The sequence below is a fragment of the Protomyctophum bolini genome (assembly GCF_963924005.1).
Source record: "Protomyctophum bolini genome assembly, chromosome: 12".
In the NCBI taxonomy this organism is placed as follows: Eukaryota; Metazoa; Chordata; class Actinopteri; order Myctophiformes; family Myctophidae; genus Protomyctophum; species Protomyctophum bolini.
Window position 1 is genome coordinate 31,821,269 of NC_137873.1, and position 72,089 is coordinate 31,893,357.

The 72,089-nt window shown below is 43.2% G+C and overlaps 7 protein-coding genes across 7 annotated transcripts in view; 4 read left to right on the plus strand and 3 right to left on the minus strand.

Moving 5' to 3' along the window:
• Positions 1 to 2,684: 2,684 nt before the first annotated feature.
• Positions 2,685 to 5,339, plus strand: LOC308326215 (fibronectin type III domain-containing protein 7-like; the record flags this gene model as incomplete). The annotated part of the gene is made up of 6 exons (XM_080779023.1): positions 2,685 to 2,746; positions 3,135 to 3,401; positions 3,646 to 3,798; positions 4,329 to 4,589; positions 4,868 to 5,064; positions 5,322 to 5,339. The coding sequence occupies exons 2-6, from the start codon at positions 3,278 to 3,280 to the stop codon at positions 5,337 to 5,339; spliced, it is 753 nt and encodes a 250-aa protein (XP_080635149.1). The 5' UTR covers positions 2,685 to 2,746; positions 3,135 to 3,277.
• A 4,609-nt stretch (positions 5,340 to 9,948) lies between these two features.
• Positions 9,949 to 13,305, plus strand: LOC308326216 (fibronectin type III domain-containing protein 7-like; the record flags this gene model as incomplete). The annotated part of the gene is made up of 8 exons (XM_080779024.1): positions 9,949 to 10,108; positions 10,446 to 10,703; positions 10,812 to 11,072; positions 11,187 to 11,447; positions 11,945 to 12,205; positions 12,345 to 12,647; positions 12,775 to 13,011; positions 13,239 to 13,305. 8 exons carry the CDS (start codon positions 9,949 to 9,951, stop codon positions 13,241 to 13,243), a joined length of 1,746 nt encoding a protein of 581 aa, XP_080635150.1. The 3' UTR covers positions 13,244 to 13,305.
• A 1,793-nt stretch (positions 13,306 to 15,098) lies between these two features.
• Positions 15,099 to 15,698, minus strand: LOC308325125 (26S proteasome non-ATPase regulatory subunit 9-like; the record flags this gene model as incomplete). Its single annotated transcript, XM_080777534.1, has 1 exon — positions 15,099 to 15,698. One exon carries the CDS (start codon positions 15,696 to 15,698, stop codon positions 15,099 to 15,101), a length of 600 nt encoding a protein of 199 aa, XP_080633660.1.
• A 3,429-nt stretch (positions 15,699 to 19,127) lies between these two features.
• Positions 19,128 to 19,574, plus strand: LOC308326217 (ubiquitin-ribosomal protein eS31 fusion protein-like; the record flags this gene model as incomplete). The annotated part of the gene is made up of 1 exon (XM_080779025.1): positions 19,128 to 19,574. The coding sequence occupies one exon, from the start codon at positions 19,128 to 19,130 to the stop codon at positions 19,572 to 19,574; it is 447 nt and encodes a 148-aa protein (XP_080635151.1).
• Positions 19,575 to 23,176: 3,602 nt separating this feature from the next.
• LOC308326218 (deoxyhypusine synthase-like) lies at positions 23,177 to 24,352 on the plus strand (the record flags this gene model as incomplete). Its single annotated transcript, XM_080779026.1, has 1 exon — positions 23,177 to 24,352. One exon carries the CDS (start codon positions 23,177 to 23,179, stop codon positions 24,350 to 24,352), a length of 1,176 nt encoding a protein of 391 aa, XP_080635152.1.
• A 13,217-nt stretch (positions 24,353 to 37,569) lies between these two features.
• On the minus strand, positions 37,570 to 39,255 carry LOC308326220 (asparagine synthetase [glutamine-hydrolyzing]-like; the record flags this gene model as incomplete). Its single annotated transcript, XM_080779028.1, has 1 exon — positions 37,570 to 39,255. The coding sequence occupies one exon, from the start codon at positions 39,253 to 39,255 to the stop codon at positions 37,570 to 37,572; it is 1,686 nt and encodes a 561-aa protein (XP_080635154.1).
• Positions 39,256 to 66,596: 27,341 nt separating this feature from the next.
• klb (klotho beta) overlaps positions 66,597 to 72,089 on the minus strand; it is a gene marked incomplete at both ends in the record, with an annotated part of 10,112 nt that continues 4,619 nt past the window's right edge. Inside the window, 6 exons of the mRNA XM_080779029.1 lie at positions 66,597 to 66,940; positions 67,939 to 68,064; positions 68,506 to 69,431; positions 69,783 to 70,039; positions 70,294 to 70,565; positions 71,389 to 71,905. Of these exons, the coding sequence (XP_080635155.1) occupies positions 66,597 to 66,940; positions 67,939 to 68,064; positions 68,506 to 69,431; positions 69,783 to 70,039; positions 70,294 to 70,565; positions 71,389 to 71,905 (2,442 nt within the window). The remainder of the gene's footprint in view (positions 66,941 to 67,938; positions 68,065 to 68,505; positions 69,432 to 69,782; positions 70,040 to 70,293; positions 70,566 to 71,388; positions 71,906 to 72,089) is intronic.

A 72,089-nucleotide genomic window follows, 5' to 3' on the forward strand; every position in this document is an offset into this window, starting at 1 on the left:
CCACAAAACACTGCAGTGCTGCTTTTTACCTGTTGGGTCGTTTTAATTAGGTGTTGATTAAATTGTATTAAATGGCTTCAAATCTAGATATAGATGAATGCATGAAATTAAATGATTAAGTGGAGGAAGGCAAAAATAAATTAACTACCACACAATGTAAATTAATTTAAAATTATGTTTCCACTCAGAAAACAATCTTTTATTTTATAACACATTGCCATGTTTCCCCTTAATAATTTGCAGGTTCAAATCTTAATTTACAATTGTCTTAATGGTAGTCTGGAGCCCTGCTACATTCATTTTTATTTTCTTGTTACTTCATTATTAATGTTGCTGTACAATGTTTAACTCTGTATCCGTCTTCTCTTTGCAGTGCCATGTGTTCCTACCAATGTCTCAGTAGCACCTGACTGTATCAGGAACACTGCTGTTGTGTCCTGGTCTGCCAGCAAGGGGGCAGTACAGTACTCTGTTTCTGCCTGGAGTAGTCAAGGCCATGCCTCGAATACCACCTGCATGTCCTCTGATCTCAACTGTACTCTTACAAACATCACCTGTGGCTCCAACTACACTGTAGATGTAAAGGCTATTGATGGAAACTGCTCCAGTGACCCGAGTCAGACCCTGACATTCAGCTCAGGTAAGACATGGAGAACATATACTGTATGTATGCACAACAAAGGCCAAAGGCAACGTAATGCTGCTTTTGGATCGTCTTCACTTAAGAAAGATTTAAGTCGAATCAATGGAAGTGAATGAATGAATGAATAATTATGTTACATTTCAGCAATGATAAATTCAGATCCTTCCTTCTTAGGATATCATCTTAAAGTGTACATTTTATCCTCAATAACAACACTTCCCCCACCTATCTCTCTCCCCAGCCCCGTGTGCCCCAGTGAGTGTTAGTGCCAGTCTGGTTTGTTCCAACTCAGCCAATGTGACCTGGCAAAGAAGTCCCAGTGCCACATCTTACAATGTGACAGCAGTGGGTCAGGATGGACACATACATGGCTGCTCCACCAACAGTACCAGCTGTCAGATACCCAACATGCACTGTGGCCAGAACTATACCATCACAGTGACACCATATGCTGACTCATGTGCTGGGAATCCCAGCATTCCTCTTCACTTCAGTGCAGGTACACAGGGAGAACAAAATATGTACTAACTAGAAAGGTGCAATTTTGGGAAATTGAAAGTGTGGTTGCATTGACACAAGTTACGAGGAATCCACTGGGAACTGAATTCTGTCTTACCATTATATATTTAATACATAATATTATATTATATATTGCGATATCATGTGAAGCATGACAACAGTGACAACAGTCAGTTTGTGAAACATGAAAAAGAATCTCGGACCGAGAACAATAGTGTGTTGCCTATAGCAACCACACTAATGCGACTAAAGACTATGTACTAATATGAACAGTCTCCAACAGACTAATTTGATAGACTAATTAAGATGCTCAGCATACGTTTTGTACTTTTGTTTGATCAATTGAAGCACAAATTAAAGAGAATAATCATTCTTTCTCTGCACTTCTTCCCTCCATCTCTCCAGGTCCCTGCGCCCCCAGTAATGTTTCTGTTTCTGCATCATGTGGGGCTAGCACAGTGTCCTGGTCCCCTGTTTCAGGGGCCAACATGCACATAGCAACAGCAACGGACACGACTGATGGACACGAACACACCTGTAACTCAAGCACTGCAAACACCTGCTCTTTCACTGATTTACACTGTGGTGGAAACTACTCTGTCAGTGTTGTAGCTGTTGACAGAGATTGTCACAGTGAACCAAGTTCAGCTGTGGAACTGAAATCAGGTGAGAAGATGTTCACGAAAAACACTAATGCTGCTTTTGACCTGTTAGGTTTATTCATGTTCTCTTCCGAAAGATTTATTTGGAATGAATGGATTCGAACCTAGGTTGGACTTAGTGACTTGATTGCTAAATGAATAAACAAATACATATTATAGTAGAACATTTGACTTGAAAACGTTTCTGAAAGTGTGTGATTTCCTTTCGAAATTCATTTAATTCCTTGAACATCATTATGATATAACAACATGTCAACATTGTGTTTTGCCTTTGTCTCTTCTCAGTTCCGTGTGCCCCAGTGAATGTTAATGCCAGTCTGGCGTGTCCCAACTCAGCCAATGTGACCTGGGTAGGAAATTCCAGTGCCACATCTTACAATGTGACAGCAGTGGGTCAGGATGGACACATACATGGCTGCTCCACCAACAGTACCGGCTGTCAGATACCCAACATGCACTGTGGCCAGAACTATACCATCACAGTGACACCATATGCTGACTCATGTGCTGGGAATCCCAGCATTCCTCTTCACTTCATTGCAGGTATTCAGAGAGAACAAGATTTAAAATCTAAAAGCTATGCAACTGAACAGTCTTCAACAGACTTTTGGAACATTGTATTTAATCAGTTTTTTCTCTCCACTTCTTCCCTCCATCTCTCCAGGTCCCTGCCCCCCCAGTAATGTTCATGTTTCTACAGAATGTGGGGTTAGCACAGTGTCCTGGTCCAATGTTTCAGGAGCAGATATGTACATAGCAACAGCAGCAGCACATGATGGACACGAACACACCTGTAACTCAAACGTTGCAACCTCCTGCTCTTTCACTGATCTACACTGTGGTGAAAACTACACTGTCAGTGTTGTAGCTGTTGACAGAGGTTGTCACACAGAACCAAGTTCAGCTGTGGAACTAAAAACAGGTTAGAAGATGTTCACCACAAAACACTGCAGTGCTGCTTTTTACCTGTTGGGTCGTTTTAATTAGGTGTCGATTACATTTTATTAAATGGCTTCAAATCTAGATATAGATGAATGCATGAAATTAAATGATTAAGTGGAGGAAGGCAAAAATAAATTAACTACCACACAATGTAAATTAATTTAAAATGATGTTTCCACTCAGAAAACAATATTTTATTTTATAACACATTGCCATGTTTCCCCTTAATATTTTGCAGGTTCAAATCTTAATTTACAATTGTCTTAATGGTAGTCTGGAGCCCTGCTACATTCATTTTTATTTTCTTGTTACTTCATTATTAATGTTGCTGTACAATGTTTAACTCTGTATCCGTCCTCTCTTTGCAGTGCCATGTGTTCCTACCAATGTCTCAGTAGCACCTGACTGTATCAGGAACACTGCTGTTGTGTCCTGGTCTGCCAGCAAGGGGGCAGTACAGTACTCTGTTTCTGCCTGGAGTAGTCAAGGCCATGCCTCGAATACCACCTGCATGTCCTCTGATCTCAACTGTACTCTTACAAACATCACCTGTGGCTCCAACTACACTGTAGATGTAAAGGCTATTGATGGAAACTGCTCCAGTGACCCGAGTCAGACCCTGACATTCAGCTCAGGTAAGACATGGAGAACATATACTGTATGTATGCACAACAAAGGCCAAAGGCAACGTAATGCTGCTTTTGGATCGTCTTCACTTAAGAAAGATTTAAGTCGAATCAATGGAAGTGAATGAATGAATGAATAATTATGTTACATTTCAGCAATGATAAATTCAGATCCTTCCTTCTTAGGATATCATCTTAAAGTGTACATTTTATCCTCAATAACAACACTTCCCCCACCTATCTCTCTCCCCAGCCCCGTGTGCCCCAGTGAGTGTTAGTGCCAGTCTGGTTTGTTCCAACTCAGCCAATGTGACCTGGCAAAGAAGTCCCAGTGCCACATCTTACAATGTGACAGCAGTGGGTCAGGATGGACACATACATGGCTGCTCCACCAACAGTACCAGCTGTCAGATACCCAACATGCACTGTGGCCAGAACTATACCATCACAGTGACACCATATGCTGACTCATGTGCTGGGAATCCCAGCATTCCTCTTCACTTCAGTGCAGGTACACAGGGAGAACAAAATATGTACTAACTAGAAAGGTGCAATTTTGGGAAATTGAAAGTGTGGTTGCATTGACACAAGTTACGAGGAATCCACTGGGAACTGAATTCTGTCTTACCATTATATATTTAATACATAATATAATATTATATATTGCGATATCATGTGAAGCATGACAACAGTGACAACAGTCAGTGTGTGAAACATGAAAAAGAATCTCGGACCGAGAACAATAGTGTGTTGCCTATAGCAACCACACTAATGTGACTAAAGACTATGTACTAATATGAACAGTCTCCAACAGACTAATTTGATAGACTAATTAAGATGCTCAGCATACGTTTTGTACTTTTGTTTGATCAATTGAAGCACAAATTAAAGAGAATAATCATTCTTTCTCTGCACTTCTTCCCTCCATCTCTCCAGGTCCCTGCGCCCCCAGTAATGTTTCTGTTTCTGCATCATGTGGGGCTAGCACAGTGTCCTGGTCCCCTGTTTCAGGGGCCAACATGCACATAGCAACAGCAACGGACACGAATGATGGACACGAACACACCTGTAACTCAAGCACTGCAAACACCTGCTCTTTCACTGATTTACACTGTGGTGGAAACTACTCTGTCAGTGTTGTAGCTGTTGACAGAGATTGTCACAGTGAACCAAGTTCAGCTGTGGAACTGAAATCAGGTGAGAAGATGTTCACGAAAAACACTAATGCTGCTTTTGACCCGTTAGGTTTATTCATGTTCTCTTCCGAAAGATTTATTTGGAATGAATGGATTCGAACCTAGGTTGGACTTAGTGACTTGATTGCTAAATGAATAAACAAATACATATTATAGTAGAACATTTGACTTGAAAACGTTTCTGAAAGTGTGTGATTTCCTTTCGAAATTCATTTAATTCCTTGAACATCATTATGATATAACAACATAACATTGTGTTTTGCCTTTGTCTCTTCTCAGTTCCGTGTGCCCCAGTGAATGTTAATGCCAGTCTGGCGTGTCCCAACTCAGCCAATGTGACCTGGGTAGGAAGCTCCAGTGCCACATCTTACAATGTGACAGCAGTGGGTCAGGATGGACACATACATGGCTGCTCCACCAACAGTACCGGCTGTCAGATACCCAACATGCACTGTGGCCAGAACTATACCATCACAGTGACGCCATATGCTGACTCATGTGCTGGGAATCCCAGCATTCCTCTTCACTTCATTGCAGGTATTCAGAGAGAACAAGATTTAAAATCTAAAAGCTATGCAACTGAACAGTCTTCAACAGACTTTTGGAACATTGTATTTAATCAGTTTTTTCTCTCCACTTCTTCCCTCCATCTCTCCAGGTCCCTGCCCCCCCAGTAATGTTCATGTTTCTACAGAATGTGGGGTTAGCACAGTGTCCTGGTCCAATGTTTCAGGAGCAGATATGTACATAGCAACAGCAGCAGCACATGATGGACACGAACACACCTGTAACTCAAACGTTGCAACCTCCTGCTCTTTCACTGATCTACACTGTGGTGAAAACTACACTGTCAGTGTTGTAGCTGTTGACAGAGGTTGTCACACAGAACCAAGTTCAGCTGTGGAACTAAAAACAGGTTAGAAGATGTTCACCACAAAACACTGCAGTGCTGCTTTTTACCTGTTGGGTCGTTTTAATTAGGTGTCGATTACATTTTATTAAATGGCTTCAAATCTAGATATAGATGAATGCATGAAATTAAATGATTAAGTGGAGGAAGGCAAAAATAAATTAACTACCACACAATGTAAATTAATTTAAAATGATGTTTCCACTCAGAAAACAATCTTTTATTTTATAACACATTGCCATGTTTCCCCTTAATATTTTGCAGGTTCACATCTTAATTTACAATTGTCTTAATGGTAGTCTGGAGCCCTGCTACATTCATTTTTATTTTCTTGTTACTTCATTATTAATGTTGCTGTACAATGTTTAACTCTGTATCCGTCCTCTCTTTGCAGTGCCATGTGTTCCTACCAATGTCTCAGTAGCACCTGACTGTATCAGGAACACTGCTGTTGTGTCCTGGTCTGCCAGCAAGGGGGCAGTACAGTACTCTGTTTCTGCCTGGAGTAGTCAAGGCCATGCCTCGAATACCACCTGCATGTCCTCTGATCTCAACTGTACTCTTACAAACATCACCTGTGGCTCCAACTACACTGTAGATGTAAAGGCTATTGATGGAAACTGCTCCAGTGACCCGAGTCAGACCCTGACATTCAGCTCAGGTAAGACATGGAGAACATATACTGTATGTATGCACAACAAAGGCCAAAGGCAACGTAATGCTGCTTTTGGATCGTCTTCACTTAAGAAAGATTTAAGTCGAATCAATGGAAGTGAATGAATGAATGAATAATTATGTTACATTTCAGCAATGATAAATTCAGATCCTTCCTTCTTAGCATATCATCTTAAAGTGTAAATTTTATCCTCAATAACAACACTTCCCCCACCTATCTCTCTCCCCAGCCCCGTGTGCCCCAGTGAGTGTTAGTGCCAGTCTGGTTTGTTCCAACTCAGCCAATGTGACCTGGCAAAGAAGTCCCAGTGCCACATCTTACAATGTGACAGCAGTGGGTCAGGATGGACACATACATGGCTGCTCCACCAACAGTACCAGCTGTCAGATACCCAACATGCACTGTGGCCAGAACTATACCATCACAGTGACACCATATGCTGACTCATGTGCTGGGAATCCCAGCATTCCTCTTCACTTCAGTGCAGGTACACAGGGAGAACAAAATATGTACTAACTAGAAAGGTGCAATTTTGGGAAATTGAAAGTGTGGTTGCATTGACACAAGTTACGAGGAATCCACTGGGAACTGAATTCTGTCTTACCATTATATATTTAATACATAATATAATATTATATATTGCGATATCATGTGAAGCATGACAACAGTGACAACAGTCAGTGTGTGAAACATGAAAAAGAATCTCGGACCGAGAACAATAGTGTGTTGCCTATAGCAACCACACTAATGTGACTAAAGACTATGTACTAATATGAACAGTCTCCAACAGACTAATTTGATAGACTAATTAAGATGCTCAGCATACGTTTTGTACTTTTGTTTGATCAATTGAAGCACAAATTAAAGAGAATAATCATTCTTTCTCTGCACTTCTTCCCTCCATCTCTCCAGGTCCCTGCGCCCCCAGTAATGTTTCTGTTTCTGCATCATGTGGGGCTAGCACAGTGTCCTGGTCCCCTGTTTCAGGGGCCAACATGCACATAGCAACAGCAACGGACACGAATGATGGACACGAACACACCTGTAACTCAAGTACTGCAAACACCTGCTCTTTCACTGATTTACACTGTGGTGGAAACTACTCTGTCAGTGTTGTAGCTGTTGACAGAGATTGTCACAGTGAACCAAGTTCAGCTGTGGAACTGAAATCAGGTGAGAAGATGTTCACGAAAAACACTAATGCTGCTTTTGACCTGTTAGGTTTATTCATGTTCTCTTCCGAAAGATTTATTTGGAATGAATGGATTCGAACCTAGGTTGGACTTAGTGACTTGATTGCTAAATGAATAAACAAATACATATTATAGTAGAACATTTGACTTGAAAACGTTTCTGAAAGCGTGTGATTTCCTTTCGAAATTCATTTAATTCCTTGAACATCATAATGATATAACAACATGTCAACATTGTGTTTTGCCTTTGTCTCTTCTCAGTTCCGTGTGCCCCAGTGAATGTTAATGCCAGTCTGGCGTGTCCCAACTCAGCCAATGTGACCTGGGTAGGAAGCTCCAGTGCCACATCTTACAATGTGACAGCAGTGGGTCAGAATGGACACATACATGGCTGCTCCACCAACAGTACCGGCTGTCAGATACCCAACATGCACTGTGGCCAGAACTATACCATCACAGTGACACCATATGCTGACTCATGTGCTGGGAATCCCAGCATTCCTCTTCACTTCATTGCAGGTATTCAGAGAGAACAAGATTTAAAATCTAAAAGCTATGCAACTGAACAGTCTTCAACAGACTTTTGGAACATTGTATTTAATCAGTTTTTTCTCTCCACTTCTTCCCTCCATCTCTCCAGGTCCCTGCCCCCCCAGTAATGTTCATGTTTCTACAGAATGTGGGGTTAGCACAGTGTCCTGGTCCAATGTTTCAGGAGCAGATATGTACATAGCAACAGCAGCAGCACATGATGGACACGAACACACCTGTAACTCAAACGTTGCAACCTCCTGCTCTTTCACTGATCTACACTGTGGTGAAAACTACACTGTCAGTGTTGTAGCTGTTGACAGAGGTTGTCACACAGAACCAAGTTCAGCTGTGGAACTAAAAACAGGTTAGAAGATGTTCACCACAAAACACTGCAGTGCTGCTTTTTACCTGTTGGGTCGTTTTAATTAGGTGTCGATTACATTTTATTAAATGGCTTCAAATCTAGATATAGATGAATGCATGAAATTAAATGATTAAGTGGAGGAAGGCAAAAATAAATTAACTACCACACAATGTAAATTTATTTAAAATTATGTTTCCACTCAGAAAACAATCTTTTATTTTATAACACATTGCCATGTTTCCCCTTAATATTTTGCAGGTTCACATCTTAATTTACAATTGTCTTAATGGTAGTCTGGAGCCCTGCTACATTCATTTTTATTTTCTTGTTACTTCATTATTAATGTTGCTGTACAATGTTTAACTCTGTATCCGTCTTCTCTTTGCAGTGCCATGTGTTCCTACCAATGTCTCAGTAGCACCTGACTGTATCAGGAACACTGCTGTTGTGTCCTGGTCTGCCAGCAAGGGGGCAGTACAGTACTCTGTTTCTGCCTGGAGTAGTCAAGGCCATGCCTCGAATACCACCTGCATGTCCTCTGATCTCAACTGTACTCTTACAAACATCACCTGTGGCTCCAACTACACTGTAGATGTAAAGGCTATTGATGGAAACTGCTCCAGTGACCCGAGTCAGACCCTGACATTCAGCTCAGGTAAGACATGGAGAACATATACTGTATGTATGCACAACAAAGGCCAAAGGCAACGTAATGCTGCTTTTGGATCGTCTTCACTTAAGAAAGATTTAAGTCGAATCAATGGAAGTGAATGAATGAATGAATAATTATGTTACATTTCAGCAATGATAAATTCAGATCCTTCCTTCTTAGGATATCATCTTAAAGTGTACATTTTATCCTCAATAACAACACTTCCCCCACCTATCTCTCTCCCCAGCCCCGTGTGCCCCAGTGAGTGTTAGTGCCAGTCTGGTTTGTTCCAACTCAGCCAATGTGACCTGGCAAAGAAGTCCCAGTGCCACATCTTACAATGTGACAGCAGTGGGTCAGGATGGACACATACATGGCTGCTCCACCAACAGTACCAGCTGTCAGATACCCAACATGCACTGTGGCCAGAACTATACCATCACAGTGACACCATATGCTGACTCATGTGCTGGGAATCCCAGCATTCCTCTTCACTTCAGTGCAGGTACACAGGGAGAACAAAATATGTACTAACTAGAAAGGTGCAATTTTGGGAAATTGAAAGTGTGGTTGCATTGACACAAGTTACGAGGAATCCACTGGGAACTGAATTCTGTCTTACCATTATATATTTAATACATAATATAATATTATATATTGCGATATCATGTGAAGCATGACAACAGTGACAACAGTCAGTGTGTGAAACATGAAAAAGAATCTCGGACCGAGAACAATAGTGTGTTGCCTATAGCAACCACACTAATGCGACTAAAGACTATGTACTAATATGAACAGTCTCCAATAGACTAATTTGATAGACTAATTAAGATGCTCAGCATATGTTTTGTACTTTTGTTTGATCAATTGAAGCACAAATTAAAGAGAATAATCATTCTTTCTCTGCACTTCTTCCCTCCATCTCTCCAGGTCCCTGCGCCCCCAGTGATGTTTCTGTTTCTGCATCATGTGGGGCTAGCACAGTGTCCTGGTCCCCTGTTTCAGGGGCCAACATGCACATAGCAACAGCAATGGACACGGATGATGGACACGAACACACCTGTAACTCAAGCACTGCAAACACCTGCTCTTTCACTGATTTACACTGTGGTGGAAACTACTCTGTCAGTGTTGTAGCTGTTGACAGAGATTGTCACAGTGAACCAAGTTCAGCTGTGGAACTTGAAACAGGTGAGACACTCACCAAAGATACTGATATTTAGCATATATCTCTGGGAGATTACTTAGGCTACAATCTAGACATGGATGAGTGTAAGAAACGAGTAAAGGGGGAGGAATGAATCATTTAGCCACCCCACAATGCAATCTCATGAGAACTAAAAAATAAACCACATACTGTACGTATAGCATGTCCACTCATCATAATACTGATTTTAGATCTTAATTGTCACAATTAGTTACATTTCTTTCTTTTTCCGATCAGTTCTAATCATTTACTATACAGAATATCTTTGAGCCCAGTTATATTGTGTAATGTTTAACTCTGTATTCCATCGTCTCTTTGCAGTGCCATGTGTTCCTACCAGCGTCTCGGTAGCTCCTGACTGTATCAGGAACACTGCTGTTGTGTCCTGGTCTGCCAGCAGGGGGGCAGTACAGTACTCTGTGTCTGCCTGGAGTAGTCCTATGAATGCCACCTGCCTGTCCTCTGAACTCAACTGTACCCTTAGAAACTTCACGTGTGGCACCAACTACACTGTAGCTGTCAAGGCTATTAACGGCAACTGCTCCAGTGATCCGAGTCAGACCCTGACATTCAGCTCGGGTAAGAGATTTACATGCACGAGAACACTTTTACACTATACACTGACTGACTGCATGCTGCCACCTGTAGATTATTCATCTATTTAAAACAATCCATAATTTTCCCCAGTCCCTTGCCCGCCCCAGAATATAAGCGCCAGGGTCAACTGTTCCTCTAACACCGCGGCCATCTCCTGGAATCCCAGCACCGATGTCCTCAACTACACAGCTTTCGTCACTGGTGGTGACGGAACAGTTCTCCCGTGCACGTCTTCCGACAATACGTGTTCTGTCGAGGGTCTGCCCTGCGGAATTACCTTCTCTGTTCAAGTCAGGGCTCACAAAGCATACTGTGACAGCCAGCTCAGTCCACCAGTCAACATCTCATCAGGTACCGTATGGGGTGGCCATGCCGCCAAAATTGTTTAAAAAAAAACAACAACTTGCATTTCTTAAACCCTCGATCATCCGACCAACCAAATTCCCTCTCATGTGTATTCTCCAGCTCCATGCGAACCCCAAGGCATCAACGGCTCCTTGGACTGTCTGTCCAATGAAGCAACCATATCGTGGAACTCAACGTTAGGGGCAGAGATGTACACGGTGACGGCGGTGGGTGGAGGCCACGCGACAAACTGCACTGCTTTCACCAGCACCACATGTATGGTGGATGACCTTGCCTGTGGCGTCCTCTATACGTTCTCTGTCACCGCCGCCAACAGCCTGTGTGACAGTCGTCCCAGCGCCACCATCCAGTTGCAGACAGGTAACGCACGTTTAAAAACGCAGCTCAGAGACACAGAAACACATGTACACGTACATTATTTTCCCTGTAATGTCTGTGCGAACCCCGGGGTCTGTTGAGGGGTTTCTTTTAAAACATAAAATTTAAAGTTGGTCACAAAAATGAAAAACATGTACACATACAAGCACCAATACAATGCTTTCTTTACTATCCTCACCCTACGTTTTAACAGCAGGCGAACAGCGGCGACTCTGGGTGATACAAATCTCCTAGAGGGAGTTCCGTATCACCATTCATGGAGGGTAAACAAAGAAACATTATTTTCATGTTTTCGAACGACGTTCCACCGCCCACTTTCCGACTATCGCTGGGTCCCATAGACAAATAACGCACTTCCGGAAAATACGCCAGGCTGCACCTGCTGTTAGAACGTACCATTAGCTTTATATGTAGAATGCCCATTTAAGTGCTTCACTTAGAAAAGCATCTTCAAAACTCTGAATCCCCCTCCCCTTTAGCCCCATGCCGACCAGTCAACCTCTCAGTTGAGTACAACTGTGCCAACCAGTCGGCACTGCTGTCCTGGACTCCCGCCAGTGGTGCAGTGGAATACTTCGGCTGCGCCCAGGACGACAGTGGCGCCAGGCTGTGCTGTGACAGCTTGGACACAAACTGCACCATAGAGGGCCTTCGGTGTGGAGTCCAGTACAACGTCACTGTACTGGCCTCAGACGGGACATGCAACAGTTCTGTCAGTGACACAGTACGCATTGGAGCTGGTAAGAAATCTCACAGTTGTTATAAGAAACGGATGTTTTGCGATTATTTAAAACCTATTCTATACGATAGTTTCTGTATTCAAGTTGCACCACGATGACAGTTGATGTATTAATAACCAGTCCAACTCTCTCCCTTTAGTTCCCTGTCCTCCAGATAACGTGCAGGTTCGGCTGTTTCCACAACACACAACACGCAACACAACACGCCAGGTGTTGCGTTTCAGCTGGACACAGGTCCCCTGTTCACATGTCCAGTACATGCTGACCATGACGGGTAGTCTCCTCGGGGACAACCAGACCTTGTTCGACCTCTCGTCCTCATGGACAAACTCGACTGCCTACGAGATGCCCCTGCCCTGTGGTTCATCTTACGTCGCCAGTGTGGAAAGCAGGAACTGTGGTGGAACCAGTGGCCAATCAGTGGCTCACAGTGGAAATACAGGTACACTGAGACTGATAGATATTGTTCAAAAGTGACAAGTCACGTTGGTGCATGTATGTGATTGTGCCGCTCGGGCAGTTGTTATCACAATCAATACTAACGATAAACCCTCCCCTCCCCTCCACAGCTCCTTGTCCTCCAACAGGACTGACGTACAGCGGTGTCTTCTCCTCGGCCACAGTCTCATGGAATGCTTCCGTACATGCCGTCACGTACACGGTGTATGACGACAGCGTCTCGCCAAAGTCCCTGCTGTGCAGCACAGGCAGCCTGTCCTGCGCCGTATTCGACGTCCAGTCCAGTCACCTGGTCATCACAGCCATCAACGAAGGAGGGGAGAGTGGAGAAACACGTGTCACATCAGGTACGCGCTTCAGTGCACATTGATGTTAAGAATGCTTCATAGCACTGGCCCTCTAGTCCTGGGGACCCGGACAATTTCTAGTTCTCTGTTTTGCCATCTAGAGTACCAGGTCTGAATTAGTCCCTGAGCAGACAGAGGAGATCTGCTGCTTCACAACATATAATTTAAACAAAATCATAGATAGCAAATAGCAAAACTTACGTGTTGCTTTTTCCTTTACACTCAAGGATGAAGGAGATGTCACTTGAGAAATTACTGTTGACATTGGCCATGGACATCACCTGTAAATCTCAGGTACTGACTGTGGAAGGAAAGAGCTTCATCATCACCGACCTGAACCCAGGCGAAACCCAAACCCAGGAACCTACTTCAATACTTTAACGTGTTTAAACAGGTTAGGGGGGGTCTGGAGATCATCTCTGTAGAATAGGAGACCCGCAGTGTTTCAGAAACCAGAATGTGAAGGTTGCGTAAGCAACCATTAAAATCCCAAAGTCGAGTCCTGTTTTCAAAGTGCCAATATTACAGTGGGTAGACTTTAGACAGAATATGGAGGATAATGGTTTAGAACATTATCAATTTACCATAACATGTATAGAGGGTATATAGAACACATAAACGTCGGGCGATTGCAATGGCCTAGCCACTAAACATAACCACATGGTGTAAGCAATTTTTAATGTCATCTGAAGTTTTGGGTACTATAGAGCTGTTCCAAATATGGACACAACATGCATTGTTGATTTCCTCTATGCTTGTGAAGAACTAACTATGAAGTATATTTTTCATTAAGATGTATGTGGGTAAAAGGTTTGAATGTTTTATATCATTTTTATGTTTTTTCATACTTTTTTTATACGATTCTTTTTCACTTTTGTACATGATATAATAGCATATTCTTAAAGTAATATATCAGGCTGTGTTTTCCAGGTACAGAGAATGTTGACCTTTGATATTATGAATTTATATTTAACAATATTCTCAAATAAAGTTCAAATAAATGAAAAATGTGTAAATGTGTCTTTTTATCCCATCATATTACAAAAAATCACACCCGTGTGAAGTGAGGGGCGCTAATATATTAAAGTCTAACTCATGTTGCTATGACAATCAGCCATGTCCTCATTTTCATGGAAATAATCAGATTTCTTTGGTAATTAAATTATTTAATTTCTGGAAAAGAAAGTTTTTGAAAACAAAAAAAGAGCTAAATGTATGAAACGGAATGAAAAGGAATATTTACTTGTGACCCAAAAATGGGTCCGTCCCGTTGCTTGGGATACAGCTCTAATTACAGTGCGTGCTACCATTGTGTGGTACCAGCCACTAATGTATCAATACTGAAACTACATTCTGTTACAAGTAAAAGAACAAAAGTAATGGCATCAAAATATAGTTGATGTAGAAAAAGTAAAAGTAAGCCTATACTCACTAATACAATTAAAATTGTTTGAAAATAGCAGATCTACAAGCTACTGTAGCTAGCCGATATACAAGCTCACAAGTTTGAGCTATTTTCAAAGTTTAAATATAGGCCTGATGAAGAGGTTAATGTATGTTTTGTAATAATAATTCAAATGTACAAAGTAACTAACTAGTAACTATAGTTTTCAAATAATTGCAGTGGAGTAAAAGTACAATTGTTCTGAGATGTAGAGGAGTAAGTTAAGTAGAAGTATTGAACATTGGAAATACTCCAGTAAAAGTACCTCACATTTTTACTTATAAGTACAGAGTAATGTAATGTAAAAGTTATTAGTTTCAAGCACTGCAGCATCACTAGCAGGCAGTGTGGTACATTTACTCAAGTAACTTATTTTTCTTGACCTTTGTGTGACAGTTAACACTCTGCAATAAACAAAACAAAAAACATGTTGTTTTCATAAGTACCTAACTAACAATGCTCATGGTCTCTCTAGGCGTCTATACACACAAGCAGGACAGCACTCTTTTTCTTTTACTTTAGAGGTGATAGCTGAGAGGCCGTCTCGGAAGCAGTAGGTCCCAGGTTCGAGCCCCGGGCCCCAGTGAGACACAACTAAAATGTCCCTGTGGGGATGCTTCAAGACAGTCGAATCGTCTCAGAGTCATCTGTGGATTGGAACAATATTGCATCCCAGTAGACCTCTCCCTGACCATCGCTGTGGAGTCAAGGACACATGATGGGCTAGTCGGCCACCTCTAATCACTGTGACACGCAATGGCTTCCCTTCGCTATGTTGGACAACAGCGGCAATGTTCTGGAGGTTCTGAAAGTTTCCCGTCTTCACAGAACCAAACTGCACGATTTCATCGCCAACTTGAAGACCAGCTTGACAGGCGGGAGAAGCTTGTGTCACAGCGTCCACTCGTGCAAAGGGAGAGGGCAGAGTAACCTCGTGATCCATAGACTCAGACTGCGCCTCGGCCTGACCATTGTTGTCACGCTTGGCTTTCTCTTGCAAGTGCAGCTTGTGCAACGCGTCTTCTATGTCTGACATGACGGCCTTGTGGTCATTCTGTAGACACGAAATGTTGTGTCTTGCTGTTCTGATCTGGTACAAGTCGATATCTGCCCGCGGGAAGCCTTCTGCGTCAACCAGGGGACCTGAAACCCCAACACCTTGACCTTCCAAGATGTCATAATAAGCTTTTATCTGATCCTCAATTTGGTCCTTCTTTTTCATAATAATTTTAACATTGTCCATAATTGTTGCTATACAGATCCTCTCTTGTGAATGGCCACGCCTTTCTGTAACAATTCCTTTCAGATATCCAAACGTCTAAAATCTAAGAAAATGTTCAGATTGATCTGCACCTTAAATAGGGCGGCTAACTAAGAGCTCTGGTCTGACACAAGTTGTGTCACACGACACACACTGTTGTCACATGCCTGCCTAAGCCTAACAATGCCGATTTTCACTGGCGTTGCATTGTTCTCTGTGACAGTGTGACCCCACCCTGTCACTGTTTGCTAAATTACATTTACATGTCTTTCAGTAGCGCGCACTGAGTATGCAAAAACAACTATAAGCAAGCAGCAAACGGATCACACACTGTCCTGTCACTTTAAGTGGGGACAGCTTAACTGGCCAGTTTGGGCCAAACCAACTCCACCTCTAGGGATGGGGAGGATTGCTTGTCGCTGAGGGACAGTGGAGTCTAAAAGGACTCTGGAAAAGGACTTTAGAAAACTAAAGACTTTGTGAGATAACAGAGCTACAAGCTCGACTGCAATATAAGTAACTGTTTTGTGACTGTTTTGAGCGACTAACATGTTGTGGATCATGTTTACCCCTCTTTTCATTTGGTCCTGTGTTGTGGGAGGAGCCAGGGGGTATATAGCTCTAGGAAATGGCCCAGTGTCAGTCAGTCTGCTGTCTGGAGCTGGTCAAAGAAGGGTGTCAGTCTCTGAGGAGGTGATGTTTTGTTTATTGCGAAAGCAGTGAACACTTACTACGAGTAAGACGTGCGAACGCGGGAAGCGAACGCACTCAGCACAAAAGGGGCCAGGTCCACAACAAACAAATCACTGGCCCCTTTTGTGCCCATATATGGAGCTGAGTGGACCTGGCCCCTTTTGTGCCCATATATGGAGCTGAGTGATTGCTGATGCAACACACTCCATATTTGGATAGCGGGACAGACACACGGACAGACAGACAGACAGACACACACACAGACATGATCTTCTAGGTCTCATAGTAAGTGCTCACTGCGTTCGCAATGAGACCTAGCAGATCATGTCTGTCTGTCTGTGTGTCCGTGTGTCCCCCCTTTGTGCCCATATATGGAGCTGAGTGATTTGTTTGTGATTGATGCAACACACTCCATATTTGGACGTATAGCTGCTTTGGGGACTCCTTATATGGTTATGGCTAAGTTAAAAACTTAACTTAAAAATAACTTAACTTAAAAAAGAATAACTTAAAAATAAATCTTAAAAAAACCCAAATATGTATGAGCTGCGTTCGCTTCCCGTGTTTGCGCGTCTTACTGGTTTGTAGAAATGCATTTTGTATCTAGATCTGTTTTATTATGATGTATATTCTAATATGTTGTATATTATATAGATGATAATGTTTGATTTGCTTTACATTAAAAAGGCCTGATTTATAAATACGTAAAGTACTTATATTATACAATAATGATTTATTTAAAATGATTGGTTTGATTTATATTATTGTATATAATATGAAGTACTTTATTTTGAATATCCTTTTTATTTTCTATACTGCGGTTTCTGTGCGGTTAGGGTTAGGAAACAGCAAGCAAGCTACAGTAACACTGTTAAACCCACCCTCCCTCAATACTTAGCCTACTACTTAGTGAACTAAATTCAAGTGGTTAATGGTACATCACTGTCAGCGCGGTTCTGTGCCAATCTGGAGGATTTCTCCGTTCCTGCTTTTTCCACAGAAATAAAATAAAATCAGTTTGGATTCATTATAAATCCAATGTTGAGTGGGCCAGAGAAACGTTTACAATGTGATGTAGGGCAGGCTATTATTATGTGCGTAGCAGACCAGACTTACATACCTTACATACTTCATACACTTCATACCTCGGAAAGGAATGGCCTTGAGGGTGTGATGTGATGTTGTGTAATTGATTTAACGAGTGTGTAATTGATTGAATGATCGCCGTGGCTGTCTGCTGTACCAGACAGAACCTGTTACTGAGTTCAGCGGTCATTATAAAAAAATAGCACAACTGAATTCAGTGATTGACCAATCAAAATCAAGCACCATCATTCAACCACGCCGTGTGTTCTATGAGAGGACTTGAGAATTATGACTTTGTTTGTACTTTGAGTTGGCGTCGGTTGGAGTTGTCCTGCATTTGTGTCGAGCTAAGAAAAAACATCCTGTGATGGATACATAGTACTGTATTAATTTTCTCCAGATTAATCACCTTTATCACTTACACAGCACTATTAAACTAAATGTTTAGGTCACTACTAATTTTGGGTTAGAGATTATGAGAGCCTTTTTATGTGTACCGGTGTTTCTGTTTTGCTGTGTCAGAAACAGCAGAGGAAACTTCTCCACTGAGGAAGGAAAGAATGAAAGAAGCGAGGTGACCACATCGCAGACAGACAGGAACTGTCTGCTCGATATGGGAGAACTGCTCATGAAGGTTGGAGCCATGGACGCCAGGCTGAAGGCAACAGTCGGAGAATAAAGGTGAGGTCAAGTCAGACATGTTTGTGAACATGCCAGGCATCTAGTTTAGAAACCACTATAACACAGTAAAACTGGGAATGCATCTGTGATTTTCAATTTAGCTATACATTATACTGTATATAGCTGAGCAACATAAGTGTTTCAGAAATCTCTTAAAATTGAGTGGTTTAGAACTGTGGTTCTCAAAAATAGGAGAGCTTGTGCATCTACATCTTGTTTTTCGGTGTATTGCATGGCACTCATCCATATTACTTGAGCAAATAAAACCGTTTGTGCAGCTTATCCAAAAAACTACACCAACCTTCAAAGATTTTAAAGGTTCATGGTGCTGTCTGTCTGTCTGTCTGTCTGTCTGTCGACACACGTTCCACACCACCGCAGGCGGTGCAGTGGTTGGTGTCAAGTCGGTCGGACCAATCGTTGTCCAGAACAAAAAGGCCTCTCCTATACAGGCATGCCCATAGGCAGACCTGAGGCAGACGGAGAACTCCATATATGGGCATAAAAGGAGATAAAAGGGGAATTTCCAAATTGCATCGTTCCAAGTAGGCCAGTGCCTTATGACGGGCACCGCTGTAGAGGCTCCAACGGGCACCGCTCTATAGTTGCCCAAATTTGGAGACATATTTCAGAGATATATGTCATCAGGGATTGACGTCATAGATGACCGGAGACACAGGCTGATCACGTTAAGTCAGAGCTTCACTTTGGAGCCACGCCATTTATGTCCCAAGATCCACCTAAGTACCATGTCACATGATAGGAGTGGTTTTGCGATGTCAAATAACACCTTATTTGGGTGCGGCTGCTGTGAAAATAAGGACATGGCTGAGACATCATGACATCAGCAGGTTGACAGGTGATATATAAGAACAGACTTTTTTGATATTTTAACCTCATTTCAGCTGAAGATTGTGGTACAGTGCTCTTATCCGCCATTAGGAACACAAGATGCAGATTTTTGTGAAAACCCTAACGGGGAAGACGGTAACCCTCGAGGTGGAGCCTTCAGATACCATTGACAATGTCAAGGCCAAAATCCAAGACAAAGAGGGCATCCCTCCCGATCAGCAGAGGTTGATCTTCGCCGGTAAGCAACTGGAGGACGGACGCACCCTGTCCGACTACAACATCCAGAAGGAGTCCACTCTGCACCTGGTGCTGAGACTGCGAGGCGGCGCCAAAAAGAGGAAGAAGAAGACCTTCACCACCCCCAAGAAGAACAAGCACGAGAAGAGGAAGGAGAAACTCGCCGTGCTCAAATACTACGACGTCGACCACAATGGTCTGGTCCGCCGCCTGAAGCGCGAGTGTGACGAGTGCGGCCCCGGTGTGTTCATGGCCAGCCACTTCGACAGGCAACACTGTGGAAGATGCGGGGGGGAAAAAACAGTCTGACCAAAAAAGAAAGTGTGTGCTATAGGAGTGACCAGTGCACCATGTCACAGGATGAGAGTGCATGGTTTCCACCCATAGACTAAATAATATGCAGCACTGTCACTCCCTTTGATGTCAAGAACTACTCAGTTGTTCTGTATTACTGGTGGCTTTATCTCACATGCCTTCGTCACAAAGCCAAACAAAGAGAATAAACAGTGATCAGATAAAGATAAACGGGAAACTGCCTCCCCCTGGGCCTGGCCAGCCGGGGCGCCTGATGGAGGGGAAAGGAACTGGTTGGAGTAACGTGTTCCTTCCACGCGCTATGTCCAACCAGGGAAACTCCCTGTCAGGTGTAAAGGAGCAACTTGGACACTCAGGCATGAAGGAAGCATGAGTTCAAGTCCGTTGCTCTCCCCTTGTCTCCCATATATGGGGACTATGTTGGTGGAGGGTGTGTGTAGAGCCCAGGATCACATTAGATGAATGACACAGGGGTGAAAAATGGGTTACAAAATCGTGGGATAAAAAATATATATATAAAAAAAAAAAACAATAACGGGAAACATAAAGCACATAAATGGAGTAAAATAACACATGAACAACTATTTACCTCACTGGCTGCACGTTAAATCAAAAGGAATGAAGAAAGGAAACCACGTGAACATTAAGCTACCAAGACTAGAAAGAAAAACAAATCATCAATTAATCTCATAAACAAATACAACGTGGAACTTAAATGTGGACAAATAACTTAATATATTGGTACAGAAATAAACAAACCTTAAACTGGCGACACTGCTTCAAACAAACAAACCTCCCGTCTTGTCTGTACGACAGATGGAATTGTATAGGCTACGATGCCTGTGTGAGCCGTTACCATATATGGTCATGGCACCGGACATGGCGCAGACTTCCGGAATAAATTAGACATTATTTACCCAAATAAGTTATAAAATAAGTAGGAAGACAAATTGAAAATAATGACAAAACACATAATTATGGCAGCCAAATGCACTATAAAAGGCAGTGGTTCCCAAACTTTTCAGGTCGAGACCAAAAAGAGAGATCAGACATTTGCCTGGGACACAAATTATTGAAAATAGCAGATCTACAAGACACAGCGTGTCACAAGCTTGTAGATTGGATATTTTAACTACTTCTTATATGTCTTCTATAATTTATGCAATTTCTTTGATTTTAGTTTTATATTAGGCTAAAGTAGTACATGTACATGTTTTTTTTTAAATAAACAAAACAAAAGGAAGTTCACATTGGTGCTGCATTATTTCATAGGCCAGTGGTCTACTTCAACAGGAGAACAGGAATACCAACAGGTGGATTTTTTTAAATGACTCGTATCATGAAGGCAGTTTGCAATTTACATTTCACAGACTTTCATACTAGGCTGAGGAATATATCCCACCCTTATCACATTGGCCAGTTACAGCGCCACCAACAGGTGGATATGTTGTTGTTGTTCTTGTTGTAGTAACGACCCAGCACACTCAAACTCTCACTATAACTAGAGACCTGGCTGGCTTTGCGTTGGTGCATCTATCCAAATGGTAACTGTCTGCAGTAATACTGTAGGCCTACTATTGTCAGAGTTGCTTGCTACACTACTAACTGCTGCCTATAGTATAGCCTATAGTTTAGGCCTATATCATTAATTTATTTATCTTTTCATCTCTTATAACAATAGGCCTACATTTCAACAGATATCTATGTAATATTTTTAGATATTTATGTAAACAGCTACATTTGATAAATGGTGTATTTTTTATTTCCCATCCAACATTTTTTGGGTAAAATCTTCACATTTGCATTTTGTATTTTTGCAAAAATATGCTGCTGCATGTAGGCTACTGTATATACAGTATATGTAATGTCACGGTTATATTAGCAAAAGTCTATTGTTTGCATAAATCATTCATTCTTTATTGTTTGATCTTAATCCTAGATTATTTTAAATGTTCAATAATTTATAGTTTTCCGTTTTTTCGGAGTAGTATCTGGAGCAGGGGTGGGCAACTTTGACGGTGGAGAGGGCCACTATATTTCCACACTCACTCCCTAGGGCCATATATTACTGTCGTAGCAAAAATAGCCGATCTACAAGCTCAAAACGCGTTGCACTGCGACGCGTTTTGAGCTTGTAGATCGGCTATTTTTGCTATATTCGAATTGGAATCCTGAAAATTTACACTTTAATGTAATTTCAAATGCCTTTAATTATACGTGTGTTGAGCATTGAGCTACTAATTTAGACTGAAGTAGCCTAATTAAAGCAGGTCATGTTTGCATGTTGTGGAATTGTAAACAGCTGCAACCAATATTATATCAGTATTCTGATATTAACCTGAGGGCCACATTAAGTGAAGGTGGGGGTCGCATGTGGCCCCCGGGCCGCCAGTTGCACACCTGGAGTACTGTATATCCCTATGGGATATGCAGCTTGTTGTTTCCCTGGCTGGAAGTTCTCCCCTGTTGTCTCTTACCTAGCCTCAAGTGAGAATGAACTGCCTCTTAAACAGGTAGGGCAAACCATCCTCTAATGAAGTAAGTGGTCAACAGCAATTCTACAAGTTGGAACACTGAGGACTCCTTAGCAATCTCTTCTTTAAAACAGACCCTGATTAACAGGAGTTGAGTGGGAAAGTAATTACTAGGTCCCTGTTGTATAGTGGTCAGATAGACGTTTTGCCTTTTCATATAGCTCATCGTCGCCTGCATGCTGGAGGGTCATGGGGTGCAGAGCCTCAAACATGAGAGAGGTCTCGTGCATACTAATTAATCTTTGGGACAGCTGGTTGATTATGTCCAGATTGGCATTGAAAATATTAACTCTGAAATTGCATTGGATAGTCGCTCATCTTCCCACAGCTCGTCAAAATGACGTTTCTTTCTTCTTACTCTTGTATTTTATAAGATATTCTGAGCTCCCCATTTGTCTGCAAGCGTCTTTGCCTCATCAAAAGCATTCCTGTACTCAGACAAGACCTTTATCATATTCTCCAGCAAGTTCGAGGCCTTCTGCATTTCCATGTCTTTGGTTTGGAGTAATTTAGAGACGGCATTAACACTCTCTAATATTTTTGTCTGGAGAACCACTAGAAAAATGAAACTACATTTTCCATTGCTTTCTTCAATCCCGCTCCTTCACCACGCTCATTAGAGCTATTTTTGTCAGTGCTTTCATCACGTCCACATGTCTGTAGCGTATAGCAGCAAGGGAGTCATATCTAGAAGACCAACAACGGGTAGGTCATAATCGCTTCAACGTGATGCCTGGGTGAGATGAATTGTCTGTGGAAATTATACCAGTCAGCATGGCCCACCGTTTAATGCTGTGGCTAAAATAATTATACACATTTTATACACATGGTATCCTAAAACTGTTTGAGCTCTGTGTTACGGTCCTATGTGGCCCTAGTGGTGTTTTGGTCTGTGTATAATCCACTGTTAAGTGTCCCACCAATCCAAATATGGAGTTCACATCAACATGTCATCAACATGATGTCATCAACATGACATCAGAGGGTAGCAGTCCTATGGTATCCCTCGTGCTCCTGTCTGCTGACACTCTTAAAGCACCGACACTCACGGATATAGAGGAGATGGCAGACGCTCCACCGATGGCTACGGAGGCGGTCCTTAAACAGAGCGAGGACCTCCCGGAGGACACTCCCAGGATCCGGGGCTATGACTTCAACCAGGGGGTGGACCACCGGGCTCTGCTCCGCTCCTACCTCACCACTGGCTTCCAGGCCAGCAACATGGGCTTGGCCATCGAGCAGATCAACACCATGATAGAGAAGCGTCTGGAGGAGCCGGCGGCGGCAGCGGAGGGGAGCGAGCAGACGGCGGCCTCCGGCTCCTCCCCTGCCACCCGCCAGACGGGCTGCACCATCTTCCTCGGTTACACCTCCAACCTCATCAGCTCCGGGGTCCGGGAGAGCATCCGCTACCTCGCCGAGCACAGGATGGTGGACGTGATCGTGACCACGGCCGGAGGCGTGGAGGAGGACCTGATCAAGTGCCTGGCCGACACGTTCCTCGGGGACTTCGCCTTGCCCGGCAAGGAGCTGCGCCAGAGAGGCCTCAACAGGGTGGGGAATCTCCTGGTCCCCAACGGCAATTACTGTAAGTTTGAGGACTGGCTGATGCCCATCTTGGACCAAATGGTCCTGGAACAGGATACAGAGGGCGCCCGTTGGACGCCGTCCAAGATGATCCACCGTCTGGGCAAGGAGATCAACAACCCCGACTCTGTTTACTACTGGGCCTACAGGAATGACATCCCGGTGTTCAGCCCCGCCCTGACGGACGGCTCCCTGGGAGACATGATCTACTTCCACTCCTACAGAAATCCAGGTTTGGTGTTGGACATAGTAGAAGACATCCGCAAATTGAACGGCGCAGCGGTGTTCGCCAAGCGGACGGGGATGATCATCCTGGGAGGTGGTCTGGTCAAGCACCACATAGCCAACGCCAATCTGATGAGAAACGGAGCTGATTATTCAGTGTACGTCAACACTGGTCAGGAATTCGACGGGTCCGACTCCGGGGCCAGACCTGATGAGGCCGTGTCCTGGGGCAAGATCAGAATGGACGCCAAGCCCGTGAAGGTTTATGCAGATGCTTCTATAGTCTTCCCCCTGCTGGTGGCTGAGACGTTTGCATTTCACGCAGACAAGATGACTGCCAACAAGACTAGAAATTCCACATCGCCGTTGAATGCGTCGACACAAACCAGTGGCCATTTACATCCATGTCTGTCCATGTCTGTATAGTATATACAATGTTGTGAATAAAGACTTTGAAATAATTTAATGAACAGGCCACAGTGACCCTTTGGTGACTTCTTGTGTAGGTCTAGGTCTTTTGTAGCACAGTGGTTAGTTATCTAACAAACCACTGTGGACCCTTATACGAGTCCATTTGTGCATTCTTAAGTGTTTCCAGTGAGCCAATATGCATAATATATGCAATATATTGCACCCTGACTCTGTTTGACCAGGATCGAGCCAGATTAATCTAATAAGAGAGTGGCGACACCCTTTGATCTCGCTGCTATGGGCTATAGTTCCAAACATTGGAACTATTAAATTGAGATTGGTTAATCAGCACCATGGAGAGAGGAACAATAACATTAACATTCAGCACCATGGACAGAGGAACAATAACATTAACATTCAGCACCATGGACAGAGGAACAATAACATTAACATTAGCACCATGGACAGAGGGACAATAACATTAACATTCAGCACCATGGACAGAGGGACAATAACATTAACATTCAGCACCATGGACAGAGGGACAATAACATTCAGCACCATGGACAGAGGAACAATAACATTACATTCAGCACCATGGACAGAGGAACAATAACATTAACATTCAGCACCATGGACAGAGGGACAATAACATTAACATTCAGCACCATGGACAGAGGAACAATAACATTAACATTCAGCACCATGGACAGAGGAACAATAACATTCAGCACCTTGGACAGAAGAACAATAACATTCAGCACCATGGACAGAGGAACAATAACCTTAACATTCAGCACCATGGACAGAGGAACAATAACATTCAGCACCTTGGACAGATGAACAATAACATTAACATTCAGCACCTTGGACAGAGGAACAATAACATTCAGCACCTTGGACAGAGGAACAATAACATTCAGCACCATGGACAGAGGAACAATAACATTCAGCACCATGGACAGAGGAACAAAACGTACACGCAGAGATTCCCAAACTCTTTCCTAGGGACCCCTAAATAGCTATAGCCTCTGGCTGCGGCCCCCTACTGCAAATTGGCTTAAGAAAGAATAAAGAAAATCTGAGTTTATATTATACTACAGTAATTCTAAAAGTATTTCAATGCAGCTTATAAGCAAAGGCGGTGTTGTTTTGTTAAAAATTAAGATGCTCCATCTAACACCATAAAAGGAATGCACCAAAGGGTTGTGTGCAATGAAAATAATGAGAATAACTGATCTACTTTTGTCTTGTCTTGTCTTTGTATCAAGGCACAATGATATGATATTTAATGAATGTTAGACCCGGGGAACGCTTTGTCCATATGGTGACCACATACATAGGTGAACGTCACGGACATTGCTGTTCCTTGGAGTGGTTGCACCACTCAAAAATGTAGCGTAAATACACTGGATTTAGCAGAGATGCTATTTTCCATCCGTAGTCAACGTACATTGAACACTAAACAATACTGACATAACAAGACATGAGAGGACAGCATACAAAAACACAATGCATTTCAAACACAGCAAAAAGAGAAAATAAGAAAATATTAAAACTATTTCTATTGTGGACTTACTGGACTGACAGTCATACGTGATCTGGTTGTTTTTTATCATGTCATTTTCGGAATTCAGCAATCCAGTCATAGCCTAGTCAAACACACAGATTTCATTATTTCTCTGGACAGAGGGTGCAAATTTAAAATTGTCCTACTACAAAAACAATTAACATTGAGTGACTGCAGTTTCTTCCAGCAGTGAAATATCCCTTTAACATGTGTTACATTTTATTTTATATAATAGTCCATACAGGTATATGAGAAGTATCAAAGTATCACAGCACATGTGGCTTTGAATTCAGTCAATCAGCCAAACTAACACATACATGGGGGCGTGAGGCAGTTCCATGTCTCACACGTGTACTGTACTGTACTGTACTGTACTGTATTGTCCCCTCCGCGTCTGCCACTTATATTGGCTCATGTGGCTCACTCATTATGCAATGCTCATCACAATCCTTTTTTTTATTATTGCTCTTTCTTGCACTCTTTATTCTTTGTTTGCTGTGTTTTTTTGTTGTTTTGAATGATACACTTTCTATGTTGCTGCATTGTCTGAAGGAAGCCAAACAAAACTAAGTTTTACTCTTATGTACCTGTACACAAGATGTAACAATAAAGTACAACCTTGAACCTTGAATCACAGCGCAGAAAGCGCCTGAGGACACATTCCATCCACACACAGCAGAGTTTCTTGGGGGGAAAAAGGGTCCAAATTCCAAAAGGAATACACACTTCCATGACTGAAGAGCACAGCTAAGCTAAGCTTGACAACTTATTGACATTTTTTTTCTTTTTTTGCAACATGGCCTGGGGGCAAGATTTATTTTATTATTAATAATATATATATATATTTTTTACTATACTTCATTCCAAGTACCGGTAATAAGAAACAACTTTTTCAAAGTAATAATAGTAACATGTAAGCAACTATTTAGAATAACTTGCACTGGCAAAGACCACCAGGACATTGATCCACTGGACGAGCACGTCCCACCCGGCACAAAGCGCAGTCATACGGAAGTGACGCCGGCCATGATGGTGATGAGGCAGATCAACATGACGACTGTCATGCTGGGACTGAAGCTGAACATCATTCCCACCATGTAGGCCAGGCTCAGGGTCATGACGGAGAATGGGGCAAGGTTCAATTCTCGCTTGCGGCAGCTGAGGATGAACACAGCTAAAAACACGGCCGAGGCCACGTAATTACCTGTGGTTGTAAACAGGTTTTTGCGCATATAGTCCACGGCACCATTCTTGTCAATAGCAAGGAGGAACAGGACCATATGCTGCAGTAGGAGGACCATCAACAACTTCTTGGAGAAAAGCTGGACTCTCTTCTCCTTTTCAGCGTTGTCATAATCGTCGTCAACATCATCCTCTTCGTCAGATTCACACTCTACGTCAGAGTACCCTTCGTCGCATGAGTCATCGTAAGATGGAGGGATTTCACTGGATCCCCTGTACTGTTTGTAAGGCATCTGGGCGTAGGGGCCCTGGTAGTAGTAATTATGGAGGGGAATGGCAAAGCCTGCATGCTGGGGAGGTTGGGGAGGCCCATGCATGTTGTAGAGAGGGTTGTTCTCTCCCATGACAGGGAAACCGATCTCCTCCCGTGACGGATGGCGAGGGTCCACCACGAAGGGAACTCCCTGGGAGAAGCCAGGATGTGCGTAGGCCGGTGCCGATGGGACGGGCCCAAAGCCCCACGATGAGGAGGGCCCAGGGCCCGGCCCAGGGCTGCCTGCACCGAGCATTGATATGAAGGGCCCACTGGTGCCATACCCTAGATGACTGTAGGAGGGTGCCGATGGGAAGGCCCCACCGGTGCCTGTGCCGTTGTTGTTCATGGGTTCATGGTTAGGGTCCTTATCCTGTGACATGGTGTGCTGCTTGGCTCACTGTATGGTCTTACCACAATTTAGTCTGTTTCCCTTTTTAGATGTTTGAGGAATAGTGTTGCTGGCTGCACATAATGGACGGATCACTAGTTAGAACCGTAGCTTTTATATTCTCCAGGCTGTGCTTCATGACGATACGGTTGGGACTTGTCGTTGGTGATGTCATATACGGTATATGTCTCCATATATGACAGTAGAATATCGACATTGATCAAACTAGAAACGTGCACTATACTACTCACACAAAGCCAAGGAAAAGACCACAAAAGGTGCACTGTGTGTGTGTGTGTGTGTGTGTGTGTGTGTGTGTGTGTGTGTGTGTGAGAATGTACTATAATGTACTATAATGCACAATCTATTTAAAGCGCTTTGGATAAAACATATTGTTCCCTGTTATAGTCGGGGATCCACAGGCCCAAAAGCTCTTGAAAATGGGTTGAACCTGTGATGTCATGCTATACTTTTTTTGTGTGTTTTTTCTATTAATTTGGTCATTAAGGTCCATAGAATAAGAGGGCTGCTCTGCCGGAAACATCGGAAAACATCGCCAAGTTATGGCCATTTTAGTATAATGAAGCCTTTTTTGCCCATTTTCGCCTATTGTAAAAAACTAGGTTTCTTTTCTTAAAGTGCTCAGTAGGTTGTGTAGGCTGTCAATAAATTATTCCCAGATACACAGAACACATATGTGAACAACACCAAGTCCAGAAATACACTCACAAAGCCTTTCCAAATGATTTATAGCCATTTTTGGTACCAAAAATTCATCAGTTTTTTTGCATTTTTCCCAATACTTTCATCTTTACAACTTTGCCATGGGTTATGACATCAGCCAAACAACTGTACCCCCACAAAATAAAAGTGTAACACAACAAATTCAAAACAACACAAGTATATATTTTTTTATTATAAAATAAACAGATGTGCACAGCTGATTCTTTATGTTAGTTGAAATATCACACCTAGTGTGAAGTGAGCTGTGCTATTTATGAATACTAATATATATTGTCTCTGTTGTGATCATAGTGATGCAATTGCTATCCTTGATCTTGATTGGCGTACATACATGCTAAACGTCCCATGACGCTTGGAGCTATACTCCTTCCAGAAGCACAGCTCAAAAAAGGAAATTAAACATTGTCTGAATAAAATAATGTCTAATATCACGAAAATGAAAATTATCAGGAAAATGAAAACGACTAACTAATCAACTCACTCACTGTCACTGTCTTCGAGTGTGAGTTCAACTCGTGAACATCTTTTGGGGTCCCCAGTGCAGAGACAGGCAATGACATACTTGACACCGGCTCTTGCACAGGAGCATCCTCTGGCACACTTGCTTTTCTTGCAGTGGCAATATTTGGTGCGCTTGTATTGTGCAGGTTTTGCATCCTTCAGCATCATTGTTGCCACCAGCTTACCATTGACAAGCTCTCTGCCAAAGTTGGTTGCCGCAGGGTAGGTTGGCTGAGACATGTGTGCCCTCTTACATACAACCAACTGATGCAGGGCTCTGAGAAGGTGTAATTTGAAGGCATCTTCAGTAGGTGGAAGGCAACGCATGTCTCCTTTGATGTTGCCAAAAAGATGGGCTCGCAGTGTATCCAAGTTACCACTGAAGTCACTCCTCTCATACAGTGAAGCCATGTATCATCTAGCCGCTGTCCCGACATCTTGTGTAACATCCAGACTTTCCCCAGAGTCACCATTTTGGCACAGAGGCAGAAGGTCTTTCAGGTGATCTACGGCAGCTTTGTAGGCACGTCTTTCTCCTCTTCTGTAAAGATAGCTCACTGTGTCACATCCAGTCAGTATGTAGGTGCTGAGGAGTATGGATGAAAGATCGGAAGCTTCAACATCATACTTCACTGCCAGGGCATCCACAATTGCATGAGCAGGTAGGTAGATATCCATCTTCTTTACCCATAGCTCCTGTAGGCCATCCATGTGTGTGATGTAATATGCACATCATGATCACATCTGTGTCAGTAGCCACAACTACAGCCCGTTCGTGGTGCAGATGTTCTACTGAGTATGCAATGTGGGCAAACATCTTAGTATCTGCCTCCTCATGCTTCTCACAGTTCTGGAAGTTCTGGAAGCTCAACCTGGCAATCTGCTGATAACAGAACAGTGCGACTAGGATTACAGAGCCAGATCCATCCCTTGACCAAGGTTATGCCATGCGAAAAGGGAATAAGGCTGACTACTTGGCTGCAATCAAGACATCCCTTGGCAGTTCATGGTGTGAAGTGGACAGATTGCCACCATTCGACAAGCCTGTTGTAATGGTGGTTGATGCCATGGCATTCATCCAGCGTCAACAACATCTTGGTTGCAGCACCTTCCATGAACTGCAAGAAAAATACCTGAAGCAGCTCCTTAGTGGTATCCCAGACAACTGTGACTGCATCCACTTTGTTGGTGATCGATATGTCTCCAGCAAGATGAAGGAGTACAAGCCACATGATAGTCTTGCCTTACCTGAATGGAAAGGCTTTGTTCAAAATCCACTGAATAAAGCAAACCTGTTGAACTATATGGGAGAAGCATGGGCTGCTCAGCACAAATCACTTCCTGCTGGATGCACACTTATTCTGGGTGGACTTTTCCATGATCCTAGTCGCACTGTTCTGTTATCAGCAGATTGTCAGGTTGAGCTTCCAGAACTGTCCTGTGAGAAGCATGAGGAGGCAGATACCAGGATGTTTGCCCACATTGCATACTCAGTAGAACATCTGCACCACGAACGGGCTGTAGTTGTGGCTACTGACACAGATGTGATCATGATGTGCATATATTACATCACACACATGGATGGCCTACAAGAGCTATGGGTAAAGAAGATGGATATCTACCTATACCTGCTCATGCAATTGTGGATGCCCTGGCAGTGAAGTATGATGTTGAAGCTTCCGATCTTTCATCCATACTCCTCAGCACCTACATACTGACTGGATGTGACACAGTGGGCTATCTTTTCAGAAGAGGAAAAAGACGTGCCTACAAAGCTGCCGTTGATCACCTGAAAGACCTTCTGCCTCTGTGCCAATACGGTGACTCTGGGGAAAGTCTGGATGTTACACAAGATGTCGTGACAGCGGCTAGACGATACATGGCTTCACTGTATGAGAGGAGTGACTTCAGTGGTAACTTGGATGCACTGCGAGCCCATCTTTTTGGCAACATCAAAGGAGACCTGCGTTGCCTTCCACCTACTGAAGATGCCTTCAAATTACACCTTCTCAGAGCCCTGCATCAGTTGGTTGTATGTAAGAGGGCACACATGTCTCAGCCAACCTACCCTGTGGCAATCAACTTTGGCAGAGAGCTTGTCAATGGTAAGCTGGTGGCAACAATGAGGCTGAAGGATGCAAAACCTGCACAATACAAGCGCACCAAATATTGCCACTGCAAGAAAAGCAAGTGTGCCAGAGGATGCTCCTGTGCAAGAGCCGGTGTCAAGTATGTCATTGCCTGTCTCTGCACTGGGGACCCCAAAAGATGACAGTGACAGTGAGTGAGTTGATTAGTTAGTTGTTTTCATTTTCCTGATCATTTTCATTTTCGTGATATTAGACATAATCTTTATTTTATTCAGACAATGTTTAATTTCCTTTTTTGAGCTGTGCTCCTGCTATCATAAATAGCACAACTCACTTCACACTAGGTGTGATATTTCAACTAACAAAGAATCAGCTGTGCACATCTGTTTATTTTATAATAAAAAAATACTTGTGTTGTTTTGAATTTGTTGTGTTACACTTTTATTTTGTGGGGGTACAGGTGTTTTCAAGAAAAAAAAGGCTCTGGGAATTTTGAGCATAAGGGTAATAAAGTCACCACAGTTCCTTTAATTTAGGGTTGATTTTAATTAAAAAAATTGTGGAATGACTATAAAAATTGATGAAAAGAATGACACATTGGCTGATGTCATAACCCATGGCAAAGTTGATTACTATTGAAGTAAAGATGAAAGTATTGGGAAAAATGCAAAAAACGGATGAATTTTTGGTACCAAAAGTCCAAAAATGTCTATAAATCATTTGGAAAGGCTTTGTGAGTGTATTTCTGGACTTGGTGTTGTTCACATACGTATGTGTTCTGTGTATCTGGGAATCATTTATTGACAGCCTACACAACCTACTGAGCACTTTAAGAAAAGAAACCTAGTTTTTTACAATAGGCGAAAATGGGCAAAATAATAAAGGCTTCATTATACTAAAATGGCCATAACTTTTTTTCGCAATGTTTCCGGCAGAGCAGCCCTCTTATTCTATGGACCTTAATGACCAAATTAATAGATAAAACACCAAAAAAAAGTATAGCATGACATCACAGGTCCTCTCAAATTTCCGGTGACTGGATCCCCGACTATTACAACTCACATACCTTCAACGGCAGATACAACACTTCACATCTGCATTAAATTCCAGAAACAGTTACTGAACATGTTTCATTACCACCCAGTCATTGGGTACCAAAGTGACAGTAATAGTACACCGGCTTGAAATCACACAAGTAGGCTACACACAGCATATAACACAAGCAGCAGCAGCAGCAGCAAAGAAGCCAGGCTGTAGCCTGGCCACGCTAGGCCCATATAGAGCACCCTGCAAGTCTGATGTCATTTTCACATCCTACCCATGGGTCACGTTTTTTGAGCGGTGCTAACTGCTCCAAACATGTGGCTTTGTGTGTATGTGCGTCATGCATTCTTATTCCGCCCCCCTGTGACGACATGTGGGTCAATACATTATCATCATACAATTCATAATCATATTAAAACGCACCGCTCACTTCACACAAGTGTGAAGTTCTTTAATCAAAACCAGCTATGGAGGACAATGAAGCAATGGGAATCAACGAGCTTAATTTGTATTGGTTTTTATAGATGTAGAACTCGACATGTCATCACGCAGCACGTTCGGGAAGTAATTAAAAATATTTTTTATGGACTTTTGATATAAAAACACACAAAAATGCGAATTTTCCCTTTTGTTAGGTATGCCCATATGATGACCACGGATATGGCCTACAAATGTGAAAAACTTACTTTTAATTTCACTACACCTTTATGGTCAGAGTTGACGAATGACTGTGAGCTTCAGTTCTTGAGCGATTCCCACGCCACTCTACCATATTGCCAAATTTCATGGAAAACGCACAGAACTTCCAAAACTTCGAAGAATGGCAGATCCCATACGAAAACAGTACGAAAACAATAAGGGGTATTTTTTCCCTTCATTCAAGGTTTGACGCTGATCGGTCTAGTTAGTATGTGAGATACTGCCTCAATGCACACACACTTAGACCCTCTCATAGACGGCTATAAATCATCTACTTACTAATACATCTACGGGCAAACTATTTTAAAAGTTGAGTGATCAACGGCTTCAATCTTCTTTTCATTCTTGAACTCTGCCTTCGTGATTTTGGACTTGGGACTTCCGGTGGATGTCAGCCATTGTGTCATGTGTTTCACCTCACTGCTCGGGCCTTGCATCTGTCCTTCAACGGTTCCTGCATCCGTATTCCGGACCCAGCCAACCAAACCTAGCTTTTTCGCCTCCGCTTGGGTGTATTTCCTAAAGAACACCCCTTGCACATTGCCAAAAATCTCATAATCCACTGAAACTAAATCTTTACCAGAGGACATCATGAATGATTAGTATACAGTATAAGCTGTGTAACGACTACAGTAAAATAACAGACAGTAAAGTTTGAAGTATGCAGGATTCAAGTCCCTGATGGAATGTGTTTAGATCAATCTAATCCATGTGGCAGAAATCACTTCACGTCAGGGTGTGTCAGGCCAGGTTTGAGAAGGAATGCAGAGTGCAGGGAGTTGTAAACGGGTTATAGGTGTGTGACATCAGGGACAGCTATCGTTGTTCTCCTGTGTATCTCTGCTCAAATGACTGGTTCCAGCTGTGATGGTTGATGTGTCTCATGTTTCACACTTCCTTTTATACACTCTCGGTGTGATTTAGATATCTCCATATTTGGATCACAGATGAGACCCAGGCCATTATAGCACCACAGCAGTGTTGATTTCGTCGACTAAAACTAAATGTTCATCGACTACCTTTTTTTCACTGACGAAAACTAAATGGAAACTAAATGAAAACTAAGCTGTGATGACTAAAACTAAGACTAAATGCAGTATACTGACAATTTCGTCAACAAATAAAAACGAGACTAAAATGTTATGGCACTAGTGGACAAGACTATATTTATATACTAAATAGCACTTGAAAAATAGCAGATCTACAAGCTCACAACCACCAGCTCGCTCTGGTGGGCGCAAAGCGTAGCTACTTTTGTGAATTTAATAGTTTTATTAGGTTAATATTGCTATATGTTTGTAACCGTTTTAGAAAAGCAATAAGCCACTCGAGGCCCCAGCTTACCGGCTATTTTACAATGGCTGGGGGGCAGAAGACCCTCCGCTGCCTAAGCCTGCCTACGCCCCCATGCAGCCATTGTAAAATACCTGATAACCTGAGACCTCTCGTGGCTTATTGCTTAAATCTAATATACGGAAACCTTCCCCGTTTTTTTGTCCGATCCAGAAGAACAGGCCACTGCTACAGAGCTGACAATGAGGTTATATCTTCCCTTCTTCTCTGGAATCCTGCCTCAAAGCAGACCAGAGGTAGAAAACTGTCGTTCCCTGATGTCATGACATCGCTAGGGACACATGCATCAGTAAGCAGGAACTGCATGGGGATGGAAATGAAGGACCGGGAAGTCTGGCATTGTGAAATCCATGATCTCTACTGCGGATTGATTGCAGAAAGTAGTGCATTAGGGCATACTAACAAAGCTAGTGACTATACATACCAACAGAGTTGGGGTCCGTTACTCATAAAAGTAAGGCACTACATATTACATATTACTTTTGAAAAAAGTAATGCCTTACATTACTTTATTACTCCCTGGAGAAAGTAACTAGTTACATTACTCGTTACATTACTTTTGCGTTACTCCATAAAATCGCCTGAGATGCATTGTCAAATAATTTGCACTGAACTGCCACACAACAATATAATATTTAGTTTGGGGTCTGTGAGGCCAAATCTCATCAAATGGTGGTCCATGGCTAAATGCAGAATACATACTGGACCTTGATATGAAAATGGTTGAAAACCACTGTACCACGTGGTTCTAGGCAAATATTAACTTTCCCAACAATATATATTCAAATAAAATAATGAGACTGAGATAAATCAGTAGACTATAATTATGTTCAAAGTGCTTTAGGATCCCTTTCTTTATGATGTGGAGTCCCCTGCTCCATTGCTCATTAAATGTAGTTTTTCATTTCGGCATATTTGGTTTATTTATCTCTACATTAACTAACTAGTGATTGTGAGAGCACACGTTCTACAACAAACAAACAGACCCTCCCATTGGCAGTGTTGCCAGGTTTTAGAAGAGAAACAAGCAGCCATGTCTATGAAAACAGCCCAAAAGAAGCCTGACTGGGCTATCATAAAACAAGCCCAAAGTCGCTTGTAATAAGCGGACATGGCAACACCCCAACGCCTGCTCTGTCTCTGTGACAGTGGGGAGACTGGGAGCTTTCTGTGCAGCGGAAAAGTGCTACGGAGATTTTAATACAGAGACGACTTAAATGACAGTTATGACACAAGCACTGTAGGCTATATCACAAAAAAACGGACAATGATGTGTCCGGCCAGAGGTTGAGTTGGGAGGAGGAAAGGTGGGTCTAAAACCGGACGTCTGGCCACCCTACGAGTCCACGACAGTAACGAAAAATGCTGTGCTGCTGATGATCTGACACCGGTTTGACATGTTCTAGTCCGTACTGCGTACTGCGTTGCCAGCGCACCATTAGTGTTCATGTTCAACTCATCTCCGTTGTGTGCATTATTCTCTAAAGCAACACTGCTGAAAGCAGCCACATGACGCAAGTAGCGAGTAACGGCAGCGCTAAAGCGACCAGTAACTGTAGTGTGATTATCAATTTTGGAGGAGTAGTGTCGTTATATTACTCGCTACCGACCAAAGTAGTGTCGTTACAGTAACGATATTTTCCGTTACTCGTTACACCCAACTCTGCATACCAAGTATACCTGTCAATAGCAACAAATGTGTTAATACATGTTTAAAGGGTTACTAGGGTTTCTAGGAATTAAATCTTATGTACATAGTGGACCTAGGGATCTTGATCAGGCCGATTCATGAACGTATACATGTAAATAAAGTATGAATCAAGGAAAGGTTTGTTAAAAAGCACACCTCTGGGACGCGAGAGTGCATTATGTAACCTCTGTGTAAACTGGAACTGTGCAGGCGAAGGACTTAAGGGAAGGGTTTTTAGGGGCTAGTTGCACCCAGAGATGGCGAGGCAAACACAAACTGATGCACAGTGGCGCCTTTCATCATAACATTTAAAGTATTCAAATATGTTACAGTCATCCAACATCATTTGACTTTGCAAAGCTAAATTGTTCATGAATTCAATATTATTCAATGATTTTTCAGTAATTTCACAAAGATATTTAATATAATAGAAATGCAATTAATATACTTGTAAATGGCTAAATTGAATAACAACATTGCTGTAATTTGCATCAGTTGAGTCCCAGTTTCAATGTATTGATTTATAAACAGTATGCAGAATGAGTAGGCCTACACTTGTTTACAATAAGGCCCACCATTTTCAATTCATCAGAACATTTAGAGACTTACAATTATACACTTCTATATAAGAATCAGGAATGATTGAATGTAATATGTCAGGTATATCAAGTTAGTTTCAGCCTTCTAGTGGAATCTGATATTTCCTCTTGTACTGTGTCTTATGGGTTAAGAATTGCATAATTATGTACCATAATGACATAAGATTCAGGAATACCCCAAAGATGTATAAGTTTGTAGTATAAGGATATAATGTAACCTTAAGAGGCAGCATGGCATTTATCTGGCAGAGGATGGGGGTTGACACACATTTACGAAGTGAACACTTATGGTTATAGATGTGACGTGTAAATGGCTCAATTGAATAACAACATTGCTGTAATTTGCATCAGTTGAGTCCCAGTTTCAATGTATTGATTTATAAACAGTATGCAGGCAAATGGTTTGGGATACTTGGACAGTGGTTTATATCAACTCTATCTGACTAGTGATGACTTTGTCTGTCTAGTATTGTTTCACTGGGAAAACAGAAAACAGGGTCTCAGCAGCATGTGGTGTTTGTTACAATGGCAAATAGCTTGTGGGCTGTTCTCTCTCTCCTTTTATACTGGTTGGTGATTTTATACTGGCCCAGGTGTGTCACAATCTCCACGACACGCCTCCAATCTCTACTGCCACTTGCACCATTTCACCCGTGTCAATTATCTAATGTCAACCTGGGGAGAGCAAGGGACTTGAACTTATGCTTCTTTCACGCATGAGTGTCCAAGTTGCTCCTTTACACCTGACAGGGGGGAGTTTCCCTGGTTGGACGTAGCGCGTGGAAGGAACACGTTATTCCAACGTTTATACGTACGTTTATAAACGTATTTGTCAAGAAAATAATTAAATGGGGGTCCGGAGCCTAATGCAGATCAAACCTGGGGGCATATGTTTTCAAATGGGGGTCTGCGGGCTAAATATGTGTCCATTTGGGGGTCCTTGACATGAAAAAGTTTGGGAACCAGTACAGTAGCCATACAATCTGATATCTCTGACCAGCCGTAGAGTCACACCATGGGTCTGGCGTGTAGATGGTCCAGCCGTAGGGTCACCCCTCAGGGCTCCTTGTCGGGCGTGTAGATGGACAGCGTCCTGGCCGAGGGGTCGGTGGCGTCGATCCAACGGGGCATCCAGAAGTGGGAGATCCAGGCGGAGCGGCCCGGGAAGAACCTCTCAAACACCTGGCGGAAGTAGTAGGCCTCCTTGGTGCTGGGGGGGAGGTGGGCGAAGGTCTGGGGGGCGTTCTCCAACTGGGTGTCCTTCACCTCGGCCTCCAGGTGCTCCTGCAGCACGGTGTACCAGGACTTCTTCACAGACATGACTCCGTCGCTGAAGGCCTCCTTCCTCCTCCACAGGATGTCGTCAGGGATCAGGTTTAACCCTTTGAAGGAGTCTCTGAGGAGGTGCTTCTCCACACCGTTCTTGGGTGTCCTCATCTCCTCGGGCAGGGACAGGTAGTATGCTGTGAACCTGTGGTCCAGGAAAGGAACCCTCAACTCCAACCCGTGTGCTGCGGTCGTGCGGTCGGCGCGGAGGTTGTCGAACAGGTAGAGTTCCTTCAGGAGACGGACGCTGTCCTCCGCTGCCGTCTTTGGACTGGGAGCCTTGTGAAAGTAGATGTAACCCTGGGTCAGCTCGTCCGATCCTTCTCCAGAGAAGATCACCACACTGTCCGTCTTCTCCTGGATGTACTTCGACACCAGGTACATTCCCACAGAGGCCCGTATGGTGGTGATGTCATAGCTCTCCAGGTGGAAGATGACATCATCGACGGCGCGCATTCCCTCCTCGGCCGTGAAGTTCACCTCGTGGTGTTCGCTGCCGATGTGGGCGGCGACCTTGCGAGCAGCCAAGATGTCAGGACTGTCCTCTGAGCCGATGGCGAAGGTCTGCACCGGGTACGGGAGCTTCTCCTCCTTGGCCAGCTTGACCAGAGTAGCAGCAACCAGACTGGAGTCTAGACCGCCTGAGAGCAGACAGCCGATCCTCCTGTGGGCCATGAGGCGTTTCCGCACAGCGTTCTCAAACAGCAACTGGATGTTTCGTTTCACCGTTTCTTCATCAAAACCTGTGTTCAGGTTGTCCACGGTGTCGTAGAGGGCGTGGCTTGGCTCCTGGGTGCAGCAGTGGAACTCCTCCCACTGCACTGACTCCACCTTCCCGTTGGACTTCAGATTAAAAGTCTCCACGTGGCCCGGCATGAACGGAACGATGGAGGCCGGGGTGGACATGGAGTGAGTTATCTCTGTCAGGCCTTTGGCCTCCGAGGCGACGGCCAGACACCCGTCGTCGGTCAGCAGCTTGAAGAGCGGCCGGACGCCGTAGGTGTCTCGGCCCAGGAACACCTTCCTGTTGGCCGTGTCCAGCAGGATGAAGGCGAACACGCCGTCCAACATGGACGCCATCTTCTGCACGCCGAAGCGGTCGTACAGGTGGAGCAGGACCTCGCCGTCCACCTTGGTCTGGTGCTCGAACGCAAACTGCTTCTTTAGCGTGAGGTGGTTGTAGATCTCCCCGTTGTAGCAAAGCCACAGGTAGGGGAACTTCTTGAGCCTCATTGGCTGCATCCCGTACAGCTGGTCCACGATGGCCAACCGGTGGAAGCCGAAGCAGCAGTTGGTGTAGCCGCTGACGTTCTCGAACCGGAAGGCGTCGGGGCCGCGGTGGGCGATCTTCATGGCGCTGGTGCACTGCACCGACAGGCACTCATCACTGCCGAACAACGCCCAGATGCCACACATCTCTTTGATGATCGGGGGGTTCCTTTAATCCCGACTGTAGACACGATTCCCTCGATATCGTCTCTGGTGGGGTGGAGCTCACGGTATAGATGCGGGTACCCCTTTTTACAGTGCTTATGTATTATTATGATTATGTATATTTATATTGATCTTCTCCTTACTGAACTGGCACACTTCGTCGTCTTCCCCTGACACTGGTACACTTAGTTAGTCCGAGTCTTAGATATGGCGCTTCTGAGTATCTGGAACACTGGAGGTAATCTCTTCTGGTCTCTCTGGAATCTCTGGAAAACTGCAATGTGTCTGTCTGTGTGTGTGTCTGTCTTCTGCGCTATACTTTATAGGCCTGACATCACGCCACTAACCGTTTCCGTGACAACACCGACAAAAAAAAGAGGTTTGGTTTTTTGACTCCTTCTCCCAATTGGCAGGATGACACCGGCATGCGCCAATATTGATTTGTTTGCGGCTGAAGCCTGGCGACACATTGAGGTTATACAACACACTCCATATTTGGGCATAGCTGCATTGGGAAGTCCATGATTATGGCTGAGTCGGAGTGACATCAAAGGTCTGCCCGCACGCCGGCCCGCCCTCTCATTAGCCAATTTTCATGGACACAACAAAACTACATGATTTTTAAGGGGCGCTAGCCCCTTCTATAAACATGCTTTTTTTTGTCAGGTGTGGGGGGAGAATTCATGCACCTACTGTACATGGAGACATGGTTTTTACCAGTAGCACAGAAGAACGAGTAAACGTTTGTATCATGCACTTTATATATGATCTCATTCTGTATTGAAAAAATATATAATAATTTTGTCTATTCTGAAAATTCCATATAACAGCGTATCTGCACTGCAGGCTTAGGCAAGTCAGATTTAACTTTAATACCTTGTTTATATTTAATATTGTGAGCTTGTAGATCTGTTCAAGCTGTTACTTTGTGCTTGTTTATCAGTAAAGACAGACCGATTAATCGGACCGATTAATGAATCGGTCTGATTGATTGATCGAACCGATGCAGATTAATCTAAAAACAACTAAAATCGGCGATACCGATGTGTTTGCCGATTTAATCTCCCATCACTAGCAGGAACGCCTATACGGTATAGTTGTGTGCATTAATGGTCCTGTGTGCTGTAACTCTGTGATTTACCCCCATTTGAACCCATTTTGACCTGAGATCAGACTCTAAAAATGTCTTCTATTCATCCTGAAAGTTTTCTGAAAAAGCTGTTCAATTTTTTTCAAAAATAGCAGACCTACAAGCTCGTACCGCACCACTCAGTGGCGCGCGATGAGCTTGTAGATCTGCTATTTTTCAATAGCTAAATTATAACATAATGTTTATAACACCAAAAGGGGTTCCCACCCAAAATGGATTCATACAATTGAATTCAGTGATTTCTATACCGGTTTACCCCCATCTACTGTAATACAACTCTTCTTATTCTCTGACTGGGACCCCAAAGTTCACTGTAAAATCAGAAAAGTGTTGATTTAAGTCTTGAGCTCTGTGTACAAGTTGTACTGTACAGGGACTCTCATCCCAGGTTGAGAACATTAAATATGATATATATATATATATATAGGCTTACGTTAAAATTAAACAAAACCTTTAGCCTTGTATATAGCATAGATCAGGGCTGGGCAACTTTGATGATGCATATAGGGCCAATATATTTCCACACTCATTCCAGAGGGGCCACAGTGCATATTACTGTCGTAGCAAAAATTTGCCGATCTACAAGCTCAAAACACGCCTCAATGCGACGCGTTTTGAGCTTGTAGATCGGCTATTTTTTGCAATATTTGAATTGAAAACCTGAATATTTCTTTGCTATTTTTGAATTGGAATTTCAAATGCATTTAGTTATAGTTATGTTAACTTTCTCTCAAAGACAATAATGAAGTAATTAAAGTGGGTTTGGAATTGTAACAGCTGAAATCAATATGTATTCTGATATAAACATGAGGGCCGCATTGAGTGAAGGTGGGGGCCGCATGTGGCCCCCGGGCCACCAGTTGCCCACCCCTGGCATAGATAGTGTGTGTGTGTGTGGTTAAATAAATGCTAATTATTCTGGGTGTGACAGGCACCCCCCCCCCCCTCTTCCAGTGTTTGCCTCTTACAAATGTGCGCCACGGAACCCTTCTGGTTTAACCCATTGAAAAGTAGCAGATCTATATACCGAGTGATATGATATACGATATAATATAGTACTTTATTGTCAGTTCACACTGTAATTTGTCTTGCGACACAGCAGCCAAGTATGCAGAACACATATACGTCACACATTTGACATAACACAAAGAACAAGACAATTTACATGCATAAAGACATGAAGACAAGAGCAATATCCACTGCTTAGATTATCCTGTGGCTACTACAACTCCTGATTAAGCCTCAAGGTCGACTGGTGGACAATGGACCTGTGTGCCGGGCCATGAGCTTGTAGATATGCTGTTTTTGAATATTGTTAACAGAGTCTAATAGTCTCTAGTTTAAGTCAAATATTTGCTTTTGGTTGGGTCCCTGAAGAAACAACATATTTTCAGATGGGGGTCGATCGGCGGCCAACTACTTTTTGGGGATCCTTGACATGAAATATTGAGCACCACTGATCTAAAAACATCATGATTTAGAAGACAGTTGTCAGGCCTAAATGGTTTAATATTCAGTGCCGCGGCATCACTAAACCTATATTAAAAAAAGACAGTTTAGAAATACTTCCATTTTTGTGTGTGTTATCTTTATACATGCTAGATGATACGTATGAGTATATTAACCCATTCTGGGCGGGAACCCCTATTGGTAACAGACATCAAAGCTATCAAATAGGACAAAACAATTACAGCTGAAATCAATAATATATCAGTATTCTGATATTAACCTGTGGGCCACATGAAGTGTAGGTGGGGGCCTCGTGTGTGGCCGCCAGTTGCCCATGTATGCTGTAGACTATACTGTATACTTATTGATGAATTAACAAATTGTGGTAACAATTTAATTCCACTGGCATGGTGTATACTGTAGGCCTACATTCTTTCCCCTCTGTACCTGTCGAAGTTCTCTTAATAGATGTATGCACTAGAAAGCAATTGATGTTTGTATTTTATGGCTAGTTTTGTTTTGATCTGCTACTTTCCAACGCTGGTTATACTGCCAAGAAACATTGTGAAATAATCTACCAAACACAAATGTCAATTTTTTTTAGATTAATACACACTATTTATTTGACTAGAAACAGAATTGTACTAGAAACATGTGATTGACTCAAAGTAAGAAAAATAAATAATAATACACACTTTATTTACACTATACAATAATAATAAAATGAATATAGGCTATTATAAAGACACTATTTACAATGATAATTGATCGAGTGGGAATTTTGGGAAAACAGCACTTCCAGATGTCCAGCTCCAACCCAGGTCTGCTGACTGCACAGCTCTCACCTCCTAGTTCTGGAAGGAAGGGAAAACATGTCAGCTAAAAACAAAGGACTCCACAATTGTACTTTGAAGTGCAATACTTATCGACCTACTGTAATCTTTCTATTAATTTACCAATCTGTGTGAGTGCGTGCGTGCGCGCACAGGCTCTAAGCCAGGGGTCTTCTAGGCAATGATACAGAAAGTAGGCAAAAGCCATACAATGGAAGAATGAGACATGGTACATGTCCTTTAATGCCAGGAACACAGGAAGACGATGGCTGCTCTAACAGAATGACACAATGTAACTTAAGTACTATTACTTGCCCTGCTCTGGAACGCTCTGGGGACGTTGTTCCTCTGGAGTGCTCTGGGGGCGTCCATGGGCGCTTCAATCAGGATGGCAAAATGTGGTTTCCTCATGGGCTCTGGAAGTTTTAAGAACATGTTTCAGGCAGGTAAACGAGGCACACAACCATTTCACCAGAGCCAGTATTGCAGATGTGGTGCTCCCTGCTTTTAAAAGTAAAGTGGGCAAAGGCTCATTCATTTATATAGGAGCCACACAGTGGAATAGCCTGGGATCCAGTGTTAAACTGACCTCCAATTTGAGGACATAAAACTAAGACTAAAAAATGGCTACTGGAAAAGGTTCCCCTATAAGGGGTCATCTTAGAGGGATGGATAGGGATGTACTTGTTGTGTTGTGTATGTAATGTATATGTACTGTTATGTATTTGTGATGTATTTAAAAGTATTGTTCAGTGTGAGAGGACCCCAGTGGAAATAAGTCTTTGGACTTTACTGTGTAATCCTTGAATCGCTGATTATAATGTTGTATTATGATTGCTTTTCTAAATAAATCAAATCAAATCAAAGGCCGAATGTTTAACAAAAATGAGCATGAACGAGAGGCTGTGTCAGCGTAACTAAAACTAACATTGTTCAGCCCCCTAGGCTATGCATCACAAGAAAGGTGTCAGGACAAAATCACTTAAACAAATGACTAAAAATGATTGATATATATGGAAACAGATTATATTAAAAGCTTTGGACAAGAGTCAAATGTATGGTGGAGGTATAGTGATCATTATACATTCATATAAAAAGGTAAAGCTTAACATAAACCAGGCTAAATATACAAGAGGAAAATCGCTAGCATTATTAGCATTCGTTAGCTTCCATTTCAAACTAACGTAGACATTTTCATAACAGTAAAATGCAAAAGACCGATAACATTAGCAAGACAGGATCATCGCAAAGCCATAAATACCATTACCTTATAATGTACCGGTCGAAATTAAATATTGTAGCCGTAGATCAGAAGAGGTCCATAGAAACTAAATGGAGAATTAAATATTATCCCCTACAAAGTCTAAACCGGAAGAGTAACTGACGTCACGTCACTCACGTGGTTGAGGTTTGTCAGAGGAAATTAGCAGAAGCTGTTTGGCGTGTAGCTTTCAGTCGCTGGGACATTATATTTAATATTCCTTAAAAATTAATTCTTTAGTTATTAGTTATTAGGCTCGTCATTGCTGGGTCGTTTAGGTGACCAACGTGTATTCATTCACATTCAGAAAGTGAATTGTATTTAACCTGCCAGAGGTATTAATAATAACTATAGCCTACGGTAACTAAAAAGAGCGCCGATAAGTTTGAAGAAAGGACAGCTTATCCTATGGCTCTACGGTAAGGAATTTATTATGCTTTTGTGCTTTATATGCTTTTTCGTATTTTTACTGTGGACACAGTCTATATTAATATATATATAATACCGGTAGTTCAGTGAAATGTGTGTGTGGGTGGGTGGGTGAGGTTTGTCTGGCGGCGTAATTGGAGCAAAGTAACAGCAGCTGTTGTTAATTTGGCGTGTAGCTTATAGTTCAGTCGCTGCTTTTTTACAAACATGGACAATATATTATTATATTTAATATTCCTTCAGAATTCATTATTAAGTTATTAGTTATTAGGCTCGTTATTCGTTTAGGTGACCAACGTGTATCATTCACATTCAGAAAGGTGTAACCTGCCAGAGCGGCAAAGAGCGGCAATAAGTTTCTTTGAAGATGATGGACGGACCGACAGCCTATCCTGTGGCTCTACGGTAAGGAATTATATGCTTTTGTCAGTTTTGTGCTTCATTAAACGGCAATTTATAGTCGTATTTTTACAGCGGACACTTGAGGAGTCTATATTAATATATATAATAGTTCAGAACTTCAGTGAAATTAAATGTCATGGTTTGTTTACGAGACAGACTCTGAATTCCTCCACCGACGGCGACAAGCCGACAACAAGCAAAACTCTGGTCACCAGATAATAATACAGATAATGAAAGACAGTCCAGTCCATATAATTAAAAGCAAAACCTATAAAACTTTAATAATAATTACCGCAATGATAATATATATATAAATGCAATATAGCCTACACATTTATTTACCGTGTGTATTTATAGTCCATGACGGAGGGTCATTATTTGTGAATTCATGCTGTGTCACAGATTTGTCCATTCACTGTTTATACCAGCTAAGGTGTGTGTGTGTGTGTGTGTGTGTCTGGAACTTTTTACTTTGAAATGTTTTGTAGTTTCTGAGATATGTATGAGTTATTGGCGTGTGTCTCTAGTCTAAGGTGTGTGTGTGTGTGTGTGTGTCTTTCAGGAAATGGAAAAGATAAGCTGTGTGTTAAATAGAAGACCTATAATGTAGTTATTTAGTCACAAGCTTCTTTCTTTCTTTCTTTCTTTCTTTCTTTCTTTTCTTTCAGATATCCTGCTGATGACCCCAGATTCCAGAGGACAACATTGCAGAGTTTGAGGATGTAATGATGAGATCCTGCAGCATCTTACACTGATGACGACAAAGACTGCTCAAAGTAGGAACCGTGTTTTGATTCTCTGTTGTTTGGCTTTGCTTTTTGTCATGCCAGCTATTCTTAGGCCACTCATGGTCAGTTTATGCACATGGCCCAGGCTTCCGAATATCAGTATGGCAAATCTACAGCGATACCCCAGGTTTGTTATACTTCCAAGTAATGGTTGATACTTGGAATGTTTATCTTGGAATGCCTGGTCCATGTACAAATCAAAGACACAGCCCACCTCCAGAATCAGGACCTCCTTGTGACTGGTGTCAACAAAGACAACATCAGGTGTATTCGGGATGTTAGCAAAGACATCGCATGCAGCTAAACCAATCTGGTAACACTCTTGAATGTTTATACATTGCTGTACTAGATGGCACATACTTTCGAACTGCATCAGACACTAGGAGGTCAACAATCCGGTCGTGGCGAGTTTTTGTATGCACTACATCCATTTGTTATGTGCGATGGATTCTAGGTGTTGTTCAGAATCATGATGTTTTATACAGAGTGGAGTGTGGGTGTCGGGATACCAGATTGTACTTGGTTGATAATACTTACAGTCTTGCTTTGATGGTGAATTTGAAAACATCCTCCCCAATAGCAGCATTTTTGTACATCGAATGTGAAACAGAGTTTCAGAGAGTGATCAGCTGAATCAACACAGGCCAACTTTCCCTGCAGTCGAAGGCCATGCCAATGTTCTTTGGCTTCAGTCTGTTTCGTGCTAAGCAGAACCCTTCTTGCCGTTTATTCCTGTAGTCTAGTGTCCGCTCCCTGGTGGGTGAGGGTAGCCTTCACTACCACGCTGGAGTCTGTAATTAATCCATCAGAGATGGGCACATTTCCGTTGTTTTTTCCCCATTTTAGCAGTTTAACAGTTCTATTTGTCATGTCTCTCAGTGCATGTTGTGCGATGTGTACATTGGCAAATAGGTGTATATCTTCGCCAGGGCCACTTCTCTCACAGCCTCGAGCTTCATGACTATAGGGAGGGGGGACAGATCGATCAGGTCGAGTCGACGGTGAAACTCTCTAGTGAGCTCCTTGACTTGCTCCCCCCACTCGCCAGCGATGTTGAACTTATGGCCCAGGTATGGGTACGTCTCATTACGGGCGTACACCCTGATGGGTTGTCCCATAATTAGGAAGGAGGGAGGCCAAAACATGTCAGAACCCTACTGCATTAGCGATGGCAGTTACAACGGGTGTGTGCGTGGTTATATGTTTAAAACAGTAAGCTGGCTCGTCTCACTGCTCTCTGCATGCAGCCGGCGTACACACACACACACACACACACACACACACACACACACAGTGAGTGTGAGTGTAAGGTGTGTGTGTGTGTCCAAATTGAACTTTTCAGGAAATAGAAAAGATAAGCTGTGTTAAATAGAGGACCTATATTGTAGTTATTTAGTCACAAGCTTCTTTCTTTCTTTCTTTCTTTCTTTCAGATATCCTGCTGATGACCCCAGAGTCCAAACGACAACATTGCAGAGTTTGAGGATGTGATGATGAGATCCTGCAGCATCTTACACTGATGACGACATCGATTAGAAGACTGCTCAAAGTAGGAACCATGTTTTGATTCATATACCAAAGACTGTAAAAATGGGACCCATTGCCTCCCTGCTTGGCACTCAGAATCAAAGGGTTGGTTGGGGGGTCAAATCTACTAATCAAATGATTCCCGAGCGCGGCACGGCTGCAGCTCACCGCTCCTAGGCTGCGGCTCACCGCTCCAAGAGATGGGTCAACAAATTTCACTGCGGTAACGTGTGTGACAAATCGTATGACTTTGATATGCTGATCATTATTATAGGCCTATATGATCCACCTTTCATGTTGATGCACTCCTCCATAGTTCTTATACATCTGTTGATTTAGCAAACTATTGCAAGGGAATAATGCTGTCTTTGGGTAAACCTGATAATCTGCATAGAATTCTGTAGTGTGTGTGTGATGCCTTTAACCCATTTAGACGCGGCTTCTAAAAAATATATCTTCTAAATCCTGACAGTTTTCTGAAAATATGTTTCTATATCAGTGGTTCTAGAACTATTTCATGTCAAGGACTCTCAAAAATCATCTGTAATTGGCCTCCGACTCCCATCTGAAAATATGTTGTTCCAGGGACGCACCCCAAAGTCAAGATTTGAGTTAAAAACGTTCGCTCTGAAATAATTATATATTCAAAGATTTGCACCAAATTTTCACGATAAAAAAAAAATAGCAGATCAACATTTTCACGGTTTAAAAAAAATAGCAGATCTACAAGGATGCAGCGTGGCACTCAGTGCCGCGCCACAAGCTTGTACATCTGCTATTTTTCAATACCTAAAGTATAACATAATGCTTCAAACACCAAAAGGGGTTCCTGTGCTGAGCGGGTTAAGATTATCTGCTAAATCAATTTGATAAGATTATCCTGTGTAGTGTGTGACACTATCGGATTTAAAAATAGTCTAAGATTGAAAGAAAAACTAATGTAACAGAGGCCCTAAATCAAGGGCCTGAGAATTACTGCCGAGAGATCCCAACCTTAGCTCAGTAGTAAGGTATTTATTTTTTATACCACGATTTTGTAACTCATTTTTCACCCCTGTGTCAATCATCTAATGTGATCCTGGGCTCTACACACCCTCCTCCAACCTAGTCCCCATATATGGGGGACAAGGGGAGAGCAACGGACTTGAACTCATGCTTCCTTCATGCATGAGTGTCCAAGTTGCTCCTTTACACCTGACAGGGGGGAGTTTCCCTGGTTGGCTCGTGGAAGGAACACGTTATTCCAACCAGTTCCTTTCCCCTCCATCAGGCCCCCCGGCTGGCCAGGGGGAGGCAGTTTTAGTGACCAGGATTACTGCATGTTTTTTGTGAGGGTACCTACCCTAGGCGGACACGGGGAGAACATGCAAACTCCACACAGAAAGGCCGCTACGAGCTTGTAGGTCTGCTATTTTTGAAAAATCGTTAAAATGTGGCACAAATCATTGAATATATATTTCAGAGCGAACATTTTTAACTAAAATATTTGCTTCTGGGGGGGTCCCTGGTCTGGAACTACATATTTTGAGATGGGGGTCCGTGGCCCAATAGAGAATTCTGGGGGTCCTTGACATGAAAAAGGTTGAGCACCACTGACATAGAAACATACGTTTTTCAGAAAGAAATTTAGAACCCTTTTTTTATCGACCTCAGTCCAAAATGGGTTAAAGGAGCACTTTGCAGTAAAACTAAAATCTGCTGCCCAAACAACACTGCTCCTTGCAACCGTTTGGACCCCAAGGGTCATCATGGTGACCCTTTGGTGTGGTTAAGGAAGCAGGATGCATCACTGCTGTTCGACCCACAGGGGGCAGAGTAGAGCAGCCCACTCCCACAGCTAGCTACAGTGTTGGGCATTCAAACAAGTTACTTTGATTATAATATTATTCAGAATCAATCTCTATTGTTATCTTTATTCTACCCAGGGACGAGAGGTATTACTGACCAAAAACTGTAATATTATTACATATATGTAAAAGAAAAAATTGTAGTAGGTTAGAGATTGCTGTTTTATTTTATATAGATATCTACAGTACATTTTGCAGCAGAAAAATAGTTTGGCTGATATTGGTGACTGATTATTCAGCTTGGCTGATAATGGTGACTGATTATTCTAATGAATTGGATTCAGTTTTTTTTTGCGGGTGGGGGTAGCAAAATTACGTATGTAGTATTATATTTCTTTTGAATCCAAGTAATATAATATTATTGTGTTTTGTAAGGAGTACTAGATCTGAGTAATATTAGCTATCAGCTATACTGCAGGTCAGGAACTAGGGATATGTCGATGAGACATTTTGGCCCGATATGGATATCCGATATAATTAATTGCTGTTATGACCGATAACCGATATTACCGATCATGTCGATATGATCTCATTCTGTATTGAAAAAATATATAATAATTTTGTCTATTCTGAAAATTCCATATAACAGCGTATCTGCACTGCAGGCTTAGGCAAGTCAGATTTAACTTTAATACCTTTTTTTTATATTTAATATTGTGAGCTTGTAGATCTGTTCAAGCTGTTACTTTGTGCTTGTTTATCAGTAAAGACAGACCGATTAATCGGACCGATTAATGAATCGGTCTGATTGATTAATCAAACCGATGCAGATTAATCTAAAAACAACTAAAATCGGCGATACCGATGTGTTTGCCGATTTAATCTCCCATCACTAGCAGGAACTCCTATACGGTATAGTTGTGTGCATTAATGGTCCTGTGTGCTGTAACTCTGTGATTTACCCCCATTTGAACCCATTTTGACCTGAGATCAGATTCTAAAAATGTCTTCTATACATCCTGACAGTTTTCTGAAAAAGCTATGTTTCTTATGTGTTCAATTTTTTTCAAAAATAGCAGACCTACAAGCTCGTAGCGCACCACTCGGTGGCGCGCGATGAGCTTGTAGATCTGCTATTTTTCAATAGCTAAATTATAACATAATATTTATAACACCAAAAGGGGTTCCCACCCAAAATGGATTCATACAATTGAATTCAGTGATTTCTATACCGGTTTACCCCCATCTACTGTAATACAACTCTTCTTATTCTCTGACTGGGACCCCAAAGTTCACTGTAAAATCAGAAAAGTGTTGATTTAAGTCTTGAGCTCTGTGTACAAGTTGTACTGTACAGGGACTCCCATCCCAGGTTGAGAACATTAAATATGATATATATACATATATATGTATATATAGGCTTACGTTAAAATTAAACAAAACCTTTAGCCTTGTATATAGCATAGATCAGGGCTGGGCAACTTTGATGATGCATATAGGGCCAATATATTTCCACACTCATTCCAGAGGGGCCACAGTGCATATTACTGTCGTAGAAAAAAATTGCCGATCTACAAGCTCAAAACACACCTCAATGCGACGCGTTTTGAGCTTGTAGATCGGCTATTTTTTGCAATATTTGAATTGAAAACCTGAATATTTCTTTGCTATTTTTGAATTGGAATCCTGAAAAGTAACCTTTTTTTATTGAATTTCAAATGCATTTAGTTATAGTTATGTTAACTTTCTCTCAAAGACAATAATGAAGTAATTAAAGTGGGTTTGGAATTGTAACAGCTGAAATCAATATGTATTCTGATATTAACATGAGGGCCGCATTGAGTGAAGGTGGGGTCCGCATGTGGCCCCCGGGCCACCAGTTGCCCACCCCTGGCATAGATTTTGTGTGTGTGTGTGTGTGTGTGTGTGTGTGTGTGTGTGTGTGTGTGTGTGTGTGTGTGTGTGTGTGTGTGTGTGTGTGTGTGTGTGTGTGTGTGTGTGTGTGTGTGTGTGTGTGTGTGTGTGTGTGTGTGTGTGTGTGTGTGTGTGTGTGTGTGTGTGTGTGTGTGTGTGGTTAAATAAATGCTAATTATTCTGGGTGTGACAGGCACCCCCCCTTCCAGTGTGTGCCTCTTACAAATGTGCGCCACGGAACCCTGTTCCTACCACGCTGGAGTCTGTAATTAATCCATCAGAGATGGGCACATTTCCGTTGTTTTTTGCCCATTTTAGCAGTTTAACAGTTCTATTTGTCATGTCTCTCAGTGCATGTTGTGCGATGTGTACATTGGCAAATAGGTGTATATCTTCGCCAGGGCCACTTCTCTCACAGCCTCGAGCTTCATGACTATAGGGAGGGGGGACAGATCGATCAGGTCGAGTCGACGGTGAAACTCTCTAGTGAGCTCCTTGACTTGCTCCCCCCACTCGCCAGCGATGTTGAACTTATGGCCCAGGTATGGGTACGTCTCATTACGGGCGTACACCCTGATGGGTTGTCCCATAATTAGGAAGGAGGGAGGCCAAAACATGTCAGAACCCTACTGCATTAGCGATGGCAGTTACAACGGGTGTGTGCGTGGTTATATGTTTAAAACAGTAAGCTGGCTCGTCTCACTGCTCTCTGCATGCAGCCGGCGTGCACACACACACACACACACACACACACACACACACAGTGAGTGTGAGTGTAAGGTGTGTGTGTGTGTCCAAATTGAACTTTTCAGGAAATAGAAAAGATAAGCTGTGTTAAATAGAGGACCTATATTGTAGTTATTTAGTCACAAGCTTCTTTCTTTCTTTCTTTCTTTCTTTCAGATATCCTGCTGATGACCCCAGAGTCCAAACGACAACATTGCAGAGTTTGAGGATGTGATGATGAGATCCTGCAGCATCTTACACTGATGACGACATCGATTAGAAGACTGCTCAAAGTAGGAACCATGTTTTGATTCATATACCAAAGACTGTAAAAATGGGACCCAATGCCTCCCTGCTTGGCACTCAGGATCAAAGGGTTGGTTGGGGGGTCAAATCTACTAATCAAATGATTCCCGAGCGCGGCACGGCTGCAGCTCACCGCTCCAAGAGATGGGTCAACAAATTTCACTGCGGTAACGTGTGTGACAAATCGTATGACTTTGATATGCTGATCATTATTATAGGCCTATATGATCCACCTTTCATGTTGATGCACTCCTCCATAGTTCTTATACATCTGTTGATTTAGCAAACTATTGCAAGGGAATAATGCTGTCTTTGGGTAAACCTGATAATCTGCATAGAATTCTGTAGTGTGTGTGTGATGCCTTTAACCCATTTAGACGCGGCTTCTAAAAAATATATCTTCTAAATCCTGACAGTTTTCTGAAAATATGTTTCTATATCAGTGGTTCTAGAACTATTTCATGTCAAGGACTCTCAAAAATCATCTGTAATTGGCCTCCGACTCCCATCTGAAAATATGTTGTTCCAGGGACGCCCCCCAAAGTCAAGATTTGAGTTAAAAACGTTCGCTCTGAAATAATTATATATTCAAAGATTTGCACCAAATTTTCACGATAAAAAAAAAATAGCAGATCAACATTTTCACGGTTTAAAAAAAATAGCAGATCTACAAGGATGCAGCGTGGCACTCAGTGCCGCGCCACAAGCTTGTACATCTGCTATTTTTCAATACCTAAAGTATAACATAATGCTTCAAACACCAAAAGGGGTTCCTGTGCTAAGCGGGTTAAGATTATCTGCTAAATCAATTTGATAAGATTATCCTGTGTAGTGTGTGACACTATCGGATTTAAAAATAGTCTAAGATTGAAAGAAAAACTAATGTAACAGAGGCCCTAAATCAAGGGCCTGAGAATTACTGCCGAGAGATCCCAACCTTAGCTCAGTAGTAAGGTATTTATTTTTTATACCACGATTTTGTAACTCATTTTTCACCCCTGTGTCAATCATCTAATGTGATCCTGGGCTCTACACACCCTCCTCCAACCTAGTCCCCATATATGGGGGACAAGGGGAGAGCAACGGACTTGAACTCATGCTTCCTTCATGCATGAGTGTCCAAGTTGCTCCTTTACACCTGACAGGGGGGAGTTTCCCTGGTTGGCTCGTGGAAGGAACACGTTATTCCAACCAGTTCCTTTCCCCTCCATCAGGCCCCCCGGCTGGCCAGGGGGAGGCAGTTTTAGTGACCAGGATTACTGCATGTTTTTTGTGAGGGTACCTACCCTAGGCGGACACGGGGAGAACATGCAAACTCCACACAGAAAGGCCGCTACGAGCTTGTAGGTCTGCTATTTTTGAAAAATCGTTAAAATGTGGCACAAATCATTGAATATATATTTCAGAGCGAACATTTTTAACTAAAATATTTGCTTCTGGGGGGGTCCCTGGTCTGGAACTACATATTTTGAGATGGGGGTCCGTGGCATGAAAAAGGTTGAGCACCACTGACATAGAAACATACGTTTTTCAGAAAGAAATTTAGAACCCTTTTTTTTTATCGACCTCAGTCCAAAATGGGTTAAAGGAGCACTTTGCAGTAAAACTAAAATCTGCTGCCCAAACAACACTGCTCCTTGCAACCGTTTGGACCCCAAGGGTCATCATGGTGACCCTTTGGTGTGGTTAAGGAAGCAGGATGCATCACTGCTGTTCGACCCACAGGGGGCAGAGTAGAGCAGCCCACTCCCACAGCTAGCTACAGTGTTGGGCATTCAAACAAGTTACTTTGATTATAATATTATTCAGAATCAATCTCTATTGTTATCTTTATTCTACCCAGGGACGAGAGGTATTACTGACCAAAAACTGTAATATTATTACATATATGTAAAAGAAAAAATTGTAGTAGGTTAGAGATTGCTGTTTTATTTTATATAGATATCTACAGTACATTTTGCAGCAGAAAAATAGTTTGGCTGATATTGGTGACTGATTATTCAGCTTGGCTGATAATGGTGACTGATTATTCTAATGAATTGGATTCAGTTTTTTTTTGCGGGTGGGGGTAGCAAAATTACGTATGTAGTATTATATTTCTTTTGAATCCAAGTAATATAATATTATTGTGTTTTGTAAGGAGTACTAGATCTGAGTAATATTAGCTATCAGCTATACTGCAGGTCAGGAACTAGGGATATGTCGATGAGACATTTTGGCCCGATATGGATATCCGATATAATTAATTGCTGTTATGACCGATAACCGATATTACCGATCATGTCGATATGATCTCATTCTGTATTGAAAAAATATATAATAATTTTGTCTATTCTGAAAATTCCATATAACAGCGTATTTTTTTTATTTTTTTTATATTTAATATTGTGAGCTTGTAGATCTGTTCAAGCTGTTACTTTGTGCTTGTTTATCAGTAAAGACAGACCGATTAATCGGACCGATTAATGAATCGGTCTGATTGATTAATCAAACCGATGCAGATTAATCTAAAAACAACTAAAATCGGCGATACCGATGTGTTTGCCGATTTAATCTCCCATCACTAGCAGGAACTCCTATACGGTATAGTTGTGTGCATTAATGGTCCTGTGTGCTGTAACTCTGTGATTTACCCCCATTTGAACCCATTTTGACCTGAGATCAGATTCTAAAAATGTCTTCTATACATCCTGACAGTTTTCTGAAAAAGCTATGTTTCTTATGTGTTCAATTTTTTTCAAAAATAGCAGACCTACAAGCTCGTAGCGCACCACTCGGTGGCGCGCAATGAGCTTGTAGATCTGCTATTTTTCAATAGCTAAATTATAACATAATGTTTATAACACCAAAAGGGGTTCCCACCCAAAATGGATTCATACAATTGAATTCAGTGATTTCTATACCGGTTTACCCCCATCTACTGTAATACAACTCTTCTTATTCTCTGACTGGGACCCCAAAGTTCACTGTAAAATCAGAAAAGTGTTGATTTAAGTCTTGAGCTCTGTGTACAAGTTGTACTGTACAGGGACTCCCATCCCAGGTTGAGAACATTACATATGATATATATACATATATATGTATTTATAGGCTTACGTTAAAATTAAACAAAACCTTTAGCCTTGTATATAGCATAGATCAGGGCTGGGCAACTTTGATGATGCATATAGGGCCAATATATTTCCACACTCATTCCAGAGGGGCCACAGTGCATATTACTGTCGTAGCAAAAATTAGCCGATCTACAAGCTCAAAACGCGCCTCAATGCGACGCGTTTTGAGCTTGTAGATCGGCTATTTTTTGCAATATTTGAATTGAAAACCTGAATATTTCTTTGCTATTTTTGAATTGGAATCCTGAAAAGTAACCTTTTTTTATTGAATTTCAAATGCATTTAGTTATAGTTATGTTAACTTTCTCTCAAAGACAATAATGAAGTAATTAAAGTGGGTTTGGAATTGTAACAGCTGAAATCAATATGTATTCTGATATTAACATGAGGGCCGCATTGAGTGAAGGTGGGGTCCGCATGTGGCCCCCGGGCCACCAGTTGCCCACCCTTGGCATAGATAGTGTGTGTGTGTGTGGTTAAATAAATGCTAATTATTCTGGGTGTGACAGGCACCCCCCCTCCCCCCTTCCAGTGTGTGCCTCTTACAAATGTGCGCCACGGAACCCTTCTGGTTTAACCCATTCAGCACGGGAACCCCTTTTGGTGTTTTTAAGCATCATGCTATATATTTTAGCTATTGAAAAATAGCAGATCTATACCGAGTGATATGATATGATATAGTACTTTATTGTCAGTTCACACTGTAATTTGTCTTGCGACACAGCAGCCAAGTATGCAGAACACGTATACGTCACACATTTGACATAACACAAAGAACAAGACAATTTACATACATAAAGACATGAAGACAAGAGCAATTTCCACCGCTTAGATTATCCTGTGGCTACTACAACTCCTGATTAAGCCTCAAGGTCGACTGGTGGACAATGGACCTGTGTGCCGCGCCATGAGCTTGTAGATCTGCTGTTTTTGAATATTGTTAACAGAGTCAAAGTTTAAGTCAAATCTTTGCTTTTGGTTGGGTCCCTGAAGAAACAACATATTTTCAGATGGGGGTCGATCGGCGGCCAACTACTTTTTGGGGATCCTTGACATGAAACATTGAGCACCACTGATCTAAAAGCATCATGATTTAGAAGACAGTTGTCAGGCCTAAATGGTTTAATATTCAGTGCCGCGGCGGGCCGCGCATGCCAATGATCGCCCACTGTCTGTCCAGACCCCTCCGGCAGAGTTTCAGGCTACATTTTAATTAGGGATGCACCGAAAGGGAAATTCTTGGACTAAACCGAATACCGAATATAGGAAACAGTTGGCCGAAAACCGAATACCGAATATAGGAAACAGTTGGCCGAATACCGAATATAGGAAACAGTTGGCCGAAAACCGAATACTGAATATCTGAATATGATTAATATTATATATGTTTTTTCCTACCATTGCTGTCATGGCCGTACCTTAAAACTACCTGATTTATGGCAAAAAAAATGGTTACGGCAAAACTTAACTTAAATAATAATCACTATTATGGGTCCATAAAACTTTTATTCAGCTCTTTTGAATGCGGTTTGTATTCGGTGATATATTTTCTGCCTATTCAGGCCGAAACCGAATAGGCCGAAAATGCATTTATAGCCGTTTTCTGCCGAATATTTTCTGCGGCCGAATATTCGGTCCATCACTAATTTTAATGGGTCAGGATGGGTCAAACAGTACGGGGGGGGCAGGAACAATGGGGAGCCTCTCTGGTTCTGTGTGATAGGCAGTTTAGCAGTGAGCTGGGACGCCCCAGGGGACGCCCCCGGGGAACCGCAGACCCCCAGAGGGGAACACCGCACACGGCAGCATGCGTGCGTGGGCTTTAAATGCGGAAGAGGGAGAAGTTGACCTTGTTCAAAACGTGTGTCGAACTTGATTCCGTTGGTATACAGATAATACAGTATAGGTGGCGCTATAGAGGACCTATATTGTAGTTATTTAGTCACAAGCTTCTTTCTTTCTTTCTTTCAGATATCCTGCTGATGACCCCAGAGTCCAAAAAACAACATTGCAGAGTTTGAGGATGAGATGATGAGATCCTGCAGCATCTTACACTGATGACTACATCGGTTAGAATACTGCTCAAAGTAGGAACCATGTTTTGATTCTCTGTATGCTGCGTGTGTATACTAATGACACACACACACACACACACACACACACACACACACACACACACACACACACACACACAGACACACAGACAGACACACACAATTTTAGTTTTTCATTTGAATCCACAAATGACAGTTAATTTTACAAGGAGACAAATATAACAGTTGACAGTTCATGGACACCTATAAAGAGCCCAAACAGATCAATATTTGGCAAGTTGCTTTTTTAGTGTGTTGAGCGCTCGAGCCGCTGTGCCGAGAGAGAGAATGTGTGTGTGGCAAGCGAATATCCCCGAAACAGTGTTTTCAGATGCGGGAGGCAAACGAATATCCCCGAAACAGTGTTTTCAGATGCGGGAGGCAAACTAATATCCCCGAAACAGTGTTTTCAGATGCGGGAGGCAAACGAATATCCCCGAAACAGTGTTTTCAGATGCGGGAGGCAAACGGGTGTCCTTGAAACACTGTTTTCAGATGCGTGAGGCAAACGGGTGTCCTTGAAATACTGTTTTCAGATGCGTGAGGCAAACGGGTGTCCTTGAAACACTGTTTTCAGATGCGTGAGGCAAACGGGTGTCCTTGAAATACTGTTTTCAGATGCGTGAGGCAAACGGGTGTCCTTGAAACACTGTTTTCAGATGCGTGAGGCAAACGGGTGTCCTTGAAACACTGTTTTCAGATGCGTGAGGCAAACGGGTGTCCTTGAAACACTGTTTTCAGATGCGGGAGGCAAACGAATATCCCCGAAACAGTGTTTTCAGATGCGGGAGGCAAACGAATATCCCCGAAACAGTGTTTTCAGATGCGGGAGGCAAACGAATATCCCCAAAACAGTGTTTTCAGATGCGGGAGGCAAACGAATATCCCCGAAACAGTGTTTTCAGATGCGGGAGGCAAACGAATATCCCCCAAACAGTGTTTTCAGATGCGGGAGGCAAACGAATATCCCCCAAACAGTGTTTTCAGATGCGGGAGGCAAACGAATATCCCCGAAACAGTGTTTTCAGATGCGGGAGGCAAACGAATATCCCCGAAACAGTGTTTTCAGATGCGGGAGGCAAACGAATATCCCCGAAACAGTGTTTTCAGATGCGGGAGGCAAACTAATATCCCCGAAACAGTGTTTTCAGATGCGGGAGGCAAACTAATATCACCGAAACAGTGTTTTCAGATGCGGGAGGCAAACTAATATCACCGAAACACTGTTTTCAGATGCGGGAGGCAAACGAATATCCCCGAAACAGTGTTTTCAGATGCGGGAGGCAAACGAATATCCCCGAAACAGTGTTTTCAGATGCGGGAGGCAAACGAATATCCCCGAAACAGTGTTTTCAGATGCGGGAGGCAAACGAATATCCCCGAAACAGTGTTTTCAGATGCGGGAGGCAAACGAATATCCCCGAAACAGTGTTTTCAGATGCGGGAGGCAAACGGGTGTCCTTGAAACACTGTTTTCAGATGCGTGAGGCAAACGGGTGTCCTTGAAATACTGTTTTCAGATGCGTGAGGCAAACGGGTGTCCTTGAAACACTGTTTTCAGATGCGTGAGGCAAATGGGTGTCCTTGAAACACTGTTTTCAGATGCGTGAGGCAAACGGGTGTCCTTGAAACACTGTTTTCAGATGCGGGAGGCAAACGAATATCCCCGAAACAGTGTTTTCAGATGCGGGAGGCAAACGAATATCCCCGAAACAGTGTTTTCAGATGCGGGAGGCAAACGAATATCCCCGAAACACTGTTTTCAGATGCGGGAGGCAAACGAATATCCCCGAAACACTGTTTTCAGATGCGGGAGGCAAACGAATATCCCCGAAACACTGTTTTCAGATGCGGGAGGCAAACAAATATCCCCGAAACAGTGTTTTCAGATGCGGGAGGCAAACGAATATCCCCGAAACAGTGTTTTCAGATGCGGGAGGCAAACGAATATCCCCGAAACAGTGTTTTCAGATGCGGGAGGCAAACGAATATCCCCGAAACAGTGTTGTCAGATGCGGGAGGCAAACGAATATCCCCGAAACAGTGTTTTCAGATGCGGGAGGCAAACGAATATCCCCGAAACAGTGTTTTCAGATGCGGGAGGCAAACGAATATTCCCGAAACACTGTTTTCAGATGCGGGAGGCAAACGAATATCCCCGAAACAGTGTTTTCAGATGCGGGAGGCAAACGAATATCCCCGAAACAGTGTTTTCAGATGCGGGAGGCAAACGGGTGTCCTTGAAACACTGTTTTCAGATGCGTGAGGCAAACGGGTGTCCTTGAAATACTGTTTTCAGATGCGTGAGGCAAACGGGTGTCCTTGAAACACTGTTTTCAGATGCGTGAGGCAAACGGGTGTCCTTGAAACACTGTTTTCAGATGCGTGAGGCAAACGGGTGTCCTTGAAACACTGTTTTCAGATGCGTGAGGCAAACGAATATCCCCGAAACAGTGTTTTCAGATGCGGGAGGCAAACGAATACCCCCGAAACAGTGTTTTCAGATGCGGGAGGCAAACGAATATCCCCGAAACAGTGTTTTCAGATGCAGGAGGCAAACGAATATCCCCGAACAGTGTTTTCAGATGCGTGAGGCAAACGGGTGTCCTTGAAACACTGTTTTCAGATGCGTGAGGCAAACGGGTGTCCTTGAAACACTGTTTTCAGATGCGTGAGGCAAACGGGTGTCCTTGAAACACTGTTTTCAGATGCGGGAGGCAAACGAATATCCCCGAAACAGTGTTTTCAGATGCGGGAGGCAAACTAATATCCCCAAAACAGTGTTTTCAGATGCGGGAGGCAAACGAATACCCCCGAAACTGTGTTTTCAGATGCGGGAGGCAAACGAATATCCCCGAAACAGTGTTTTCAGATGCGGGAGGCAAACGAAAATCCCCGAAACAGTGTTTTCAGATGCGGGAGGCAAACGAATACCCCCGAAACAGTGTTTTCAGATGCGGGAGGCAAACGAATATCCCCGAAACAGTGTTTTCAGATGCGGCAGGCAAACGAATATCCCCGAAACAGTAGTTTCAGATGCGGGAGGCAAACGAATATCCCGAAACAGTGTTTTCAGATGCGGGAGGCAAACGAATATCCCGAAACAGTGTTTTCAGATGCGGGAGGCAAACGAATATCCCCGAAACAGTGTTTTCAGATGCGGCAGGCAAACGAATATCCCCGAAACAGTAGTTTCAGATGCGGGAGGCAAACGAATATCCCCGAAACACTGTTTTCAGATGCGGGAGGCAAACGAATATCCCGAAACAGTGTTTTCAGATGCGGGAGGCAAACGAATATCCCCGAAACAGTGTTTTCAGATGCGGCAGGCAAACGAATATCCCCGAAACAGTAGTTTCAGATGCGGGAGGCAAACGAATATCCCCGAAACAGTAGTTTCAGATGCGGGAGGCAAACGAATATCCCCGAAACACTGTTTTCAGATGCGGGAGGCAAACGAATATCCCGAAACAGTGTTTTCAGATGCGGGAGGCAAACGAATATCCCCGAAACAGTGTTTTCAGATGCGGCAGGCAAACGAATATCCCCGAAACAGTAGTTTCAGATGCGGGAGGCAAACGAATATCCCCGAAACAGTAGTTTCAGATGCGGGAGGCAAACGAATATCCCCGAAACACTGTTTTCAGATGCGGCAGGCAAACGAATATCCCCGAAACAGTGTTTTCAGATGCGGGAGGCAAACGAATATCCCCGAAACAGTGTTTTCAGATGTGGGAGGCAAACGAATATCCCCGAAACAGTGTTTTCAGATGCGGGAGGCAAACGATTATCCCCGAAACAGTCTGTCTTGAGAGACTATGCAGGTGATGACCCCAGACTCCCAAACTCAGCTTCTTCTCAGCCCTGTCCCCTGAGTCCATTCTCCTGTGACATGATGCTGTGAATGCTGGACTCTAGAGCCTGCCCTAAATCCCTGACAACTGCACTACACTAGAATGCTATGTGCAGTATCCAAAGTTCTAAAGAAGAAACATCCAAGGCTGTAGGCTGAGTGAGAAGATGGCAGCCAGGATAATGAGGCTGGTCTGTGCCATTGATACTGGGAGGAAAGTACTGGCCAGCTAGCCATACGTATGGAGGATGGAGATGACTGGAGACGCCACTGAAGGGCTCATCATGAACTAGAGAGAGATGGAATGCCGGATGCTCTATGTCTTTATCCATGGGTTCCAAAGTTTGACCCTAGCTGGCATCACTTACACAACTGGTGAAGTCAAGTAGAAGACGGCTCAAGGTAGGAGCTTGGGTTGTATGCCTACTAGTGTGATTCAGGCTGGTGTAATGATAATTGTATTTATATAGCACCTTTTTAAAACAATGTTCCAAAGTGCTGCACAGAGCAGGGTAAAAACAAAGCAAAAAACATCAATGAACTCATCAAGTAAAAAACCCCAAAGCAAATACAGTAGAAATACAGTAACAATAATTAAATATACAGTCAAGTAACATTTAAAATTTAAATACAGGTACGGAGGGTGCTAGGCTGCTAGCCTTAGCTGTGTCAGCAGTGCATTCCACACAACCTAGGTTGTCACCACGTGTAACTAAATTAGTCATAGGGACATCAAGGAGAGCCTTATGTGACGATCTAAGGGTGCGTTCAGGTTTGTGCGGGGAGAGCATATCAAGGATATAGGTAGGGGCCATTCCGTTTAAGGATTTATAATTGATAAGAATCATTTTAAATTTGCACCTGAAGCCCACAGGCAACCAGTAGAGGCCAGCTAGTATGGGTGTTTTCTCGTGTTTGTAAGAAACACTACTACTGTTACTGTCATTTTTGGACCCAATGACGTGGGTGGCAATGGAACATGTTCAGTAATTGTTTCTGGCTCTGGAATTGAATGCTGATGTGAATCTACTGTTTGTATGTTGGTGCTGCGGTTGAAGCTATGTGAGTTGTAACAGGGAACAGTGTACAGTGTGTGGCTCTTGATCACTACAATAATCCTATGAGTAAATTTGCTATTTCCTTTTGTTTCGAGCTAGTGGTTTTGGGCTTTATAACAGCCATCAATTCCAAAATGTTGGTTCATGACTATCTGGCATGGTGGCAAAGAATATCTCTATGCAGGCTTTTTCTTTCTTTCTTTCTTTGTAGTCATGTAATGAAACAGCAAATAACATGCAGACAATTATTATTATAAGTATAGTTGCGTGTTAGGCCATACTCTGCAACGTTGTCAAATGTTTTGTAGATACACAAAACATTAAATCTAATAGATACTCTACTTGATCAAAGAACATCTTGTGTAATCAGCTCTATTGTTTTAAAATAATTTACTTTAGGAATTTTAAAGAGTAATCATAATGTATTATTTATGTCCAATAATATAAGAGGAATGATCTCTTCAGCCAACCAATATTCCGAAACTGAGATCTTAACAGACTGAAAACGGAACAGATGTTTTCTATTCTATTCATTTGTCTCTCACAATAAACTGCATTTGGCTTTAAGGCGTCTTACTGGTTATAGGACAGTAGTAGACTGACGGGAAACAGGGAGATAGACACGCAGCAAAGGTTGTCTGGATCGGGATCGGGATACGAACACGTGACTGCAGCCTATAGTGCCTGGACCGATACGGCAGCATTCTGAGCCAAAAAGAATGTCTATTCCTAAAACATAACAGCGCTGGTGCTAGAACGAACTGGAAGCTAACATCACTAACAACTTATTATAGAGTCTGTGGACAGGCTAATATTCATCACCGTGTTTAGCAGGAATTGAGAATCTCCACATGCTCGGTGTGGCACAGCCGATAATGGTCTTGTTTGGGTCTCCATAAGGTTCCACCACTGTGTGTGAACACAAAAACCCAGATTATTAATCTGTGCTTAAAGCTGCACTACGTAACTTTCCTCTCCTACCCCGGATTTGAACCCAGTTTCATGTGCAAGATCTTGACATTTTTACCATTGATGTAATAGAGCCTGCCTGCTTGCTCAGGGTATAATTGGAATTTTGAAATTCCTGTGTCTAGGTGAGACATGACCTTTGACACAATCCAAAAGTGTCAATATAGTAGTTTTAGAGTTTGAGTTTTCTCAAATAAATGTAAATTATTGATTATAAATGAAAAAGTATATCAACACTTACAATGTAAGTCTTACATTAATACTGGTGGTGGTAAATTGGCAGGCTAGTAGCCTACTGCAGCATCAGCTGTGTTACTTCAAAACGAGGAGATTGTAATTGTGTTTGAACCATCAGATGTCAGCTGTATTCCCTGTATTCACATCTAATAATAACAGGGTTGGGGCCAAAACATGGAAAAGCCAAACCCTCTTATCAGCTTTCTGTCCCCTCCCCTCACTGTCCCTAGCCAATGACATAAAGCACCGCTCCCCCTGATTTTCTGGCAGATAATGTGGGGGTTGTACGTACAGTATTGTGTACAGTAGAAGGAAGGAAGGAAGGAAGCATCATCACTCATGCACATTTCAACTGATTTGACCCCTGGTTTAGTTCCACCAGTGGAGGCGGGTACTGTTGTTCAAGCAAAGTACTGCTAAGAAAATGACAGAACTCCTGATGTGCTGGTTGGTTCCTTGCATGGTTTCCGCCGCCATCGGTGTATGAATGTGTGTGTGAATGGGTGAATGCAATGCACAATCTATGTAAAGCCCTGACAGGCAATGACAATGTGATAGGTAACTACCAATCACTGAGCATCTTGTGATCGGCTCTATTACTTAGAGGAATTTACTTTTACTGTCCAAAAACGGGAAGGAAGCAACATCACATGCACACTTTTGAGCTTATTTGACCACAGTGTAGTTCAACCAGTGGATGGCACTGTTGTTCAATGATGGGGTAGTACTTTATTGTCCCCCCATGTATTCAATCAATCAAGAAAAGCCTCCTGAGAAGTTAGAACCTGACTGATGATAACTCAGAGTGTGTGCATGTGCATTGTGCGCATCTCACTTCACATGCCCTGCATGCATACATGCCCACTGCCCAGTACATATGTAAATAATAGATGAAATGTCAAGTGGATTATGGTGCAAACAGCTAAAGTATACAAGTGTAGCTTAGTGTTAATAGGCCTACCCTACTCTGTAAAGCATAATACAATAAAAATACAAGGCACAATTAAAATGTTGCCTAATTCTGCATACACAGACACGCACAGACTCACACAGACACACACCCACACATTCAACTGCACACACGAGTATTTATTGTAGGCTATTTGTTGTCTGTCCTACCTTATGTTTGATTACTTTGTCTAACTTACTATTTGTTTATTGGTGAGAACATGCCATGTATAAGCCTGTTATAGGGTTTATTTTTCTTTTATCGTCACTGCACTCTTTTTATAATGTTACCTTTTTATATAGTTTTTTGAGTGGTGCAACCACTCCTACAACCAGCAATGTCTGTGTAAACCTACAGTATGTATGTATGTGGTCATGTACCCATGTGGTCATGAGCACCAGTATATGACTATAGGGTACTAGTAGGGGGCGCCAGAAACAGAGAGAGGGATAATGCTGCAATGTTGCCTGCTAATGAGAGAGAGAGAGAGAGAGAGAGGTGCGAATAAAAATAAAGCGACAAATCGTTTATTTAATTTCAGCTTGCTGAACCCACAGGACACAACAGCTACACAAACCTTCCACAAATACATTCGATGTATTACGTTTGATTCAAGGATTGACAGCATGACGAGAAGCAATGCAAAATAATTAATAAATCAACCACTCACGTTATCGTTGAAAAGCAGTTCACAGCCATTCTCTCCCCCTCACATTCTCTGCTCCCAGCCAGCCAGGTTCCCAGGTCATAATGAGGTTGCAGGAGGCTCCAGACATGCTAATTCATAAAATTCCACTGTTATCTGTCTGCAGTGCAGGTTTCAATAAGCTCCCACATACAGCTCATGGTTCTCTCAGCAAGTATTAAGAAAATAACGCAGAAACGTGTCCGTGTATGCTGTCCGTGCCTCTATGAATTAAAAGTACGAGAAGGACTCAAGGGACTTATCATAAATGTCAAGGTCATGGGTTCCTATAGCACAGCTTGGGTGTGGCAAGTCCTGCAGTAGGTACTGGGAGGGGAGCTGTGGCGCTCCACCTAGCGGATTCCAATGAAAATCAACCGATAATCACCATGTAGGTTACTTAATGACTTGAATGCAATTGAGCTAGCGATTAGGAAACGTGGTCACGTTGCCCGTCTATTACTAACCCTAACATAAGTCCCCTAACCTCATATCAGTCTTAACCGGCCACGTAAGTCCCCTAACCTCATATCAGTCTTAACCGGCCACGTACGTTAGTCATTTCACTTCCGTGTTTCCTAATCGCAGCCAGTAGGCTCCAGGCGAGCCTGCTGGCTTGATTTCATTCGAGTGCTAAGTAACCTACCGGTGATTATTGGTTGATATATTATATACTGTAACGTTGGAAGCGGGTGCTTCACCTCACCAATCCATCTCCCAGGGGTCTATAGTGCATTGCAAGATAGACTCCCATGTTCTTGGTTGCTTTGACAAGTATTTTTAGTTGTCATATATTACTAACAGTATTGCTTCAAAACTACAGTACATAATCGCATCGCAACGCATTGTGAGCTTGTAGATCTGCTCATTTCAAAAGATTTGTATACGTTTGAAAACTTGAAATGAGACATTCTGCATAATGAGTACTTTCTACTTTTGCTACTTTAAGTACATTTTGATACACTTTCACTTTTACTTTAATTCCTAGGACTTCTGGAGACGTCTTGGGCACAAATTGTGTTAAGTAGCTTAAATGTTGAATTCCGTATTTTTCCACCACTGCTCATTTTAATTGAAATGAGAGCTATCAACTTTATCAATCAAGGTATCAACACTCACATCCGCTGGTAAGCTGGCATGCTAGAATTGTACGGTCAACGGTGTGTTGACCGTACAATGCTTATGCTTATTTCTATAGGTTTATTCCCTGAGTTCACATCACATGTGCTATGCCCATTACTGTTACTATAGATTACTGTAATCTAATAACGGGTTGGGGTGCAGCACTTCCCCTGGATGGTAAAAGCCACCCCCTCTCTCAACATACTGTCCACTTCCCCTGTAGCCAATCACATGAAGCCCCGCTCCCCCGATATAATTACATTAGTTACATAACTTCGTTTGTGTGTGCACATGTACCACAAGAAGGAAACCAGAGAAACAGACAAATCTCGGCCACTCGCTCACTCACACTCGGTCGGACCTGCTGAAATATGTGACATTCGTGTAGACAATCGCATAATGTCATTGCCGTTCGTCAGCTTAGCGGTGGGTTAGGCCACGTGTTGTAAGTTATGTGAAGTCCACACGACTTGGCACACCCGTTATGCGATGCTCGGCCAATGCAGAATGACACACCTTATTCCAGGCAATTTCTGCGGATGCATTCCGTCCACACATTCCGTCCGCAAATTCTGAGGATGCAACATCTAGAATTGTTACTTGTACTCGATCACAGATCACCACCGATCACCACTGTCTGTGACGCCATTGTGATTTCACTTTCTGACGGCGTCAAATTCTGTGATGCATCTTCGCCGGTGACGTCACCCTGGTGTCTCGCGTCTGACGTCTGCCGTCGGGCGGAAGGGAGCACACCAAAACCTCCAGCCCCTGCTCCTTCAGCTCCGTCCTCCTCCTGGACCTCCTCCTCCTCCTGCTGTTGATGAAGACGACGATGGTGATGCTGAGCATGAAGACGGCACAGAGCAGGAGAGCCGCTGCCAGCAGCAGCAGGAGGATGTGTGCACACATGGCGCAAGCAGGAGAAGACTGGCTCTGTGGCTCACTGGAGCGAGGACATCGTCCCGTAGCGTTGCCTTCTGGGAAACCGCCGTGGCTGATGAGCTCCCGGAGCGCTGCGGCGGGAGGCAAGGATGTTAGGGGAACAGCTGATTGAACTAATCAATGTAATTCATTATTTAACAAACATATAGGCCTGTGTGTGTGTGTGTGTGTGTGTGTGTGTGTGTTTTTAAATTTTTAGGGCCTCCTATATACAGTTTTTGTCCCCTGCATCTCATTATTTGCCATTGACAGAAATTTGGTCATATGTCCCTCAAATATAAATTTGTGGCAACACGAACATTAAATGCCATTGACAATGAAGGGAAAATGTGCGTCATATGTAGACGAGCAAATGGGCTAACCAATCACATTAATTCAGTTGCTCATGAGATGATGTATAATAATGTATAATGATAAGAGCACCCCTCACTTCACACGGGTGTGATTCTTTTAAATAAAACATACACATTGCTTTGAACTCTTCAACCCTTCATCCTCCCTCCAGGCTACTTTATTAACACGATTCAAAATATGCATCGCAGATCTCGTATTTTCTCAAATTCTATGTAACACTGTTGTAATTAAGTATTAAATACGTGGTTAATCAGACTAATCAATTTAGTCAGTTACAACACGTGAGCAGTGCCTTTTTATTCATCATGATGCTGATGAATGCCACATGACATCACGGCGGGGGAGACATGTATATATTGCACGTTTATTTTCGTGGGTGGACAAACATGCATACACACAATGCCACACGTTGGAGTGGGTAGCACCACTCAGAAACAAAAGATTATCAATAACCCTCTTTAAAAATGAAATGGAAAACATGAAGTAAAAAACAAAATCAAGTTCTAAAATAATATATAATGTATAACCTCGGACAGAGGCTTTGGGTTTGGACTGGTGGGGGTGGGTGGAGGAGAAGCGTCTAACTGACGTTGGACGGAGGCTTTGGGCCCCGCGACCCGACTATGGATAAGCGGTTGAAGATGGATGCATGGATGGAGGCTTTGCATGGGTTTGGACTGGTGGTGGTGGGTGGAGGAGAAGAGTCTATACTAACCTTGGACGGAGGCTTTGGGCCTGGACTTGTGGTGGCTGGAGGAGAACAGGCCAAAGCGTGGGAGCTGTTCATCCTGGAGCCTCCACACGTAGAAACCCTGCAGGTTGACGCCATCCAGCTGGACAGCTGCACAACCACACCATTCAAACATTCATCAACACACGGACAGTACATACTGTACAATGAATTCCAGTGGTGGAAAGTACATTTACTAAGTACTATGTATGTACTTAAGTACAATTTTGAGGTATTTTTTTTTACTTTACTAGAGTATTCCCAGTTTTCATTGCTTTTACTTCTGCCTCCAATATATCTCAGAGGCAAATGTCCACTGCATTAATTTGAAAACTGTATTTACTAGTCACATTTGATTATTATTACAAAACATATTAGCCACTTCAACCTTATTACATTTCGGCCATTTGAAAATAGGCGATCTACAAGCTCACAATGAACATTGTGGGCTTTTTTCTGGAATTTTGCATTCCAGACTTTTACTACAGTTATGCGCACACAGTCTACACAGTATACTTGGAAGACTTTGAGCATTGTAAACATGAGACCAACCTTTGAGAGCCTCCTGCAGATGGCTCCTGATGTAATACTGCCTGAGCCTGTCCTCCACAAGGGCCTGGTCATCCACGCCACTGGCTGTGACTACCACTGGCAGAGCTCCTCCATACCTCTCTGACACCCATGCCAGCACCTTCCGCAGGCCCCAGGGCACCAGAGCCTGCCCCCGGCCCGAGGTGGACCAGGTGGGATCGCTGAGGAGAAGACAACCATGGTCTGGTGGCGGTTTAAGGTTTGGTTGGGACGGATATGGAGACACTAATCGTGTGGTGAAGTGGTTCAGAGCGATGAAACCCAACGTCCCCCTGATCTCCTCCTTCTCTGTGTCTGTAAAGTGAGGCAGTGGAGATCCAGGGAGGCCCGCGGCCAGAGCTCTCTCCTCCAGGTATGCCTTCAGTTCCGTTGGGTAGTCACCCCCTCTGTCCCCCCTCTCATCATCTGCAGTCCCCAGCAACGGGTCTAAGAAGCGGCCCAGTTCGAAAAGAAGGAACCTCTGGGCCGCAGCCGTGTGGGACTCCAGGAAGGGGTTGGCGGGTTCTGCCCAGTCGGCGTGCAGTGCCAGGGACACCAGCGCCCCCTGTTGACTAGAGAACTCTCTCTCGTAGAGCCTCCAGGCTCTGGCGTGGGCCAGAAGAAGGCTGTGAGCCGCACGATGCTGCTCTTCCCCTTGGGGATAAACGTCCAACACTCTGTTGGGCTCGTTGATGGTGATCCAGCGTGGGACCCAAGGACCCAGCTCCCGGTAACAGAGCGCTGCGTAATCCAGGAAGGCCTCTACTGTACTCTGGTTCAGCCAACTCCCGGAGGCATGCAGCGGAGCGGGCAAACCCAGCAGGGGAGCTCTGTTTGTGGGGTAGTAGAGAGTCACCACGGCCTCCAGGCCCCGCCTATGGAGCTCAGTCAGTACACAGCGGTAGTACCTTTTAGGATAGAACAAGGTAAATGGTATAGCACCTTTATCCAAGGTGCTTTACATAGATTGTGTATTACATTCACTCATTCACACCCACATTCACACACCGATGATAGCAGAGGAAACCATGCAAGGCACATCCAGGGGCAATTAGGGGTTCAGAGTCTTGCTCAAGGACAGTTTGAACTCTACCCCTGATCCACTGCCACCCCCGGTAAAATTGATTTTAATGTTTCAGTGTGTGTGTGTGTGTGTGTGTGTGTGTGTGTGTGTGTGTGTGTGTGTGTGTGTGTGTGTGTGTGCGTGCGTGCGTGCGCGACTGTGCATGTGTCCACATCCATGTGTACAGTAAACACACCTCAGAACATCGGTGTTGACGACAGAGAGGTCTCCCTCGGGTAGAATCAGAGACCAGTTCAGTGCAAAGCGGTAGTGTGTAGCACCGGTGGCGTCCAGTAGGCGGAGCTGTGCGGCGATGGAGAGGTAGTCGGTGCACTGAGGTCCTCTGGTGTCCAGCCTGACCCCTGACACCGGCCGCAATGAGCCGTCCCCCGTCACGTCCCAACTGTACAGGTGAGGGTCCGTAAACTGTGGGGAGAATGGGTGGAATCGCACCTGCAAAGAGCAGACGACACACCATTCAGTCACTTATCGACAGTGGTGGACGACGTAGTCCAAGTATCACAACAAATCACACCCAGCGCAAAGTGAGTAGTGCCTTTGATGAGTTAATTTCATTTAGCTATACAGGAACAATGTTAAATCCCAAGGACATTCATTTCAACAGCACCGCTCGGCTGCAGCTGTTGCCGTGCTGATATACTCAAGTAGACATGTACACAGTCAAACGTTTACTCCACCCTGTTTACCTGGAGGGTGGAGTCAGCCACGCCCCACTGGAAGCTGCAGGGGAAACTCCCCTCGATGTGTTGCTGTGTCTCATCGTTGCCGGGGAAACCATTGTCCGTGACGACGCGTCTGTAATACAGAGCGCTGCTCTTGGGCAGCCTGGTTCTGATTGGTTGACTGAAGTCGACATAGAACAGGCCCCGCCTCACACTGTACCCATAGTTCCACTCGTATCCGTCCACCAGCGACCAGGCAGTGTAGCCAAATACTTGTACCTCATCCAACGTGATCGCTGAAATAAAAGAGACATAGAGGTCTGAGTGGTTCTCAAACATTTTCATTCAAATTGATTTAGCCACAGAACCCCATCTGGAAAGATGTTGTGTCTGGGACCTGACAAGTGAATATTTGTCAAGATTTATTTTTAAACGTTTAAATCAACCAGCTCACAAAGAATCACATTGAATTGCTGAAAACATTATTTTTTTAAACATTTAAAAACTAGCTAATTTTGCTGGTATACCTCCTGGCTGGAACACCCTCAAGGGCCCTTGGGGCCTTCCGGACCACACTTCTCCTCATAGACATTTCAGAAAGTATTTATTTAAAGATGTTTACGACAAAGCCAACTCTTGTCGTGACTCGTGACAAATCATGACAACAAACACAATTTTTCGGTCTGAACAAATAATTAGAAAGAAGAAGAAAACGGCAGGTTACAACACTTTTTTTTGTTTTTCTTCTTTGTAATTGTTTGGTTGGTCCAAAATATTGTGTTTGTTGTCATGAGTTGTCACGACAAGAGTTGGCTTTGTACGACGCTTATAACGTCTTTAAATAATGGGAGAAATGCATTGGAAACTATTTCCTGGGCCTGGCGTCGTCATGCAAGGGGGCGGGACTGCGACGCTCTATAGGCCAGTGCTATAAGGCCTCAGTCTTTGTTAACCCATTCAGGGTTAAAAGATTTTAGGCACATTTGAACGATAAAAATAGATAGCAGACCTACAAGTTCATAGCGCGCTAACGTAACGCTTAAAACACCAAAAGGGGTTCCCGTACGGAATGGGTCAAAGGCCTTTTTTTTATCTCCTTCTCAACAGCTATCAGCTCACCTTGTAGGACCTGGTTGATGAATCTCTTGGTCAGGTACATGTTCACTGTGTCGTCTGTCCCCGCGCTGCTCTCAGAGAACCAGCCAGCCTCTGCCACCAGCACCTTCCGGTCCCCGTACTGCAGCTTCACCCAGCCCAGGATGCTCCTCAGGTCCGGGGACACCGTCTGCCCATAGTGCTCCAGGCTCCGGCCCATGCAGAGGTTGTTGGGCCCAAAGGAGAGGGCAAAGAAGTCGGCGGTTCCCCGCACGCCGCGCCTCTCCTCCGGCGTGAAGTGAGGCAGCAGGGCTCCGTGTCTGGACCTCATGGAGTGTGGGTACTCGCCGCTGTCCGTGAAGATGGGGTCAGCGAACCAGCCCAGCATCGCTTCCATGGACTCCTGGCAGCGCTCCACGTTGTCCCGGGTGGATTGGCCTCTCGGCGGTCGGACCCAATGAGAACCCAGGGCGATGGACACCGCCCCCTTCTGAGCGGGCCGGAAGTGGTCGTTGTACGTGTGCCATGCTTTGGAATGAGCCTGGAAGAAGGAGAAAAAAAAAAAGAGAAGAGAAGAGAAGTAATACTACATTATTAACCAGCTAGGTGGCCTTGTGGTTTGAGTGTCTGGGAGGTCAGCGTTCGATCCCCAGCCGGGTCATACAACACTCTGGAAAAATCACACCCGTGTGAACTGAGTGGTGCAACTCCCCTCTCCCCATACC